We start from the raw sequence: 64,642 nt of genomic DNA, 5'->3' as shown, positions 1-64,642 counted from the left end.
GCGGCTTCCTCCGAAACCGACCATCTCGCGTCCTTCCAGGCGTTTCGCCATTACAACCGCAACGGTACGCTGCATTATGCTGTCGGAACGCGCGTGTTTCCGAGGCCTGATTTTGTTCGTTGCTTCATTTGTTTCTGTTTTTTTTTCCAATTGTTGTCTGTGATCTGGGTGACTGTTCGGTCCTGAATGTTGAAGTTCGGGACAATAATGTGGTCATAGCTGTGTCGAGTGACGATGCCGGATCAATTGTTAGGTGTCTCTGTTTATTTGGATTCGGGACGTGGAGATAGGTTGTCTTCTTCTGTCAAGCAGTATGTGTACACCCTGCTTAAGGTACCGGAAAAAGCTGAAGTCTTTTCAAGGTTTACGGCATTGATTCTCCGAAACGCAGAGGAAAAAAAAAGTTCTCTTTTCTTGCCTCGAACGAGTCTGCGAATCTTTTCTTAGGGATTAGGCTTTGTTGGCTTCGGGTCTGCAGGCCAACATGGAGGGTCCTTTCGGAGCTGAGTGGCCTGTGGAAGAGAAGGTGAAGCGCCGGGAAATGGTCACTTCCGAGGCGCGCTATGTATTTGTTCACGATGTTGCGAATGCTGGTGCTGACGGGATGCCGTCGGTGGCCCAAGTGAGAAAAGAAGTCGCTGATGGCATGTCGGAGACCGTAAGCATTGTTGGGTTTGTTCACTTCCGCTTTCTTGTGGAGGAAGAAATACCTGTCCTCTACGTGTACGAGATACAGCTTGAGCCTCGTGTCCAAGGGAAGGGGCTGGGTAAATTCTTGATGCAGTTGATCGAGCTTATCGCTAGAAAGGTTTGCTGTTATATATCTCTGTTTTCTTGTTTCTTTAAAGAAGATCTCTTGGAATGATGGAGGATGGATGGAAATGTATGGAGATGCTTTTGCATCTTCAGTCAATCTTGTTGTTATTCGTGTGATTGTTTGTTAGTTTCCAGAATCATGAGTCGATCTTTAGATACCTTAATTCTACTTGTTTTATGTATTCTTTTGCTTAATCTATTGGATGGTTCTACTCTTGTACCTTCCCTTGCATATCTTCTGTAGAATCGCATGGGTGCAGTGGTACTTACGGTACAGAAAACAAATTTGTCAGCTATGAAGTTCTATACTAGTAAGCTGAGGTAAATCTTTCATATCTTTCTGTAACTACTAACTGGTGCAATCCCCATGTGGATTTTTAGGTGAAGTTGCAATATTAATTAGGAAACAGAGATGGAACGGAATTATTTTTCTAGCTGGGACCAAGTAGCATGTTGGCAATATGTTTTTTGTGGTAGTAATTATTTTTTCAGTTTGAGTGAAGCTTTTGCTGTTGAAAACTAAGGTTGATAATTTTACCAAGTTAGTGAGAGATCACATCTTCTTGTATTAATCTTGTGTTATCTAAAAGCACATCAAATAAGTAGCTATGGTAGGTACATTCTTCTTGCAACCAGTAATCTGATTACTTGTTGATTATGTGCAGATACATTGTATCATCAATTTCACCATCAAGAGTCAATCCATTGGTATGTTTTCTTTTAATTTATCGGAGATTTACAAGCTTACTTTTATCAATTTGTCATAAGGTTCGATTTCTTCGTTGATAGCTGGGCAGTGAGGCAAGCTATGAAATTCTTTCCAAAGCATTTGAACCCGAAGCCAAAGCTGTATTGGAGGTATGTTTGATTACTAAGAATAGGATTGGATGAGATTTATTTGTGTTGACTGGTCTTATTCAGCTCTCTTAAGTGTGTGGTTCAGTGAAATTTCTTCATTCGAGTCAATTCTGAAGTTCGCTAGTTTGACATCTCTATCTATTTTAATCTGATTTAATTTTCATGAGAACTATTGTTGATCCATGTTAACTCATTGGCAGATGGAGAAGTGGCTACTTGTCGCTGCCGATTAATTTCCCATCCATTTTTAGCATATTTCTGGCTAGGGGTGAGTATGGTTCTAGGTTCTACCCTGGAACCTGAGAACCTGATACCTGAGAACCTGATCAGTAGGAACCTGTAGGTTCCAGGTTCCAAAGTATGCAGGGTAGGTTCCAGGTTTCGAAAATTGGGGAACCTGTTTCGACGGGTAGGTTTTAGGTTCTAGGTAGGTGAAACCTGGAACTTGAAACCTAAATAAGTTTTTTGTCTTTTTTCTTGGTCTATATCTTCGTGTGATTCTATTATGTTTCATGGCGTTATAAGATGATAATATAATCTGGAACCACTTGTTCGAGCTTTCATTTTATAACTTGTTAATGTTTCATATTTTTCGTGTGTCTAAATATAAGTTGTGGTTAGTGGATCATAGCAGTAAGCAGTGGTCATTAAAGGTGATGATTCACTGCAATTGTTCAATTAATAATACAGGTGGAACCTGAGTAGACTCTGGAACCAACCCTTGAACCTGTGATAGGGTAGGTTCAAAGTTCAAAAAAAAAAGGAACCTTTTATCATGGTGGAACCTATACGGAACATAGAACTGATCATCCCTAGTATCGATTTACACAATGACTTCTCATTTTAGTTATATTTATTTGAACCGTAATGTCAGGAAAACTAGTCTTTTGTATTCTTTTTGATGAATGACAAGTTTGTTCAGTATTGTTGCGTTTATTTTCGTTTTGATGAAATAAAAAAAAAAGAACTTGTTAGACCCTGGAACCTATCCTGGAACCTGTGATAGGGTAGGTTCCAGGTTCCAAAAAATGAGGAACCTGTACCTGAGGGTAGGTTCCGGATTCTATGTGGAACCTGTAAGGAACCTCCAACCGCTCATCCCTATTTCTGGCAGTTGAAGCTACAAATTACTTGGCCTGATTATATGTGTAGGTGTAAAATAAGATGGTTTGTAAATTCTTATGACAGTTAACTGACAAAAAGCAGTTGTTTCTGTATGAGGGATAGTATCTCAAACCCCTTTAGTCTTTTGTGGTGCTCACTGTCTAGATAAAGTCATTTAGTCGGTCCAGTATGCGATTCTTGTTTGAGATGTCAAATGTGATTGTCAGTAACTCATTGCAGCTGCAGATATTGCCTGTTAAAATTTTATGTTCTCCTATCTTTTTCAATATGTCAAACTACTTGTTTGGGACATTAAACGTAAGTAGAAAACATAGCTATCTGATTGTATAGTTCCTTAAAATTAGACAGTATACTATGAAAAACAGTTGCATCATTTGCAACCTACTTGACGAAGTGATGAATTTTACTTCCTATGAACAATCATATTTGCCTTTTGCATTCTGTGCTTCTACGAAGTGGAAAGTATGTGATGATATTTGCATTGTTGCATTTATGTGAGTGATAATTACTCTTTCTTTCTCAGGAAGGTGATTGAAGTGTCCGACAATGACTGTTGAGCCACCCTCTTATTTAGGTCAGTTCAGGTTAGTTTCATCGTACATCGGCCTTTCTCACATGCAGTAGTGGTTTAAAATTTTGTGCATTATAGGTGTTGACATCGCGTAAAAGGATAGTCTTTTCAGTCTACATGGTTTTGTCTTATATATAAGCAGGGAATTGTCAAAATACTGATTCATCTCCTTACCCATGTAAAATTTGCATGCAGTGACTTATATTGGATCGATGTAAGCTATATAGGAGGATCACTCATTTCATTTGTCAACACTTGAGTTATATTGGAAATGTTATTTCACTTCACCAGGATGCATATGATTTAGGTTGGGGACTATAGTTCTATTTTGTCTTTGATCCATTCACCCAGTAATATCTGCTCTGAGTTAAAACGTCATCATGTTATCAGGCCAGTGGTGCTTAGGAGAAACAAAGGGCGTTATTGTTTTCTGGCACTGAGGATATTGCAAGTTCTTGCTGAAATTCTGGCGTAGATCTTAGCCATGAAGCACATTTGAAAGGTCTGAGGCCCTTGTTGTATTCCTGCTTCATATTGAAGCTATTAAGTGACGAGGACAGGGTTCTTCTCATTTCTGGCTGAATTAGCTCATCCATTGCATGGTGCTAAATCTTTCAACATCTATTACAGATGCCATAAATTTTATGTATCCAACCAGGTGTTGGGAACCGTGTCCAAATTATCCTGGATACAGTTTATTGATGTTTCCTGTGCCATATTGTACACTAAATGTAACAGAATGAACCCTGAAAATGATGCTTCTTATTATTTGTTGCCTGATTTAGTCTAGAAACTCTACTTGCAAATTGTCTATTTGTCTTCCCTGTATTCTTAGAATGGTACTCTATCAGTGTATTCTTGGAGTTTCAATTGAATGATTTTTTTTCATCAGGTTTCTGCTATCTGCTTCTGAATGTAGTCTTAATGTATGTCATGGATGGTCACTTAAATGCAGTCACTGCCATTTTCCAGAATGTTAAATTTAGGGCCTGCTTGTAGTTTGTGCTATTTGTAAGATCAGGGAGAACCAAAAGAGAAAGTTGTTTTGCTTCTTAGTTTTAAATCCTAAGTGAATAGACTTTATGAATTAAACCTGCAGAGAAGTCTCCCACTGCCTCCATCAAGGCAGAGGTGAGGCTTCAGTTGTGGCACTTCAACTTAATGTAGGGATTAAATATATTTGGCGGTGGTGATCTGAAGTGAATTGAGGGATTTCTTAGTGACGAAAACGATTTGGGAATATTTGTGTCGTGATTGCTTGAGAGTTTTCAAGGAGTGATAAGCGAGGGAAAAAAAAGGAAGTCTTTCCCTCAAGGAAAAGTTAGCCCCATCAATAAGAGGAATATTTGTAGGAAATCACCAGCATTCGATGCTCTATGTTTTTGGGTTGGGATAGGAACGAAGGGACAAGATCTCCGAATTTAAGGCTGTATTTTTACTCCTGTCATGGTGCTGGTGACTGATAAATTCTACTTTTCTTCTACTTTCACGCTTTTTTTAATCAAGTCATTGGACTTTTAATTTGTCTAATCAAGTCCTTCTGCTTTTATAAATTTTCTAATCAAAACAAAAAACTTGACACCAGCAGGTTCAGCTGGATTTGACTTTCATCATACTATTCTGAACTTTTGACTCTGGAATAACATGTCATGAGTGCAATGACAGGATTTAATTTGGCCTTGAGTTTTCTTTGGCTTATAACACATCATTTAATGCTGGATTAATTTGCTCCTATCATTGTGCCTGTGACATGTTATAATCTTAAGATGCAAGCCAAAACGAGAATCTAAGCTGTTTGAGTTTTCTTTAGATAATGAGTTATAATCTTTGAATTTAATCTGTCATCTTCTTTTACCTCCTAAAATTGAGAAGATGCTACACAAACTAAACACCAAAGATCCTCAAGTATACTGTAGTAAAGATCAATGAACTTTTTCTGTCCTCCTACAATTCTCCTTTGTCTATCTCTCTTTATTTGCTCAGGATAAACGTTATTGAATATCATCTTTTTTTCTTTAGTTCTTTTCTCGTGTGTGCATACGCTGTACACTACAGTGTTTGAGAAATACTTGCCTATGCTTGTGTATATGTGCTTTGACTTTGTATACACTCGCATCACTCGTGCCTGCTGGCCTGCATGGAGTTGGTCTGCTGAATATAGATCAATACTCATAGTTGTATTGTATGCATTTACCATATTAGAAAAGCCTCTTTACACTGAAAATGATCAATATTATTGCATCATAGTATATTCCTAATATCCTTGTTTCCTGTATGTCTTGATATTTGGTTTTGAGGATCTGGTAGAACCACGGATACATAGTACTGCATATATCTTTATTATTCAAAAACTCTTTTAAATGTTGTTCTTGTATCAGTTAATCCCCTCTTGTTAGAAACATCTGAATTCTGCAGGACTCTGTAAATCCCGGTCTCTGCTGTGAAAATCGCTCGAACAGGTCTGTGATCGGACAATTTCGATTCACCTCTGTTGTACTGGCTTTGCTTCAATCCCTCCCCAAACCAAATTATCCGATCGCACCTGAAAAAAATCCTCTATTAAATCTCATATATTTCCGGGTTTCTTTCAGTGAACTAAGCATTTTTCATATTATGTTGTATGGTTACTTACCATGCTGGAGCCCGACTCTTTTTGACTTTGGTATTCGGGTTTTTACCATAGTATACCTCCGAATTCAGGCAGTATTTGTAGGTTGGTGCAAACTTGATCACTCCCTCTTGCCAACCTTGGAAGACATGACCCTCCATGAGCTCGGCCTTCAGCTTTATTAAATATCGACAAATTCTTTAACCTCGGAACACAACCTTGTAAACCAAAACCTCTAATGTTCAAAGCAAATGGTTTACGAGAATACCTGATCTTTTTCCAATAGTAAATCCCACTTCCTTTTCTCGACTAGTGACCGAGTCGTGGCGTCAGGCAGGTCGATTCTGTAGTTTAGGTCGCCCAGCCAAATCACTCGGCTGCACGACGAGTAATATATTGATGGTTAGATAAGTGCTTTTCTTTTTCAATCTGCAAGTGGCAGTAATAAAGGTGCATGTGAAGAGGATGGTGTGAGTGAGTGCTTGTTGAAACAAACGCTTGAGAATCGAAGTATTCCTCCAGAGAGATTCCCCTTCTAATCATTTTTTGTTCATATTGATCCCACCTACTAAGAAAAATAATGGTTGAATACTCAAAAGGATTGACGAATAGCAGAAGAACTTCCGCTTACATCACTTGCATATTTAGAAAAATACAAATATGGAAGAGGGGTCGTTCTTAAAAATATCATGACTTCATATATGCATGTTTCTACTGGTTTAGGACCCTTGGTATCGCGAGGATCATAAACATACATCAAAGAGGAAGTGTGCTGCGATACAGATCAATGAAAGATTATGAGTTAAGAAGGGTAGAATAATCAGTCTTGCGACGTACTCGTGGTCGAGGATTTTTCTCGGCAAATTGCACGAGGGGCCGTGTGGGAAGGTAGTCCGCAATAATATTTCTGTTGCATCTGAGTTTCTGTGCCTCTCATCTCCTTCTCTCCCTCCAGAAGCTAAATGACTACAAATAAAGCACAAGCTCGTTTCACGCAACAAAAATCTAACCGACACCGAACCCTGTGTAACCAAGATTTAGAGAACGAATTAATGACTGATCATCTAATAATATCGGCATCAATTAAGTAAATATCAAAGAGCATAAAGTCCTCATCTCATAGACGGTGACGATAATGACCTGTTAAGCTTGGGTTGGTCTTATTATGTACTATATACATAATAGAGGAATGATTAACACATACCTTGTTTCCTAAGCAACCCATTATACCGCAGCCGACACAAGAAACGCTCGGATGACTGACGAATTCGCAGAGGTTGCTCCTGATCCAAACGGATATGAATAGCCCAACCATCTGCTTACTGACTATACATCGGAAATGTTCTTTCGAATGGCTTTCCATAGAACTTTGACCCGGCCTTGCACGAGAGCTCGACTTGTTGAGAGTCTCTCTTATCATTGCATTCCATTTCCTGGAAATCTTGCTGTTTTCTGAACCCAAAACATTTCCGGCACTCAGAGGAACTATTTCTTGAAACCTGATATGCAAATAGAATCATACATTAGACACTTACTAAATTGAAATCGCCCGATTTAGATGAAAGAACCCAAGAATCTGTGCATATAAGTGCTCTCGAGCAAAAATAGAAGTGCAATGGTTACCCGAAAACATATATGTCAGCGGGATATTTCTTTATATCGAACCAATATTCGATGTCCATGTCTTCTGGTGGAACAATGCCTCCAACGTTCCAAGAGCTGACAAAAATCCTGATTATAAAGCACGAATTTGGGTATGTGTAAGTTCGAATTTAGATTCATTAAAAGGGAAGCAAAATGTTTGAATCTTAGTAGCTATATATAATACTTGCAAGTTTGCTGATTGCATGCTTTCATGGTATCTGAACTGTGAAATTCTGGCATTATCTCTCTTGAATCTGGCAAGTCGGCAACGAAATTACTGCTGCTTAAACTTTTTCTAAGGACCTTGTTGAGCACTAGCTTTGGCCACATAACCTACACAAGAAAAGACAATAATATCGATAAATCACGCCTCACAGAGAGAGAGAGAGAGAGAGAGAGAGAGAGAGAGAGAGAGAGAGAGAGAGAGAGAGAGAGAGAGAGAGAGAGAGAGAGAGAGAGAGCTGTACTTCTTTTTGTTCTGGTCGCGTGGTGTGTATCCAGCACAACGAGTTGCAGTAGCAGGGTGAAGAGAAAAGGTTCTTGATGAGAATCTGCTCATATCACTTGCATGGAGAGAGAGAGAGAGAGCGAGAGAGAGACTCAGCAGGTTTGGGGAGGAGAGGGGCCTTCAAGAAGCGTTAAGAGGAGAATATCGAAATGGGAGGAAAAAAGGAGGAGGAGGATACAGTTTGCAAGTCGGGATCGATGAAAACGACTTTAAGGTTTTAATGGTGGTGTATGCATTCATGCAAGTCAAGAGTTTCCTCTTTTTTTTCCTTTTTAAGGATCGAATAGTTACCTACTTAATGAGGAGGACAGGGAAAGAGACAACTCCAAATTTGTAATCAAACCCATCAAAGAAAAACCACCCAGGAAGAAAGCAGACAATCAAATAACATAAAATAAAGGGTTAATACCACAAAAAACTCCAAATTGATACACCAGTGATAATTTTATCCCAAACTAATTTTTTGACCACCAAAAACTCCAAACCGGTACACTTGTGACAAATTTACTCTCAGTTTGTTTCCGTTAAATTTTACTATCAAATTGCTTTGTTAAATAACACATGACAGTTAATTGATATACCAGTTTTATGTTTTACCCTCCATTTGTCACAGGTGTACCAGTTTGTGATTTTTTATGGTATTAATTCAATTTAACGAAAACCAACGGAGAGTAAATTTGTCACAAATGTACCAGTTTGGGATTTTTAGTAGTCAAAATATTAGTTTTGGATAAATTTGTTACATGTGTATTATTTTGAAATTTTTTGTGGTAAAAAAAAAATAATTTGGGGTAAAATTGTCACATGTGTACCAGTTTGGGGTTTTTCGTGGTATTAACCCAATAAAATAAAATAAACCCTTTGTAAATTAAGATGTCTTCATCACTCATACAAAAAGCAAAAGAAAAAAGATGTCTTCATCCATTTATGGTGGCTTACGTTGATAATGGACTCTTGCAAATTTGTTTATTTGCCTTTTTACATGCTGAATAAGATTGAGTAGTTGTCAAAGCTTGTGCACATTGATAGAGTTGCCAACTTGACCTTATTATAGCATGACAAATTACTCGATAATGAAAGTCATTATCCTTCATACATCGACCTTATTATGCATTAATTTTTTTAAGAAAAAATGTAGCAACTTGATATCTTAACAAGGGAAGGAAAAAATCGCTTTTTTTTTTTTATCGTAATCAATTACGAAAAAATTAGGAAATCACGACTGGTTATTCATTCTTTAGGTCCATAGAAACTTAAATGTTTCTAAAGTCCGGACCGGACCAAGTAAATTCGGGAGGGTACTGTTGTTTAAGACATTATCGGCCGGCAACAGGAAAGGTACTTGAAACAACAAAATGTTATTTATGCTGAGCTTCATAGCAACTTGCCATATGGTCGTTTGATTTCTTATGTCCATGTATATAAACTATTCGAATTAGGGTTTCGTTTGCTTAATAATTATTAGGGCGATAGCAGCTATAATTATATCCAAATGGCGTGTCTCCCCTCCTCATGTTCCCTTATTCTGATTGCCCGGTTGGACTTGCAATTATTTACTGTCCTCTTGCTTCATATCTGACGTAAACAACCATCTTTTTGTGCGTGTCATTTAGCATTTGATCAAAGTATTGATTGGACCATTCTAAGGACGTGACGAATTCCAAGGAGAGTAGTGCTGCGTAGATGCAAGGTTTGGTCCCCCACCATTATTTTAGCATCTAGAGTTGAATTGATGAATACTTTTTTGCTTCTTTTATTCATTCATGTGGCACTTCGCATTACAAGACGAAAGCAAGCCAGTCCAGATTCGGGAAACCCTTTCTGGAAAATTTGATGGGGCTAAAAGGTTGCCGATTATCCTTGGTCATCTGAAGCGCTCTTTTTTCTCAATACAGTTTGAGAGTTAGGTCTCAAGTTATGGAAGCTAGGGTTGGGTCCATCAGGGAATGTTTACTTCACCCGTGACCCTGATGAAGTTTCTTTCTTGCCTAGAAAGCTGGTTTTCCAGGGAAAATAACATGCGTATTTCAGGAATATTTTGGTAGCTATCTTGTTGTCATAGTGATAAACTTGCATCAAAAAAGTATTACATAGAGAATTATTCTAGGGATAATGTGATGAATAGAGCTATGCTTCGTAAGAAATGCATGGTATATTTGTTTTCGTGGTCCAAGTGAGGATTTCATTGTTTTCACTCGTGATCTTTCTAACTAATAGAGTAAGTTATGCTCCTTTTAAAACGTACCAAGCTAGAAAGAGTAGTTAAACAAGTCACGACCGTCAACCCTATGCTTCGGTACATACGAAGGTTTATTCGCAAGATAGGAAAATTCGATCTTCAATCCCCATGTCTAGACATGGCTAATATCTGTTTGCAGACAAGTAATTTAATTCGTTTCAATTTGAGCGGTCTAAAAGATAGCACAATCACTCATCAATCACATTCTTCGCTTGGTAGAAACTCTTCTCGCATGAAGTTGCCCTCTTCTTCCCCTAAATTTGCAGGTTCTTCATGCTAGAAGAAACCCTTTTGGAATTTTTCAGATTTTAGTAAACAGGAAGCCCTTTTAAATACGAATCTATGCCCTAGTCCTCCTACTTCATAGCTTGAGAAGAGAAGCTGATCTTCATTTCTCTAATAGGCTAAGATTCTAGGGTTATATGTTCTCGTATGTAGAGTTTGGGCAAACATTGCTTTCATTGATGAAACAATTCACAATATATATACATAGGGTTTAGGGCTAAAAACAATACAATGACAATTATGCCCTTTAGTATAAACCTAATCTACCAATACTCTCCCTCAAGTTGGTGAATGTAAACATGTCAACAACTTGTTCTTAAAAGTACAAAATAAATCATGTGTGACCGGTTTCGTGAACAAGTCTGCGAGTTGGGAGTGACCTGGAATATGAAGAGTGCTCAAAGTGCTATCTTGAATTTTTTCACGAACCAAGTGATAGTCAATCTCGATGTGTTTGGTGCGTTCATGGAAGACGGGATTAGTGGCAATATAGATGGCCGCTTTCTTATCACAAAAAAGATCAGCAGTGGTAGTGTTGACGTGGAGATCCGAGAGAAGCATGTGAAGCCATGTGATTTCGCAAACGGCAGACGCTATAGCACAATATTCAACTTCTGCTGAGAAACGGGCAACAGTGGTTTGTTTCTTGGAACGCCATGAGATGGGACAAGAACCAAGAAACATGTAGAAGCCAGAAATAGATTGTTGAGATGTAGAACGAGATGCCCAATTAGAATCTGTATAACCATTAAGTTGGAGAGTAGAATTGGATGGGAAAAACAAACCAGTGCCGGGATCATGCTTGAGATACCGCACAATGCGAAGTGCGGCATTCCAATGGTCTTCATTAGGAGAGTGCATAAATTGACTAAGATCTTGCACTGCAAAGAGTAAATCTGAACGAGTTACTGTAAGATATATTAATCTACCAATAAGTCGTCAATATGAACCTGGATCCTTGAGAGTTGGGGAGGAATCCGGAAATTGTATATTGGGTTCCATCGGAGTATCAACAGGACGACCTCCAAGAAGACCAGCGTTAGACAAAATATCAAGAGTGTATTTTCTTTGTGACTAGAAAAACAGACTTGGAATGAGAAACTTCAATGCCCAAGAAGTATTTGAGAGTACCCAAGTCCTTAATGCGAAATTGTGTGTCAAGGAATCGCTTGAGAAGTTGAATCATAACTTCATCATCACACGTGATAACCAAATCATCAACATAAACAAGGACAATGGCCAAGAGAGAGCCACGGACCAATGTAAAAAAGTGAATAGTCCGCCTTGGACTATTGAAAACCAACATCAAGCAGTGCAGAAGAGAATTTAGCAAACCATTGCCTCGATGCCTGTTTAAGGCCGTAGAGTGATTTCTTAAGCTGACAGACTAAATTCTCCCCTTTAGTATGAAAACCTGGTGGAAACCTCATGTAGACCTCTTCGTCAAGATCACCATGCAAAAAAGTGTTATTCACATCTAATTGGTAGAGAGGCCAATGACGAATTGAAGCAAGAGCTAATAAAGTGTGAATGGTACCATTTTAGCAACGGGCGCAAATGTGTCATGGTAATCAATCCCCTCTGTTTGAGTGTAACCCTTTGCAACGAGACGAGCTTTGTAGCGCTCAATGGTGCCATCAGAATTATATTTGATTTGGTAAACCCATTTACATCCAATGGGTTGTTTGTTAGGAGGAAAAGGAACAATTTCCCAAGTGTCATTCTGTTCAAGGGCCTGTATCTCAGAAGACATTGCCTCCTGCCACTTGGGAGATTGACACGCATCGTCATAAGTTTTAGGTTCCTAATTTAAGGATATGGAGGCTAAAAAAACGCGGTGAGTGGGTGAAAAACGCGAGTACGATAAACAGTTGGATAAGGAGTAAAGATTACCTGATTCAGTTACCTTAGAGTCCGAAGAGGATTGATTGGAGGCCACAATAGCGCAGTGGTAGTCTCGAAGATATTCGGGTGGACGGCGTGGCCGAGATGGCCGAGGCACGGCTTCGGGTTCAGAGGGTAATGGTGCGGTCGTGGGTGCAGGGGGCTGAGGAGGTGAGGTCGGTGCAAGTACCGAGGTGGAGGGAGGAGGGGAGGTTTCACCAAGGTCGGGTATGGGTAATGGAATTACCGGGGTCTATTCTATTGTGGTATGTTCGATTGTTTGATGGAAAGGAAAATCTTGTTCATAGAAAACGACGTTGCGATTGGTAAAAGTTATTTGGTCTTGGAGACCATAGATACGGTAACCTTTGTGGTTTGTGGGATAACCGATTAAAATACATCGGTGAGATCGGGGGCCAAATTTATCGGAGTGAAGATGGCCGGTAGAAGCGTAACATAATGAGCCAAAGACACGAAGGTGAGAATAGGCAGGTGGTTTGCCATAGAGAAGGTCATACGGGGTTTTATTATGTAGGAGAGGACTAGGTAGTCTATTAAAGAGATGAGTAGCAGTTAAGACACAATCACCCCAAAATGAAGAGGCATGCCAGAATAAAAACGCAATGCACGAGCAACATTGAGCAGGTGATGATGCTTGCGCTTTACAACTCCATTTTGTTGAGGAGTGTGAGGGCAAGTGCGCTGGTGGTGAACACCTTGGGCACGAAAAAACTCTTGTAATCGAGAGGAAAGAAATTCGGTCCTGTTATCATATTGAACATTTTGGACTTTGGTTTGAAATTGAGTCTCAACAAAAGCAAAGAAACGAATCAGAGAATCAATTGCATCAGACTTAAAAGTAAGCAAAAAAATCCAAGTATAGCGCGAATAGTCATCAACAATAGATAAAAAATAACGACATGTTTGATGTGTAAAATGAGAATAAGGTCCCCAAATGTCAACATGAATAAGTTCAAAGGGACGTAGAGTAGTAATAGTGCTAGATGCAAAAGACAGATGCGTTTGCTTGGATAAATGACAAGCATCACATGGACTCAATCGTTTTGCTAGACTAAAACATAAAGTTTGTTGCAAAGTGGATAAAACTGATTCAAATGGATGTCCTAAGTGGGCGTGCCTAAGATGAGGTGAAGAAGTTGCAGTAGAGAGAACGGCAGGTTCGATAGGAATCTCCAGGTAATAGAGACTACCACACTCATGGCCCCAACCAATGATCTTCTTTGTCAAGAGATCCTGAAAAAGACAGTAGTTAGGAAAAAAGGTGACTGAGCAATTTAAAGTTTGAGTGGGCTTGGAGACTGATAATAAGTTGTATTTGAAAGAGCGAGCGCAAAGGATATTGTCAATGAAGATAGTTGGGGTAAGAGAGGCTGAACCGTGTGATGTCACGGGGACACTAACACCATTTGGAATCCCAATGGTGGGATGTGGAGAGGGATAGTGAGTCGGGTTTGTAAGGTGATGGGGTTCAAATGTGATGCGGTTGGTGATGCCAGTGTCAATAACCCAAGTATCAGAATTAAATGAACTAGAAGATAAGTCGAGAACATTACCTAAGAGGTTGGCTTTTGGGATGTTTACCTCTTGCAGCAAGCGCATCAGTTGCTTATATTGATCATTTGTGAACGGAGAAGGTCCCGCATCAGAAGTATGGTTGGACTTGTTGTCCACGGGCCGGGAGGAAGTAGATGGCTGTCCACGGCGTTGCTTGTGGTTGGGAGGGAAGCCATGAAGTCGAAAACACACATCCCGTGTATGTCCCAGGATGCCACAGTGGGCGCATCTTTCCAGGCCGCGGGACGTGTTCGTCCGTTTAGCTAGGTTGGCGGACAAAGCGGGAGTGCCAAGAGAGTCGGGCTATCCGTGGGATGAGGAATCCGCGTATGGCCGTAGAGTATGGTTGCCGTGAGTGCTATGCAAAGTGTTGGTCTGATCGGACGGTGGGCGATCCAATTGGATATGACGGTGCGACTCATCCTGAAGAACTAGTGCATATGCATGTGCAACACTAGGTAACGAATCCATTAGTAAAATTTGACTAATAACATTAGTGTACCTCGGATTGAGACCCATGAGAAATTGAAACAATCGCCGATTCCTTGTTGTTTGGTAATGATAGAATGAGCTGAACAAGAGTATTGCGGTAACGGATCCAAATTATTCAATTCATCCTAGCAACTTCGCAAGTTGTTGTGGTACTTGATTACGGCATCGTCATGTTGAGCAAGGGTGCATATCTTTTGCTCAAGATGAAAAACCTTAGGACCATTCGATTGCGAAAAACGTTTGCGGAGATCGGCCCAGACATCTGCAACTGACTCTATGTAGAAAACCGTTGGCACCAAATCTGGATGAATGGAATTAAGAATCCATGATAGAATCATCTTGTTAACACGAATCCATGACGCATAGGCAAGATCAGCTGTGGCTCGTTTTTTAATTTCTCCAGTAACAAACACCATCTTGTTCTTGGCAGAAAGGGCAATCTCCATGGCACGAGACTAATTGTTGTAATTATCACCCGTAAGGACCATGCCGACGAGATTAGATCCAGGGTTATCAGAAGGATGCATAAAATAAGGGCTGTTCGGCTGCTCATGTGGAGGAGCGATGGCTGAAGAGGTTTGAGAATCGTCTACCATGGCGACTTGTGGCGACCGGTGAGGAGGAACGTCAGGACCAAGGTAGCAACGATGGCAACTCAACGAGGACGCAGCAAATCGCAGATAGGTTCGCGGCAAGCGAGGTGGATGCGCGACGATGGACAAGCCGACAGCAGGCGTGGTGACTAGTGAGGGGCGGCGGCTGTGGCACGTAGAAGGACGGGAGCTAGAGATCAACACCGGCAAACAAGGTCTTGAGAATTTCAACGAGAAAGCAAAACCAGACCGCCGGACGGAAGCAGCGACGACACCGAGAAATCAAATCACACCGGCGAATCAATCTGACCGAATCAGAGGAGGACTAGATATTGCTCAAAGGACGTGAGAGACGAGTTTCGAAGATCGCCTCTATGATACCATGTAGAGTTTGGGCAAACGTTGCTTTCATTGATGAAACAATTCACAATATATATACATAGAGTTTAGGACTAAAAACAATATAATGACAATTATGCCTTTTAGTATAAACCTAATCTACCAATATCCTCTCAAGCAAAAAGAAAGCTGAATTATGTAAACTCGTCTGGCATTAGTCAATGTCAAGAGCACCAGGATCATCCTCAAGCCCGAGTTCTGTAAACAGATCGTGATGAATAGAATGTTAGAAACACGCGATCTTTTTACCTTACCTTTTATTCCTTCTTGGCGATCAGATGATTTTTTTCTTCAAGCTTTCGTGCATTAGGTTTTGGCATACCGATTGACTTGATTAGGAACAGAATTTTCACGCCTGTCCAGATTCGAAAGTCCGATCACGGGAGTTAACTATTTCTTTATGATCCGATCTCGAGAATCGACCTTTTGCCAATCAAGAATTGAATATAGACCATTGTGTCTCATTATGTGTAAAAGTCCCTTTTGTCTAACTCGGGTATAACTATTGGGTGTCTCTGATCTAACCTTGCATCTTCCATTTGTATGAATTATAGAAGTAGGATAATTAACTATGGAATAACTATATTCCAGGAAGACAACCAGTACCTTCAAACCCCTAAACTAAGGATCTAGACTATAATTCATAGGAATAATCATCATTAAATGCCAATGCTACGTACGATAAAATTTGGATCCATACGTGAGAAATATAGTAGGCTCCTAGTATGTGGGAACTGCTAAACTATATTTCATGTCATAAGCTGCGTTCTAAGCTTTCTGATTTGAGTAATTTGCTCCACAATATAACTCTGGTCAAAACTGGATGTTGGAGAGGACGGTGATTAATTAGATGGCATTCATCAAGATAGTATTGACTAAAACTTTGCCCACGAAACCTAAAATGTAGTAGTGATACTATTTTTCTAAAATAGTGACATTGATCCAGAATAGCTTGCACACGGTTGGTGCGATTTGGATAGACAACCTTCATTTCTAAGCTGGACATTTTGTCAACATCCAAACCGATTGCGCCGACCCTGGGGAATACCGAAGAAAACACAGCCCAGTTCATTTAAAATACTCCTGAGAACAACTTCTACTCAATTGATTGAAGCAACATAGTTTTTTTAGCCATTGTCATGCAATTGAAATGCATTTCCTTGTTCATGAGTTCAGCGTTAGGTCGTATATTATACTTCCCGAAGTGTGTAGAAACCATTCGCCAAGCATTCCCTAACCAATCATATCCATGATCTGCACCATCCAGATTTCCACACTATCATTCAATTTTTTTAGGGGACTAAAGATGTCACGGATGAACTCATTGGTCACTTGAAAAATTTTGTTTATCATAGGTTTCGAAGAACTATCAATTCCATGAGCATCCATTAAGGAATTCCATGGTCTTGATTTGGTGCAACCAAAGTGACTAATCTTGCATTTATTTTTTTTTCTCTCAATTGATCAACATGACCCACCCAAAAAAGTTTTAGATAAGACTTATCCTATTATTAACACAAAAGATGAGACAATTAAAATAAGGATTAAAGACGTGTGCAATGCCAAATCCTTTGTCCATTCCATGATGTTCCATGATAATTTGACGTCGGTTCCACATACTTTTTTTTTTTGATTATTTCCTCTAAGTGAGTATTCACATTAATTTATGTATTCTCGCTTGTTTGATTGAAAGATTTGATTGGACGGACGGAAATAAATATAAAGGAAATACCGATAATGGCGACTTTGAGGCGAACTCGGTCTAGAATAGTCTCCCTCAACAAATAAAACGTTGATAAGCAATTTCTTTTAATTAATTTGATTGGAGCTGATTTTTTTTTTTGGTAAACATAAGGTACAAAGCTAAGTAAATTAAAGTCTTAAGTCTGTAATCCCAACTTTATCACTAAACAAAACTTGAGATAATTCTCTAAGAAGTTGTAAGTAGAATGTAGTATTCAATCGCTTCGCTATGCCAATATTGGTAAGCCTATTAGCAAGCCGATTGCCTTTCCGAAAAATATGATGTAATTTGAACTCAAAATGAGAGGCCAGTAGTATTTACATTGCAAACAGTAAGGGTTACCTCCCAGATTGTGAGACGCCCTCAATTCATTGGTTAATAAACGCTCACGTGCCGCTAGCCAAAGGAAGGTTTTAATACGTTGAGGTCCCCCTCTACTGCCATATATGGGGCCATATCCTGTCAGTTTCTTGATCCCTTTGATAATTTCATATGCTGACTTAGCAGGGAAAGATTCAATGTTTTTACCTTCCCACATTAAAGTATCTTTCCCATTGAAGGCTATGGACGTGGGTTTCGCAAGCTAAATACTGTTCACAACAAATAAATATTGTTTATGCCAAACCTGGTGATTCAATGTTATGGAAAGCAATTGTTAATGTATGGCCGACTATAGAGGAAAGAGCGATATGGAGTTTGGGAAATGGAGAACAGGTAAGCTTTTGGAAAGATAGATGAATTTCAAAGTTAGAACCGCTCCACCACATGATTACTAGGGGTGAGCAACTTGGACTGCCCAAACCGGGACCGGACCGGACCGACGGGTTTGGTCAGGTTCTCGGGACTATCGGTTCGGTTCCGGGTTCCTAAAAGCGGAATCGGTTTCCGGGCGGTCCGGTTCCCGGTTCCAAGGGAGAACTAGATCGGACCGGACCGACTATTTAATATATATATTTGTTATTTTTTTCTTTAAAAAAATTAATAAAATGTGAACTAAACTCTAAGTGAACTTTATTATCATAAATTCATTGATAAAAATTAGTAAAATGTGAATTAAACCCTAAGTGAATTTCATTGACAAAAATTAGTAAAATGTGAACCAAACCTTAAGTGTTTAACCAAAAAAAAAAAAATTAAACTCTAAGTGACCGGTTCTATTGGATCGGATCGGAACCGGACCGGATTGGCGGTCCAGTCCGGTTCCTAGTCTTAGAACCAACCGGTTCGGTCCGCGGTTCCCAAAATTGGGAACCGGTTCTCTTGGTCCGATTTTCGATTTCACCTTGAAATCGAATCGAACCGGGAACCGATCACCCCTAATGGTTACTTCCCACCTACCTTCATCTGAGACGGACGAAAAAGTTTGTAATTATGTGCGGAATGAGAATCGGAACTTTCCACTTTTCCAAGGAACCTTTTCAGAAGATGTAATTCTTAAAACTTGGATTGAAGCTGATCTAGCTCAAAAGGTTCTCACGCGGACGGCCATTAGTGCAGGGTGGTTTTATAATTCATATCGAACCCCAGACCGACACCTGGTGAATTCAGCACCAGAACAAAGGTAATTAAAAAAAAAAAAATTTTAGAGCAAATAAAGGTAAAAGTAGCAGCTGACGTCCTCGATGATGTCAGGAAAGTAATTTTCTGTCCATTTCTTTTAATGAATCTATATCGGATTTACGGATGACCGATTGCATGGGGACCTAAAGGCCAAAAACGGGTCAAATCAATGTCATTGCATGACAGAAGAAGATGAAAAATTAATTGCACTTGCGATTCACAATATACAATAGAAAAATATTGTGATATTGATGTATAGAAATTATCTATTGGTTGGTCCAAGCGAATAAAGGGGGGGAAAATGAGTGGTTTAAGGAAAATGAGTAGTTTAAGGCATTATTACGAGAAAGAGACGTCAGTTGGGCGTTTAACATGCATAAATTAACACGCACGTCAACTTTATATTACGTTCAGCTTAGCTAACTCGAGGTATGACATTGAGATTTACTTTCCAAAAAGGGGGTTGGCTAAAGCTGTTGGGGACCAATCAAGAGCTAATCTCGGTTTAATTACTGTGCCTTTGCTTAGCACCGAAAGGGTTGCTGCCGACGAAGAGGTGACTTTTTTTTTTCTCTGTCTGTGATGATCGTTTGTGGTGATAGTTTAATTAGAGTGAGCGTGATGTCGAAAATGATGTGATTTCGCTTGGTATTGTTTTGTAGCTGAACTGCGTTGTAATTATGGTGTCGCACGTTGAGAACCCTAAAGACGTGTGTGGGACGGCATTGGTTTATGTCAACAACCCTTTTGAAACTAGCTTCTGAACACTTGGTTGGGACGACTCTCCCACGACACCCGTGAAACAATTATAGATATCTTTCAAAGACCAAAACGCTCTTTTTTCACAATCACAAGTAGTGACTGAAAATTGTACCTAATACCTTTGAAGTTAATTTCTAAGCAAAGCGGTCTTATTGGCCTTAGTTACATTAGACCGATTTTATATGGTTTTTTTTCTTTTTGTATTTTGCATTCCTTCTATCTTTTATTCCCAAGCACGACGATAGAGGGAAATACTCTCTCCATAATAAGTGATCATTGGATAGGCCGAGACCATAGGTCGAGCTTAATATATCCTCCAAGTATGCCCTTTTAACATAAAAAATTAGATTTCGACCAAAAAAAAAAAAAACATAAAAATTAGATATAAATTTTCGGGTCAAGCTCAGGCCAAAGTAGGGCAGGTCGGGTCGGGGTTCCTCATGTAAGGGCATGGTGCAGGCCCGCTCATTCGCCTTTCGGGCCTTGGTGGCCGCCTGCCCGTTAATCACCTTTGTGTCCTATTTTTTTTTATCATTAGAAACTACGTTCATTGCTTTCGTAATTGTAATTTTTCCGCCGTAACTCAGCCAATCAAAAAAAAATAAAATCGTCCCATCTAATATTAATCCATGTATAGAACTTTGTCACTCACTTTTTGGACAAATCAAAAGTAGACCAGCAATTTGACTCATGAACAACATGTTCAGAAAGAAGATATGATCGCTCATCGAATCAAAAAGCCCAGCCCATCTCATATCCCTTTTCGACCGATTCAAATTCGACCGGACCCACCCATGAAACTGGTCTAATTCTGGGGTTCGGGGGAGCTAAAGATTCAATTTTTTTCTCGTTCGGGGTTCGACGCCTGCTGCGTTTGGAGCGATTCATCTCCTGCTTCTGGGTAAGCCATTCTTCGCATCAAGAAACTCTACTCGATACTCTGTCCCCCACTCTCTCTCTCTCTCTCTCTCTCTCTCTTTCGGTGATAGCAGCCTCTCTTCTTTTCTTGTTTTTCAGCTGTTGTGTTGGGAAAAAACCCATTTGAAAACTAATGGTCATCGCGCTGCTTTTCTCCTTGTTCTTGTCTGCTCCTGTATTCGTTGGTTATGCTACTGAATCGGAATAATGATTGGGTTTTTTTAGCTTTAAAGGGTACTCACGTCTGTTCGCTATTTCGGGTGCTTTGTTCTCTGTCTCGGCTTTGCATCTTATGTGTTCGACGTATTGTCCCGCTTGGTTTCACTTAAAAAGATAGTGGGTTTTTGTTGTTTTTGCGTGAAATGTCTGTTAAATGCCGTCCAAGAACCAGGTGGAGAAGGGAGGGGAAGTGGAATTTTTTATGGTTAATCTCGAGAGGGCTGAGTTCAGACCTAAGTAAGAGAATGAAATTAACCATCTCCACTGTTGTGCTTGTACATTTTTGTAGGGTAGCGGTGGAATTGAAGGGAAAAATATGGCGGAACTAAGCATGGGTGTACTCATAGATATTGTGGATGAGGAATGGATGAGGGACACTCTGCCTAATGATGGTATCTTGCTTTCCTCTCCCTTCAGTTTCTTGATTTTGCTCTCACTTGGCATCAACTTGGTAAATGCATATGTACTGCCGCTTTTTTAAGGATTCAATGTCTGAATTGGTTTCCACATGATTGCGTTGTTGTTTCAGATCTTCCCTTGCCACCCGTGTTGCTTGTTCGAAATGAAGATGCTGAAGATTCGAGTATGTATTTCTTTAGACGATCTATTGTTTGTACTGATCTTTGCAAAATGGATCATGTATTCTTATCCTCTGATGCTTGATCTGATAGTTAGTCCACACTTTGTTATTAATTATCCGTACAGATGCCACATGCTTGCTATTCAATGAAGAGACCAACCAACATCAAAAGCGAATTATGACACTCTAGTTTTCATTAAGCTGGTTCTTGGAGTTTCTCTATCTCCCTGTTGCACTGTGAAGATAGAGCTTGTTTCATCCTTAGGCTTGTACATTGAATGCGCCCACTGTCACTGTTGTTGTTTATAGTGATGCATCATTGTTTGGTCCATTGGTTAATAAGCTTGAGGCTAGAGAATTGCCTCCTTTGAATCGAATTGACATGAATATGAATAAATTAATCTAATCTAACTGTGACAACTATGCAATAAAGCCTTTTTAGCCCATTGTTTGTTCTTATGAGGATCACGATTCTAACAATTATAAGGAAGTCTCTATTGTTAAGGTGGTGCTGCTGCGAGTATTTTGATTCCTTTAGTTGGTTGAAGCACAGACAAATGAACATTTACATGATGTGTCGTAATTGTTTGATGGTTCTTCGCCAAAGCATAGATAGAAGAACATGTAGAAGCAGTTGCTTTGTAGGTTTCTCTTAAAAATTTCTCTTATGTCTGGTTTACGATTGATAAGTTTATGCTCCTCATTTATGGTCTTGGCCTATTTAGTGCTTTGACCGCTGTTATGTTTTATCTGAAGAAATGGATGACAACACTAGATATAACTGCTTTCTCTATGTTCTTATGAATTGACTGGCTAGTGATCGACTGTTTGCCAAATAATCCAGATCAGGAGACTCAACAAGCTGATGGAGATTCTTGGCACGATCTTGCTTTAAACACCCAGTGAAGAATAGTGAGAGGCATGTTGATCCTTGGAACTTGGTTTAGGTGCTGGATTTCTGTTAACCTATCAATATGACTTTCTTGTGGTTACTGTTTCTTTATAAGTAGTTAAGCACCATAGCAACCCATCTCTTCATTTTCAACATGTACAGAAGTGTAATAAAATTTCTTGCGCAACATAGAGTGCTTGAGTGGTGGCCGAGGATGTCTTTAATCTTGATTAGGTCTAGCCAAGAGTGGGAGGAGCAAGGGTTCAAAATCTGAACAAAAGAGGAAGATTGTAGTCGGGGTTGAGTCATCATCAGTGTTAGAATGATTTTCCTACACGAAGTTCCATCAGATGAAACTGGCATTTGAATTTGCTGCTAAAACCTTGCTATGCTCTTGCTGGTGTGATGAGCAGAATCATCAATTTGGACTGAACGTGTTGCTCTAGCATTATGATTGCGCCTGTAATGTTTGGTAATCCGTCATAGTGCTTTGATTTGTTTCGCGATCTATCCAATAAAACAGATATTTGAAGAAACGCTACGAAGAAACAGAGGGCTGCAATGCGTTACGACGATTTCGAAGCTCATAGGCGTGCTACAGCGCATAGCACCGGATCTACAACATTACGGTATTGCGCTTTAAAATCCGAAGTAGTTCTTTAATAATTTTCAGGGACTACCCACTGCAACGAAAAACAAAGGGCTATGATTCTATCATTCTATTGCGGGGGAATGCACTAAACTACCACTAAATCCAAGCCCATACAACGCGCCGTGATGTATTGTTGAAGCGCTACCATGAAGCATTGTAGTTCTTTGTAATTCGTCGTATTCTTTTGATTTGTTTCGCAATCTATCCACAACAGTGCTAGAGCTTATGTAACTCCGCGGAACCTCAGAAAGAACTGCCGCAACCGCAGCATTTCTCCTCCCCTTCCCTCTCTCCACCACCATCGCACCACCTCTCTCGCCGGAGATCCCCACGTGTCTGTTGACATATAGAAGAGGTCAGCCATTCTCCGCGACTTAATTTTTACCATGCCTACTTCATGCTCGCTATTCCGAAATGCATTCCCTCAGTCTCTTACCCAAATTCACCTGTCGGGATTTACTTGAAACCACTGTTCAATGCCAACCATCGCTTGTGAAATCCAGTAAGACTCGAAACTCATGTTTGCATCAATTTCTTTTTTATTCTACCCTTGGAAACGCATTTGGGGTCACCTGTTTGACGAAATGCCTCTATCAGACGTTTAATCTTGCCTCCGTTACCATACCATGGCTCTAGTTTCGCTTGAAAATGGAATTCTGATGCTAAGCTTGACCTTTTTCTAACTAGAGAAAGGGAATCAGATCCGGAAGTAAAGACTAACCACCCTTCAGCAAACGTGCCCTAAAACCTCAGCATACTTACGTTAGTCAATGACTTACCATGTGATTGAAGAACTGTTAGACACCAAAAAAGTGCCCAAGTCCTTTACCATCGACTCGGACTGAAAGAGACCGAGCAAGACATGGTTTGTTTCGGTCGACGACTATAGATAATCGACAAAGGCGATGATAAGTTACTGATAGGCGATAGAAGAAAAAATTACTAAGTGCAGAGCCATGATCCTGTAAATAAGACTTTGGTTAAGTCGACAAAGGAACCCAAGCTGGAGTGAAGATCGATGAATCAAGAATAGGTAAGTCTTCAAGTCACGAAGCCAACAATCTCAGAGAACAATGATAACGACCCGTTCAATCATAAAACGAGCACGATCATCAAATCGTGGAACCATAACTCTCGAAAGCCACTATTGATAATTGCCAAGAAATGTGATAACTATTAGGAAGAGGAACTGCAAGCCATGAAAGTAATTATCTAACACAGGGTGAGTGATGAGGTCATGATGATCCAGTAGTGGGTCTTTTGGTAACCGTTTGGAAATACATATTGCTAAATTATAGGAGTCACGTAGGATGTTCTTCGGTTCCATTGTAACTATTGTTAACTGTCTCTTGTAGCTATAAGCATTAGGATTGTAATTCGAGTTAGGGACTGCCAATCAATCAATGAATACAAATTGTTCAATCTTATTTTCTTGTTGTCTCCATTACTCTTTTTACATGATTAGCCGAGATTACCTCCAGTTTTCGTACTTTTGATTTTCTCGTCGATTCGCATTTCCTGTCCAAGATTGAGCAAATGACCTCTCACATCCTTTGTCAATTTCTATATCAATCCGTCCTTTGAAAGGTGATTTGTCGACAGGAACATAGATTACTCATGAACTACTTTCATGATTGCGTAGGTTTTCTTAATTCTTTCTCTGTAAACATAAATTGGCACCTATGATTTGAAATGTAACAAGATGGCGGTTTTAAAAATTCCACTGCAATACAGAATGCTGCTAATGCTCTTCGACTTTAATATGCGGGCAAACATGGTAGGAAGCATATTCTTGCATAGACATAGTTCTTGCTTTGCTTGTAAGACTAAATTACTCTCCTTATCAATTTGTTCGAGTGGAATCGAACTAGAGTATTAACCTTTTTTGAATCACCTAACACTCACTGCCTTGCTAAATGGATGCAGTCATTCGGGGTTGGTCGAAGAGGGTCGTCAAATTTTTAGTCTTATGACAGGAAGTATCAGCTTGAACCTCGGTCGGAGCATTATGGTTCTATGGTTGATCTGCCTGGACGAGCTGGGCTCAATAGGGGAGCTCCTGTTTCTGCCTGTAAGATTCATGGGGAGATTGAGCTAGGCAAACAACTTGGGAAATACTTGATTGGCTTGGAGCCAGATCACGGGGGGCGGTATGCTTTATTGTCAGATATGTATGCATCTATTCATGAACGATGGGAGGATGTGGAAGTGGTGAGGAAGGAACTCATTCGCACAGAGGGAGGTGGTCAAGACCCCAGGAAATAGTATCATTGAGTTATGAAGATATCGTGCCAATTGGACGCATTAAATTTTTATTGAAGTTGACCTCGAGAAGACAAAGCTCAATCAAGACTTGACTTGAATATAATTCAGAACAAATTTTCATAACCTACCGAGCATGTCAAGAACACAATCTCAACGGACTACGCGAATCTTAATAGCAACACTTTCCATTTGTCATACACTATACAGAAAGATGAACAAAATATATAAATTTCCGTGTGAAAAAACCAGCCCTGTAGCAACATAAAATAGGCAAATCTTACCATAAATAATTACTGATAGAAAGATACTTTTAAATGTTTAGGCGACAATTCTACTTGAACATGAGGGACCGATCGATATAGTGCTACATCAAAAACTTGGTTCATTCCATAGAGGTGGAGAATAAATCCATTTCCATGTAGTATGTTCCAATGCTCTTTGGCTTGATACCGTGCTTGTTGTTGTCGTCATCAACGTTCCCTGGGCTCTCAAGCTCCGTCCACCTTCTAGCATCTAAATTGATGGCGAAAACCCGGAATTCGCTAGTTTCGCGAACTTGTGCTAATCGTGAGACCAGCAACAGATGGCCCGCCGACTCCACCAAGTACTGATCCACGCTATCCTCAAAGTGATGTCGAAATTCCAGAGGCATCTCCAGTATAACTTGAGCTGTTGGATCTGGTCCATCCACATCACAAGTGAATATACTACTTCTGAAGTTAACTGCGACAAATTGCCCCCGGTAATATATGACACAAAAAACATCCTTATACGGGTCCGGGGGAGTCGACTTTTTCCACTCCTCATTGCCTGGTTTCCATAAGGCTAATGGTCCAGAGGACCAATAAAAGACCATGACTGTATAGTTTGGAGATGAAGCGGGGCTTGCAGACAGGACAAACTTGACGACTTCCGGTTCACGTATTTCGTTATCCCAACTGGACAGTTTGTTCACGTTAGGGAGCTTAATGATGTCGTCGCGATAGCGCAAGGCACGGGACAGGGGATTCAGCATGTGGACTTCCAAATCTGTGCCGATGGTCAAGATCCAACCCCGTGAAGAGAAGCACCTCTTCCCCTTCACTTGCGGCAATACAACTTTGTGAATTTGCGAACTGAAGGGGATGTAGAACTCAGCCCACTTGGTCTCGGTGCACTTATCATCCGCGAGCATCCGACATGGTAGATTGAACCTCTCTTCGAACGCAGCGGCACGCCACGTCAAGCACACGGATCGGAATGCAAGCCAGTCCTTTTGAAGAAGTTGTCTTGAGCACAGTTGTAGCAGCTCTTGAGGGAGGTCGGCCCAATTCTCCGCCATTGTTGATTTCTTTTTTCTTTGGAACTCCGCCATTTTTGATTCACGGATTGAGAGAAAGCAGAGAGAGAGGGTGTTTGATGGTAACTTCGCTAAAGCATAGAGATAGAAGAACATGTAGAAGCAGTTGCTTTGTACGTTTCTCCCAAACGTTGTCTCATGTCTGGTTTTTGATAGATAAGTTTATGTTCCTCGTTTATGGTCTTGACATATTTAGTGCTTTGGCCAGTGTCATGCTTTTTATATATGCCACGTACTTTTTCTGAAGAAATGGATGATGACACTCAGTGCATTGCTTAATGAATGAGAATCCTCAGAGGAGCTATGTCGCAACACTCAAGTCAATGGGTTTGGTATGCATCCTGTCCTATATCGACTTTAAATTAGAGAAACACCAATACATTCTTCCGAAGATTCTCCTCTTCTCTTCTACTCTGTGTTCTACAAATTTCCCTCGAGTTCGAGCAATCTTCGTGAAGGATTTCTTTTCTTCAAGTGGATAAATTATGATTCTTCACATTGTAGGTTTCGCAAGCTTCTCGTTTCCTTCTCTAGCTACTCGAGCGTAAACACGCTAAGGAGCATCAACGGATCGGAGCAAGTGCAAAGGAAGGGCAACGATCGAGAATTGTAGCGTTGAATTTCCATGTGATTTAGTCATTTTGCTGATGCTGAGGTTCTCCGAACACCGCAGATGGAAGTCGAATGTCTGTTGTAAACCGAAACTTTTGATGACGAACTTAGATACCCATCGATACGAATTTTCCTTTATTTGTCGTTTAATTACCAATAATTGGGTTTTTCAGCCATAAAAACCCGAGCTGTGAAATTTCCCCAAATCAGATAATATTTTCATAACCTACTGAGCATGTCAAGAACACAATCTATACGGACTACGCGAAATCTCTATAGTCACACTTTCCACTTGTCATACAACTGCACAGAAGATAAACAAAATACACACATCTATTTTATGTTGCTATAGTCACAATTGCCACTTGTTATACAACTACACATAAAGATGAACAAAATATGTAAATTTCCGTGACCAACGGAAAAAAACTAGCCCTACAGCAACATAAAATAGGTGTGTGTATGCTCACGAGAATGCTAGTTTGCTGGTTTCCCTGCATAGGTTTTGGCTCGTTATGCTATTAAAGCCAGTTCCGGGTGCAGTCCAACCGAGAAATGAAGCGAAATTTGTTCTTATGACTCGGTTCGTTCTCGTTGCTTTTTGTTCCATCAGTATCTTCTTCCGTTAAATTAAAGACAGCTTTTATGCGCTATCCCTTTTGTTGCAGGCTCTTCTTATGGACGTGAGGGAAAAAAATCCTACCTAAATCATCTCTTAGAATTCCATGGTCTTCAACATCCAGATGCAAAGCCACATGTTCATGATCTGCTTCCATCTATGGCACTAGCCGAGGTGCGAAAAGTCTCCAAGAGAAAAGGAGAGTTTCATCAAATTTGTAATAGCCTTGTTATATGCTTCCTTGTCTTATCTTGGGCGGTTTCTTGAAGTGTGCAATAGCCAAGTCTAGCTTGGAGAAGAACAATGTGTCCCAAGGATTTGGAGCCCTGGCTCGTGCTCATTGTCTTCTCAGAAGCAAGATTTCCCTTGGGAGAAGGCCATTACTGTCCCATACAAAGCAGATTGTTCCTGGGGGCGAGGTTCGATGGTAAGGCAGTTAGAATCTGAATATGAGATTGTGTTCTGACTTTGCTCCCGTGACGAAACATTTTTCACCGAAAGTTATCAAAAGTTTCAAATTTGTAATTATGTGATACATTTACCTTCCGTTAAAATTCCATCAATGAGGACTATTAAAATTCTATTGACGCCGGAAAATAAATAGTGTTGACACAATGTTCATGTGTTTTAACTGAAATATTGTTTTGATTGAATCTTTATGTAAAGCAAATGTGTTATATAGATATAAATTTGAGGTTTTTTTTTTATATCCATAAATGTATTATAGTAAATATAGCGTGGGTTTTTTTTTTTTTGGGTGGGTTTTTCCCTAAAAATTCCACTGAAATACAGAGCTTTGAGCGTTGACCTGTGCCCGGTCGCTGTTGCCTTCACCTCGCGCCGCCTGCCACCTCGCCCCGGGCCGCCGCTTTGGCCTCACGCCGCCGTCACCTTGCGTCATCGCTTCTCCGGCGATGCCCCCGACGCGATCGCTATTCTCGGACCTCCCTCTCTCTCTCTCTCTCTCTCTCTCTCTCTCCGGCTGAAATTCCCCTCTCCTAATGCCATTGGATGAAAGTTGCTCCACCGAACGGGAGTAGGTAATCATCTCCGAGCAAGATTAGGGATCCTGAGATCGAAGGAGAACGGCGCCATTCAATTCACGATCCAGAACTTGATCCGGAGCGAATCGCGTTCCTGAGTTTGCTTCTCCGCCTCGATTTCGGACGAATTCGAGTCGATTGCATGCCCTGTGGCCGTCCAAGGCGGCGGCGGCGGCGGCGACGGTCCGAAACCAGCTGATGCAAGAGAGCTAGAGAGCCGATTTTCGCGGCCGGGCCACGGCCTACGGTCGTCCATAGGGCCACGGTAGGTGAGGTCAGTGGGCTTTCTCCATTGCCGGCCACCGCCGGAGACAAATTTGCAGTCGTGATGAGCCTGATCTGATCCGCCACCCATTTGCCGCGTCTGAGGTGCCAGTGGTTCCAGCATTTATCCGCTAATGATCATCATAATTCTTGACTAGTTTGCTTGGTCGAAAAATCGAATTTTTCTCTGTTCCCAGTATTTCGTTTTGAATGTTTGGTTCTACGATGTCCGTTCTCTTTCATTACTGGTGATCGGGGGACTCTTTCAGCATGGTTTTTGCTCGTTGTTTTAACGAGATGCGTAATCTTTTTGCAGGCACGAGGGGACATCATGTGGCTCTTGGCTGTTGCGTCACTGGTTTTTCTATGGTTCGCATCTTTGATAGCATACTTCCCCAGAAAACCTGCATTCCTAATCAGTGGTTGGTGATCCAGTTCATCCCTTGTTGTCTTGTTGGGTCATTTATTGTTTTTTTTTTTTGTAATCGTTTCGTGTGGTCATAATCAGGCGAAAATGCTAACAAGAGCAATGTCTTGCTGGTTATAGCCCACCCCGACGACGAGTCCATGTAAGATTTTCCTTTCAATGTTTCCAATTGTTGGCTGAAAAGCAAAGCTGCTTTTATCGTATATGGTTCTGTTATTCGTTCTGGATACATCAATGTCCAAGGCTACAAGCTCAAGGTCGAGTTTTTTCCCCTTGTGGAAGAAAACGTCACCTATCACTTGTGTTAATAATTTAGGAGTACCTATCATGTATCTTGAGCAACAAACTTCCTTAGTTTCAAAGGACGTGCTATAGTGCCTTTGGTGAGCTGTGAAAAATTACTTGTGTATATTAACAATTTCCATTTATGGTTCAAGGTATTCATGGGTTTTATGAGATTACTGTTACCATGGTCTATTTCTTCCCTTCTCAAGACTACACTATAGTTGTCCAGCGATCCAACATGTTTGAATGGCAAAAATGCTCATAAATTTATCTGTTCAATAATGAAATGATTTTTCACACTGTATTGAAGATTTTCTGGATCATTCAATTGCAGGTTTTTCTCGCCAACTATAAGTTATCTCACTTCAAGGGGACATAACCTTCATATTTTATGCTTGTCAGTTGGTAATGTGATACTTTCTTTGTGTTATCTCATTAGGATTCTTCTTATTAGGATTCTTAATTGATTTCTTGCATTATACTGGTGTGCCGGACCAGCATAGATGCTCTCACTGTTGTCGAAGTATTAAAATGGAAAGGTTCCGAATTGGTCTAAACCACGAGCTGTATTTGAAGCTTATGTGCTTCTGAGAGCAATAGCAGTATGATCTTAGCAAAAAAGAAGTTATCGGAATAGAATTTCATGCATCACCCTGCGAGCTTCCAAATGTTTTGGTAACTGTTTTGGCAATGTCGTTTTGTGTCATTTCATCGCATGATAACTTGGGAGTAAAAGGAATTTCTAGCTCATTGTCTGATGGTGCTTTTCTGTTAAGGATCTTCTTAGAAAAGCTGTATTCTTTACTCTGTGATTTATCGAGCACGTGCTTCTCTTGCTTAGCTTCATTTGCTTTTAAGGTGATGCTGATGGCAAAGGAAATATAAGAAAAGAAGAGCTTTATCAAGCTTGTGTGACTCTCGAGGTGATTTTCAGAACTTGTCCATACATTTTGTCCACATTGTGAGCTGTCTAATGTGGAATCTTGTATGAAGGTGCCATGCCCACAAGTTAAAGTCATGGAACATCCAGATTTGCAGGTACTACCTGATCAGTGAAGTCTATTATTGTCTATCTTCATCTTATTAGATCTTAAACTTTTTCTATAATCACTAGGATGGGTTTGGCAACAAATGGAATCATGACCTATTATCCAAGATCATAGAACAGGAAGTGCTTGCTCGTGGCATTCATGTGGTAAGATATTGACTGAAAGTAGGCACTTTAAAAAATCCTTCTGAAGATAGATGCTCTTCGCCCCTGTTTCCATATTCGCCTTTGGTAATTTATGCTAGCAGTTGTGAAATCTCTTCATTGTATGGCATGCATTGAGCATCTTTATCCACTATGTCAAATTGAGAATTCTAGTTGCTTCAGTAACATAGTGAGTGACGTTGCTTATAGGATGATACTCATCAAATGGGCTTCTCAGGTTATCACTTTTGATGACTATGGTGTTTCGGGCCATTGCAACCATCGTGATGTGCACTATGGGGTTCGGTTAGTGAAACGTTTTATCTATTGTCTTTCCCCATCTGTTGCATCTTATTAATTTTCCAGTGATGTCCTTTATGCATGTGAGGTAACTTTAATATGATTAACATTTAACAGTACTAATGCACTGTATAATCTCTCCCTCGCTCTCTCTCTCTCTCTCTCTCTCTCTCTCTCTCTCTCTCTCTCTCTCTCAGTGCTTTTCTTAATGCACTTTGTGGATCAAACATGGTCAGTGGCTTATTACTCACCTTGCCACTTCCAACAGCAATTCTTTAACTATGGCATACCGAAATTGTTTATAAGTAACCTTATTCTTCTTTTCGTGGCATTTTGGTGTGAGCAGGAAGTTCCTTCAAGTGACGGCACAAAGAGATATCGAGGCCTGGGAACTTGTATGTTTGTTTTTCCCTTGCTATGCCTTACCTTTATTTCTCGCTATCATGAGCTATGGTCTGAAAGCCTATCATTATGAAACAGTTCAACCTTTGGAATTCAGCTTAGACTCTTTGACTATAGACTTGTTGTTCTCTTTGTTCAGCTCTTCAAATGATAGTTCTTGTCGCTTTATTATGGACAATTTTGTTAGTTTGACATAATATCATCGCTCTGTGAGATTATAATCCGGCTGCCAAATGTTGAATGGTATATTTTTGTGTTGGATATGATGTACTGTGTTGTATGTTATCTCAATATCTTTGATGTTTTGCAGGTAAGTACCAACATCTTACGCAAGTATAGTGGACCAGTCGATTTTTGGATATCCACGTTGTTTGCCTCGCGTAGCCCCACTGGGTCAGTGCATTGCTTGATGAATGAGAATCCTCGGAGGAGCTTTATTGCTATGTCGCAACACTCGAGTCAATGGGTTTGGTATGCGTCCTGTCCTGTATCGACTTTAAATTAGAGAAAGACCACTGCATTGTTTAGAAGATTCTCCTCCTCTTTTACTCTGCGCCCTACAAATTTCTCTCGAGTTTGAGCAATCTTGGTGAAGGATTTCTTTTCTTTAAGTGGATAAAATATGCTTCTTCACATTGCAGGTTCCGCAAGCTTTTCGTTTCCTTCTCTAGCTACACATACGTGAACACGCTAAGAAGCATCGACGGGTCAGAGCAAATGGGCAACGATCGAGAACTGTAGCATTGTGTATTCATATGATTTAGGCATTTTTGCTGATGCTAAGGTTCTCCTAACATCGCGAATGGAAGTCAGATGTCCGTTGTAACCCGAAACTTTTGATGTAAGAAATTGGATACCCAGCGATACGAAAAGTTCTTTTCCCTCTGCAATTCCTTCTATTGTTCATGATTAACGTCTTGTTTCGAATCTACTCTTTGGTAAGTTTTCTCGCGTGAGCAACGTCAATGTTTGACTGATTACTCGAATCTATGATCCATCTGTTCATTGTGATAAGTTCGTTGACATGTTCCTGTGACACGTGTGAAAACGACCGACTCAAGCAGCTGATGGTTTCGACCCAAAAAAAAAGCAGCTGAAGGTCGACACGACAGCCTGCGCGTGTAATGCATATAAACGGCCCACGTTGCACTTCAGGATTAGATATAGTCACTGATCACACCTCAACAATGATATTAATGAAAACCACTTCAGGTAATGAGGTGGGTGGCCCGGATTGATCTTGAAATTTGAACGGGGGAATCGGATTCGTTGGTTTTAACTGACGATTTCCATTGACGGGTGTTCCTGAAACGCCCTATCCACTAAATGAAATATGAAAAAAAAAAAAAAAAGAGGTGGTTTTTGTAATTGGGTAGTTGATGAAGAGTCGAACACCGTGGACACACCACCACATACGCCACCAGAAGAAGAAGAAACGAAGAGGGAGAAGCAAGCGCGTTGATATGGCCGAAAGGCGAAAAGTGTATCGGAAACGGAAATTGGTTTTAGGAGGCGATTGAAAAGAAGCTTAGCTCAAGTGGGTCACACGCAGGAAAGGACGATTGGTGAGAGTTAAATGCGCAACAAATCAGTGTAACCGTTCAAGAAAAGCGACGTTGCTTTGAGCGCCACTGTGCACATGGGCCACGGGTGTTGAAAAGGCTACCTCCTTTCCAAAGGAAAGAGAAGAAAAACCAGTTTCGGATCTTCATCTCCCTTCTTGCCGTTCTTTTGCTTTTGGGTGGTTTTCTCTCGGACTCAGTTCATTCACAAAGAAGAAGAAGAAGAAGAAGAAGAAGAAGAAGAAGAAGGCACCGTGAGACTGAGTTTGGTTGTGGAAGAAGAGGGAAGAGAGAAGGAGAATAAAGGGTAAGGAAAGAATGTCGACTTTGACCGTCCCTCCGGTTCTCACCTCCCCAAGAGACGACGCGATGCAAATTTACCGTGCTTTCAAGGGTACTTCTCCTCTCTCGCTCTCTCTCTCCCTCTCAAGTTGATTGACTTGTTTTGCAATGAAAAGGGTAGTGATTTCGGTGCCAACTACTAAGTGTTGTTACCCTTTGTTTTACTTTCAACTTCTGCTTCGTTTTGCTCTTTGTTCTTTTCGCAGTTATTGAACGAGTTGTCGTTTGTTTTGTAATTTAACGAAAGAGAGTTCTTCAGTGTGGCACACTCTTTCGTGTTGTTGGTTGTTTGGGGTCAAATTTTAGCTTTTAGGCACATTGATGCTTATAGCAGTTTCATTTTGGCCTGCTGGTTAGCTTGATAGGACCTCAGATCCTCCATCATCCTTGCGATTAGTGGTGCCTAATCTTGGTGTGATCGATGGTGGAGAGAGTGTGCGCTCTGTCTTGATATCAGTTTACAGGACGGGAGGACTTGTGAGGAGAAATCTTTGCTGCTGGCTATTTCTTGGAGGATATTATTGATTTTTGTATGTACATATTGGGATGATTCGTGAGTAAAATGTGGCTATGCAATTTACATTGAGGAGTTAAACAGCTTTTCGAGAAATGGTTATGGATGCCCCTCACCCCTCGGGATTGTCTCACATCGCCAACGTATGTAGCGGCTTGAGAGTGCATAACCGTGTTTCCAAGGCTCTAAAAGTCAAGTAGCCTTTAGGAGTGGGCTTGCTGAGCTATGTACATTCATTTTCTCTTCTTCTTTTTTTCAGTTCTATGTTTCAAAATAATAATTGAAAGAAGATATTGGATATTACTCTAGGAAGAAGGTTTAAAAAGGAGCTTTTGTAGGTGACAAGTGACATTTTCTGTTTCATATTCCAGGTTTGGGATGTGATACTGCAGCGGTTGTCAATATTCTTGCCCATCGGGATGTCACACAACGCGCTCTTATTCAGCAGGAATATCGCACCATGTATTCTGAAGATATTTTCAAGCGCTTAGAATCGGAACTAACTGGCAAATTAGAGGTCTCAATTCTACTCTTTCTTTCATAATTCGTTCTGCACTTTTAGGTGCAATTTTTGTTTTTTATCTTTTCATCTGTAGAGAGCTATTGTGCTTCATGATTCTGTATTTTTTTGTCCATTTCCTTTTCCCAGACGGCTGTTTTGCTATGGATGCATGACCCAGCTGGACGAGATGCAATAGTTGTAAGGCAGGCCTTTATGGCGTCATCAACAAATGTTCAAGCTGCTACTGAAGTAATATGTTCTCGCACTCCAACTCAGATACAGATGTTTAAGCAACACTACTATTCCAAGTTCGGCGTTCATCTCGAGCATGAAATTGAGAAATATACCTCTGGGGACCATAAGCAGGTGAGAGCTCTTCTGCTTTTGTAGTTCTACTCTGTTATTAGCTCTTTGTGTACATAGTTAGCCTTGGGAAATCGCTCTTGATCTTACAGAAATCGTTATGGTTTTGATTTCTTAGGTGAGGACTTCTTTTGACATGTTTTGTTTTAAACCCTACCCACCTTTTTATTTCTTTTCAAGATTTTATTCATGCTTGCTGGTGTAGGGATGTTACCGGTAATGCAATGTAGGTCATGTTAATGAGAACCTCTTTGTTCAGATTGCATCAAGAAGCTTCTCTATGAGTAGCTATTATATCATTTCCTTCAAACATGTTAAGCATGAAGCTATTTGCCAACTTTTAAATTTGTGTCTACTCAACACAAAGAGATGCAAACGGAATATAATGATCTCAATTTTGTACGAGACAAGCTATCAAGGTGACAGCATATCAAACTAGATAAGTCAGCAGTATCTAAACTTTAAGGCTTTCCGCAGCTTCTGCTTAAATATGTCGGTACGCCGCGATATGAAGGCTTGGAAGTCGATAGGATGGCTGTAGAACAGGATGCAAAGGCTCTTTTCAAAGCTGGGGAGAAGCGGCTGGGGACCGATGAGAAGACTTTTATCAAGATCTTTAGCGAAAGAAGCAGGGCACATTTGGCTGCTATTGATTCTGCTTATCATAACATGTACGGCAATTCCTTAAAGAAGGTGAGTTTTCTTCAGATATGCTTGCATATTTCCAATCTGTTGTTTATTTATCCTTTTGTGAAGCATAATGCCTAACCAGAACATGAACCAAATCAGGCTGTGAAGAGCGAAACGTCAGGATATTTTGAGCGCGGTCTCTTGACAATCTTACAGTGTTCTCAGAACCCAGCCCAGTATTTTGCAAAGGTATTTTTCTTCAATCTCATCTCAGGCATAGCCCTGATTGCTTAGCTGCTGCTTAAAAATAAAATTCATCAGAGTTGCAACCCTTCATGCATGTATACTTTACTTTGCAGGTATTACACAAGGCGATGAAAGGTCTGGGGACCAACGACACAACACTGATAAGGGTGATCGTGACAAGGACCGAAATCGACATGCAGTATATAAAAGCAGAATACCATAAGAAGTACAAGAAGACTCTAAACGACGCAGTTCACTCTGAAACATCAGGCCACTATAGGACTTTCCTGCTTTCGCTTCTTGGCCCCAAACATTAGGACTGTAGATCCATAAATAGTTAGTCCGGTCAGAACCGTGTGCTCATTTTCTTTCAGCTGGATGAACTTGTACTTGGGGGAATGGGTTGGTCAATAGCACTTGGTGGGAGTGAAAAGTGAAATTGCTTCTGTTGTAAATTTCTCTCTGATAATTGTACCGGTGCCACTGTGTGTTTAGTGTACCCTTTATAAGGATAATGCTAGTTTGGTTTTCAAGATATAACACCAGAGCAATCAATTTTCAAAATGCTGATCGTGCATGAACAAGTGTTACAAGTGTTACGGAGTACTCTTTAACGAACTCTTTAAATTTTGAGTTTTCATTCCGCCTATTGATCAGCTATATGAATTTCATAAATTAATCAATTACACTGTACAATTGAGGGAGCTATCTCCTTCATTTCAATTAGCTGTACAAGATCCATGGAGAGAAACAGGAGCTTATGAATGATGTATGTATCCATATTCTACAACTGTCACTTCAAAACGCCTCGGTGCGGCTCATAGGAAAAACCATGTCCAGAAGCAATTCTCTGAAGCTGATCGTAGCTTGCAAGAACTCCAGCACCTGCCATACCAAGAAGCATATTCGCAGTGACTCCTCGATAGAGGGCCCTTGCACCTTCACGTTGGACAATCTCCCGAAATGCATGCACGGTATTTCGGTACTTGACGGGTTGTCCAGATGTGAGCATCATTCTTCGCCTTAGAGTGTCAAAGGGATAAGCACATACTCCAGAGACTGTCGTAATGCTCCAACCAAGCAAGAAGCTAGCAAAGAAATTCCCCTGCGGAAAAACAGAGGACCCAAAATAAGTTCTCCACAGGCGGAACTAAAAATGAATAAGGTCACTTCCAACAGCATCAAGTAGAAGATATCTAGATAAAACAGACAAACAGTAATTATAAATCTTCAAGTTACGTTAGCATCTATTCGAGATTCTCGGCATCAAAAGAGAATCTGGAGAGCTGCATACCTCGAAAGCACCGACCAAAATAATAGGCTTCATCGTGTCATAGATCCCAAAATACATGCCACGATACAAAGTAATTCCCACGATTGAAGCACCAAATCCACGGTAAAGACCTGCTATTCCATCAGTGGATAGAGTTTTGCTATATACATCGAGTAATCCTGCGAACTGCCGTTGACCACGAACTGGACACTCCCTAGCATCAGTTGCCAGTCGCGTCCGTGCATAATCCAAGTGGTAAAGCAACAGCGATGTGGTAGCTCCAGCGGCACTTCCCGAGGCTACATTTCCAACAAACCACTTTATATATCCATCTTTCTCTTTTGAACGGCCCAAGAAACTTTTGAAATAACCCTTAAATGCGAAGTTGAAAGCCTAGGGACAGTGAAAGCTCTGTCAAATAATTAAAATCAGGGATGAATATATAGAATAGGTTCAACACCAGATACCACTCCAAAGAAACTAATAATCAAAGCTTGGAGTCTAAAAATTGCAAAAATAATTAGGTATACTATCTTTTTAGATAGATATAATTAGGTATATCTATCTTTTGTTACGTCATGTGGAAATCATGAACTGCACCTACTACTATTAGGATGAAAGCACATAAATCAAAAGAACATCAGTAAGTTTGGACATCCAAAACGTCTTAACAGGTCACTCAAATAGACAAATTAGTGGAATAGAAAACATTAATTTCCCAACCGTGCACTCATGCAGTTACCCAACAGCATCTTTCACTTACTGGGGGCGACCAAAGGCTCAGATTCTGGAATAGAACAGCAGTAGTCCTTGCTACTTCGTATCTATTTTAAGCACCTGATATGGCTGTTCACCTAAGAATTCATTGTTGTCTCGCAACCTCTTAAAGGAAGTATTTGACATACAGCAGATATAAGCAGGAGATTCTAGAGCTTGTGGGGGAAGCTCACCTAGCAATTAAGATCACAGAATAGATATATTATCACTAAGGCAACCCACTAGCCTGTACCAACTAAAGAAAACAGGCACGAACCGCGCTGCACCCTTCTAATCACAAGCTGTGGACCCCTGTTTTTGTCCTAAAAATTCAAGTGACTGGCATTTTGGAGGCATTACTTTTACAAAGTCACAGCTCAAGATGAAATCTGAGAAAGCGCTTCTCTTGCCTAGGAAGGATGCACAAAAATGTAACAAGGATATGACATGATCATCCCCAAAGAGAACCATGGCACTTCTGTCAGCCAAAACGAAATGCCGAAAGCAGCCAATCAGGATTGCAACAGACTATTAACTGGGACACGCTGGTTATCGTCTTGACTTTTTTCCTTTTATTTTTCTTCTCTCCCTTTGCCTATCAGATTGTAGATAAAAAAAGCAGGCTAGTTCAGCTAATTCCATCCACTTTCACATTCCATATTCCATCCTCACTGGCAAATCAGACTCCAATATTCCAATAGAAAGACATCGTGCGTTGTAAGAAGTTCAAAAGCGAACATTCTCCATCGGAACCAGCTAAGCCATGCCAAATTGAATACCAACCTCTAAAAATCCTCCCAGGAAAACACCATTTAAGCCACTTTACCCAGAACCAACCAAATCTTGCACCAAAGAACCATTTGAGCTGCCGCAGAATCAACAGTTCTAACTATAAAGCGCCAAACTTTTCTTTCTAACTCCAACAAGACAACAACAGAACGACAACCCACGATTCAAAAAAGGGGCAAAAGAGCGAAGCTTCAGCCCTCACCTGTGTTGGGAAATAGCGAATCACATTGGCCTGATTGCCTCTCCAAAACGACAGGAAGCCGTCCTCCCTCCAGACCCGCCCGAAGCAATCGGCGATGCCGAGGTAGGGCCGCCTCAAGTGGCCCCTCCTCAGCATCTCCCCCTGGTTCTGCAGCAGGAGCTTCACCCGCTCCATGGGAGCGGCGGCGCTCTTCGACACCACGGCGGCCGCCCCGCCCATCACGAAATCCATCGAGAATTTCTCCGGCTGCCCCGCCATTTCCCTGCGTAAGAAATCTGGTGAGAGGCGGGGGACGGCGGAAGGTGGGAGGTGGTGGGTGGTGGGTGGAGCTTTGGCTTCTTGCGGGATGTATATATGGTGGTGGTGATTGGGATTCGGACGCGCGAGTTGCACGAACGGGATCGAAACGAAGCTTGGAAATAGAACCTGTCGTAACGATTGTCGGATCCAATCCGACGTCGTTGGAGTGGTGCCGCGCGAACGTCTCTGCTCGAAAGCTCAGTTTCGCGAGCGATTTGGTGACGCCGATCTTGGACCACTTTGCGTCGAAGACTGTCCAAGGGCGGATCTAAATGCACTAGATTCATCAATTCAATCCGAGTTAAAATTACACCAGTTCTCGCAAAAAGTGGCAACATAGACTTGGGTCACGAGCATATATTTCGATGCGAGACAAAATTGCCCCGGAGAATCCAAAACGCCTACAAAGGGTCTCTTGTTCTAGGGATAATTACACGAGCAGTTTCCTGAAATTTGATCTGATATGCAATGTGGTCTCCAAACTTATAATCTATTCAATACGATCTTTAAATTTTTTTATATATATTCAATGTAGTTCCCGGGTTATATGAAGATATCCAATGTTGTCATTCCACCGATTCAAGTTAACGGAATTTGATGATTTGAAACGTTACACATGGATTATCTACCTAAGATATTCAACTCAAATCAAGATATAATTATCAACGTCATCAAATAACATTGATAATCACGTTTCCAAATTTAACAAATTAAAAAAAATTATTATATTCTCATTTGAGTCGAATATCTTACATGAATAATCTACGTGTAACGTTTTTTTTTTATCCGATGTTCAAACGTGTCGGACTGGAAGGCAAATCAGCAAATTCCTTTAACCCGAATCAATAGAAGGACAACATAGCACATTTTCTTATAGCTTAGGAATTGAATTGAACACGTACCAAAAGTTCAAAATCGCATTGGACCAAATATTGCACATTGAACTAAAGTTCAAATACCATTTGCGTTATTTTCTCTTTAATATATAGACACGCTTGTAGATTGATACGGATATGAATGCACACACAAGCATGTGCCTTTAAAGATGGTCTCAAGAGAATAGGGAGCATGATAATCGACATTCCGATTTATAGCAACACATATAATGAAGCTGCGACAATTGAGAAAACGACGATGACAAGTAAACTTGTCCGAAGATCTTGGAGGACTTTCATTCGTGTGTAAGGATAACGATGACACGAAGGCACAGGCAGAAGACAAGCAATCTCAAGAAAGGTCAAAAAAACGGCTGAGGGAGATTAAGATGCGCACAGGTCAAAATAGAAGACGTGGATGAGAAACGAAACTCACATTATTCAAACGAGGCAATGCAGACTAAATGCATAAGTTTCACGAAGTGAAGTCACTCGAACTTGTCTTATAATTAGGCTCGACAACAGTAGATTTATGTCTGTTTCTTCTTGTCTCCATTACGAGCAAATCAATGGCATTGTCAATATGCGCAAACGACACTTGAATTGGGGGAAAAGTGCCAAAAAAGTCCTAAATTTTTTGTATTTGTGTCAATTTAGTCCTAAACTTTTTTTTTGTGCTAATTCAATCCTAAACATTTTGCATTTGTGCCAATTCAGTCCTAAACCTTTTTTATGGTGTCAATTCAGTCCTAAACTTTTTATATTGATGCCAATTCAATCATAAACCTTTTGTATTTGTGCCAATTCAGTCCTTCCAGCCAATTTTGGCCGGATTTTGCTGACGTGCCGGCCGGTCACCGGCACTGACGTAGACAACTTTAATCATATTTTAATATTTTTTTTGAATTTTTTTGAATTTTTTTCTTTTTTTTCTTTTCTTTTTTTTCCCCCTCCCCTCTCTCCTTCCTCCAGCCAGTCGCCGAACCGGCAATCGGCCCTTGGCGATGCCTGCCCTCCCCGTGGCTGGGCGAGGTCGTGCCTCGCCTAGCCGTCGGCAAGGCTCAACCTCGCCAGATCCGGAGAGATCGAGCCTCGCCCAACCATGGCGAGGGCGAGCCTCGTCGACACCGACCTCTGGCCTTTGGCTGGTCGCTGGTCCGGCGACCGGCTAGAGGAAGGAGGGAGGGGTGGGGGAAAAAAAGAGAAAAAATTAAATAAAAATTCAAAAAAATATTAAAATATTATTAAAGTTGTCCACATCAGTGCCGGTGATCGAATACCGGCCGACCGACGTCCACATCAGCAAAATCCGGCCAAAATTGGTCGAAAGGACTGAATTGGCACAAAAACAAAAGGTTTAAGACTGAATTGGCATCAATATAAAAAGTTTAAGACTAAATTGGCACCATAAAAAGGTTTAGGACTGAATTGGCACCAATGCAAAAGGTTTAGGACTGAATCGGCATAAAAAAAAAAGTTTAAGACTAAATTGATATCAATACAAAAGGTTTAGGACTTTTTTGGCACTTTTCCCCTTGAATTGGGACTAATATGGACTTTGCTGTCATCATCACATCATGTGATTCTAGATTAAATCTTAGTTCTGTGTGTAATTTAGACCAATGCTACTGATATGTCCTCGAAATTTTTCGAGCTTTAATGAATGCACACCACTGAAAACAGTTCGTGATATTTAATTGAAGACATGATGCCAAAAGGTCCAATTCTTATTTGTCGAATAGTTCCGGGGAAAAGTATAAAAAAAGTCTTAAACCTATTTCATTAATATCAACTCAATCATAACCTTTCAATTGGACCAATTTAGTCCTAAAATTTTTGACAATTTGTCAATTTAGTCCATCAATTGGCCAGAAATCACTGACATCGACACTAGCCAACCTACGTGGTATGACTAGCACTGACGTGAACAAATGTTACAATTTTTAATTTTTTTTTAATTTTAATACTTTTTTCTTTTCTTTGTTTGTTTTTTACAACTCTAGCCGGCCGACCATTGCGGGCCACAGGTGAGGGCCACCACGCCCTTGCCAAGATCCAAGTGAGGGCTGTGACGCCCTCATTGGCCATACGTGAGGGCCGCCACAGGCGAGGGGCTTGCAGCCCTCCCCTGTGGCCAGTGAGGGAATTGTGGCCCTTGTTAGCCAATAGGCAAGGGTGTCGGCCCTCACCTATGGCTGGCGACATTGCCGGCCTATAGTTGGGAAAAAAAGGAAGGAAAGAAAAGGAGAACGAAAAAAAAAAAGTAATAAAAATTTATAAGAAATTGTCAACGTAGCACCGGCCATGCCACTTAAGTCAACCGATGTCCATGTCAACAATTTTCGGCCAAAATTGGACGGATGGATTACATTGGCAAATTATCAAAATATTTAGGACTAAACTGGTCTAATTAAAATATTTTGAATCGAATTGGTACCAATGCAATATGTTTAGGTATTTTTTGGTACTTTTCCCAACAATTTCGAGTTTTAATTAGGGGGTAGTTTATAATTGTAATGAGAATCGATGGAGATATTCGATCTCTATCTTGCACATGGACATCTGCTTTAACTATGGACCAAATGCGTGCTTTGGAATTGAAGCGATCGTTTCAATCATTCAATAATAATCTTAGCCACTCTTCGAGCTTCTTTTTCGAGTATGTTTAGATATAAAAAAAAAAAAATTTCGTTCTGCACCGTATTATAACAGTTTAAGTTTTGAGAGCAAACGGTTGCGCATGTAATTGGGTGCACAAGAGCAAGTAACGCCAAGCACTTCGTTCACAAAGATAAGCTTTATCGTACTGGGTTCACCTCAAATTGCCCATCCGAGAGCATCAAACAAAGCAGGATGTCTTCATAAATCGATCAAAAAAACGATGAAAAGCAAAACGCTAATCGGAACAACTCAATGACCAACGTATGGAAATTGATATTATCCTTGTCATCTACTTCTGCCTTATTCAATTGGACATGAACCATCAAAACCCTAATTCCAAAATGAAGCAACCTTAGTTTGCTAGAAAAGAGGGAAGCCGGGAAAACATAAAAACTAGGAGAGCGGATGCACCGGTTCCGAAAAAAAAATGACTTTGTTAAATCAAAACTATATCGATAATTAATGTGCTCTATACTATTTCCCATATATATGCATTAGAAAAACATTTTTTGATGCGTCTAATTAGGAGTCATATACATTGCCACGCCAATCGGATCTCCCTAGGCTGAACTCCAAGCTTGGAGTATTCATATTCAAGCTTGATCTCGTACAATCTCTCTGCTGACCCATATACTCCACCTGCATATATACATATATGGAAAACTATGTCATGTTATGGGAAAATTTAATTTCAATAACTGTGTTTAAATAGATTAGCCAAACTATAGAATAACATAAGATGACAGTGTGCAGAATCATTTGTTCAAGCTCTCTCAATTCTTATATACTTATGTCGGATATGTTTACCAAACCGAGTTACAACTAAAAGGTACATATGATACACGAGCCGACTCATTTAGACGTTCAAGCAGACTTGCATGCTTTGCGGAACAGAAAATAATCGGCCCTTTTTCCGGCTCAAACACGATTTGAAATTTGTATCATATAATCCAGCAATGAGTTGCTGCGTCCTCGTGCCCAGCGTGGAAGTGACTGTGGCAAAACCCCCGTTACATCAGTGAAACAAATGCATCGGTGACATCTTCATCTTGACAAGATCATATAAGAACCTGAATATCGATGCTCAAATGCATTAGGTATGTATAGTTATGCTGTGTTTGATCTATCCTCTAATACATTAAGCAATTATTGCTACAGTATATTATGTTTAAGAGTGAGCTTTCGGCAAGAGCATCTAGTTATATATCATGAGTATATGTATCGACAAAGGTTCCGTATACTGTCTCATGTGTGTGTCGAATACCTTGGCAATGTCTACGCATCCAGAGTTTGAAAGAGGGACAGGAGGAAAACTCGCCTACTTGTATAAACTGATTTGTTCATCTGTTTGTTAGTTGTGATATAGACTTATTTAATCTTAGTCAGTTTAAATGTTCTTTGTTCTTACTTGGACTGAATGGGGGTTTGTCTAGACGTTTCATTTTTTTAACTTAAGCTTTTGCAACGGCAACTCGAATCTCGCTCTCCTGTCATCGTTGTATTATATGAACTTTCATTATTAACTGATGTGATGTGTTTTGAGAAAAAAAATTTCATAGCTAGAGATCCTTACCATTAACTGTCGAAAGTTATAAAGAAAAAGATCAACTTTGCGACTTGTATTTGGGAGTAGTTAATTTGCCTAAGCATACATATATTGATTTTGATTTTGTCAATCACGAATTCTGAGAATTATGGCTTCACCTGGTTTCTTTATACAAGTGGTCGATTGCAAATGAAAATTTACTGTCTAAATACCTCCTTATATGTTAAGATAATCTGAGATCATGCGATAACGTAATTAACCTACTTTGCATAGAGAAGACAAATAAAACATATATTTCGTTTCGCGCTATTATCTATCATGCATGTCAGCCAAAGATTAAGGTCACTCCATAATTTTCCTTTCTCTAGACATGGTTGTCTTTTCTTATCTGATAAAAGGAGACTATACAATGATGTAACTTACATCATTGATTTATGCACATGATCGACATATATAAGTATATATAACTATGTATTATACATATATAATTGAGGGTCCGGGATTCTAAGGGTGCGCATGGCAACCATTCTGTGCCCGGGAGCAGATTCTGGTCAGAAATGATTCTTTTTTATTCTGTGCCCGGGAACAATTTTTAAGCATTTGAAGGCGTTTGGTAACTGCCCAAAATTTCTATTCTTAGAATAGAAAAAGAACAGAAATGCGTTTGGTAACTACACAAAATTTCTTTTTATTAATAATATTTTAATAATATTTTGAATTTTTTAATATTTCTTTTTTTTTCCTTTTTTTTTTTCTTTTTTTCCCTTGGCCATGGCCGGCAAGGGTGTCACGGCCTTCGCCGCCGGCCTCGCCTGTTGCGACGGCGAGGTCGACCTCGCCATGGCCGGGCGAGGCTTGACCTCGCCCAGATCTGGCAAGGTCAACCATCGCGGGGGGTGGCGACGGCGAGGTCGGCCTCGCCAGATCTGGGCAAGGCCGACCTCGCCGGCCCTGGGCGGTCGCCGGTGGCCGGTCGTCGGTGGCCGGTTGCCGGCGGTGGGCCGGGAAGAAGATGAAGAATAAATAAAAAAGAAAGAAGAAAACCAAGAAGAATCAGTTCCAGAAAAATTGTTCTAGAATCAAGAAACTACTTTTTTTTGCTTCTTGATTCTATTCCAAAACTGATTTTGGAACCAATTTTTTGCAAAATTGTGCCCGGGCACAAAAATTTTAATAAACGGATTTCTGTTCCCTAACTGATTCTGAGAATAAAAAAATAGAAATTTTTCCTATTTGGCACGTTGCCAAACGGGCCCTAAATCTCAGAGTTATGTTGAGATGAAATGGTTTCTGGCCTTGTTGTACCATCCACATCTCTAGAATTGGTGCTGTGTGGCCACTCTCCTTTACTGCAGCAACATTGTTCGAAACGAGCACCGTCGGCTATTTTTCTTGATTCTAAATCAATTTTTTGCGCATATATTTAAATTACCTTAACTACAATCAAACCATGTTTAAGGGCCTCGACGTATTTTCAGTTTTTCTAAAAGGTCGGCATCACGTGAACAATTTGCGAGTCACCTCATCAGCATCCCACATAGGGTGGCCGATGATGACTGGATGCCATGTCAATAATTTCCCGCAACAATTGACTAAAAAGATTATATTGAAAACTTTATAACTGAATTAACATCCATATGATAGTTTATGACCGAACGAGTAATTATCCCCCAAAAGGAGTATATAGAAAAATCTCATATACATTATGCAAAAAGTCTAATAAGAGAACTTTTTAAATGAGACTCATGTCAAGGACACTCCTCGGGTCGCGGAACTTGCAATCTGTGGATTCACTAGAACTATTCATTATTCCCTTTTGGGCTACCTCCCCTAGCTCGAAGCGCTCCATCTCAGGGTGGCTTGATGGATTTGAAGTTTTCGGTATTTGACTGTTAGAAATTAAACCAAATTCATTGGAAGTTGCTAATTCATTAAACAAGTTACCGAAAGCCGTTTGACTTCCAAGACTGGTGCACGCGTTCAAGAAGAGTCTCTATTGTAGTGTTGTTTTTCAAAGAGCCTATTAGAGTTTCCAGGTCTAGTTAATGTTGTGTAAATTCCTAGGAACCTATCTCCTTTGAATAGTAGATAGGAGATAGATACATTTATGAGTCATTTAAGAGTAAGTCTAAGAGTCATGTATCTAGTCTATAAATCGGCGTGTCTTGTAATTGTTTCCGATAAGGTGAAACTGATAAAAGTAAATAAGGCCTCTTTGTCTCATTCTCTTGAATTGTGTGAGTTATAATCCATCATTCAACACCCTCCGGGCCTCCCTGGTGCCTTGATTGATTTGAAGCACTTGACGTAGGACGTCGCTGATCTCTACGACCTCGAGATCTCTACTCGATTTCCTTCTATACTTACCTTGTGAAGGCAGCTCCTCCTTTAAATAGGTCGACACTGCACGCGCGCGCTCTTCTATCGTGATGAACCCGAGGTCTGTTTGCATGTGCTATATATATATATAATCATGTTGAGCTATGCGCTCCAGGATTCATAATGTATCCCCCGTTCATATCGCAGTATGGACGATATGATGAGATGATTCTTTCCTTGGCAGGTGTTGGATGCTCCAAACGAGGAGGATTTGGAAATCCCGGACCTCATTCGATACGCTCACGAAACGTTTGGAGGTCGTAGCTTTGACCCGCGGGTGAGATACTTCCCGGTCATGCTTCTTCGGTATTGGCTCGAGAACGCGGCGTCGCCGAAGCGACTCGTTGTCGATCCCCACATACCGTCCTTGTTGGGAACGCCCTCGGAATACCCAACACCAACCAAGCTAAGACCAGCAATGCAGCAAAGGATTACGCATCCAGGCTTGCGAAGGCGATCCCGCTCCCACTGGGATAAGAAGTTGTCATTGTTTGAATGGCCAGTCCCTTTTTCTTTCGTGCTACTTAGGCATTGTATAAATTCTTCTTGTAGGTAATCCTTGACAATGTAACATTCTTCTTTTTCGCTTTGAATTTTCATCTTTTCTACCTACCGTCAACAATCCCTTTTGCTTTACTCATTGACGAGTATTTAAAGGGGCCTTTTCTCTCCTGAACAAGTTTATTATAATAAGGACTCTTGAAATTCACCCGTCGTTATTCGCTTTCATTTCTCTCTACACTAGGTTTTTTAAAGAACAAAAAATAGAAAAGAAAGAGTTTCTTCTAGAGTTCTTCTCTTTAAAAGAAAAGGTCTTCTGGGTGAGGAGGGGCCGGAAATGTGAAATGCAAAGTAAAATAAAAAGAAGTTTTAGTGACAAAACAGTGTGAAATTGTAAAAGCATAATTTTTCCTCATATATTTCTTTAAATTGGTATGCATGCTTCGAAAATAGGGAAAATTACACCAAAGTTCTAACCATTTGACTTAAAGTGCAATCAAATCCTATTTTTTTGGCTTTTTCGTTTTCTGCCTTCTTCAGGCGTGGCGCCGCACCAGTGCCATATCGAATCAATTGCCACATTTATAAATACACGTGGGATCTCTGGCAAGTGCGACGCTACCACATTAGCAAAAGGGTATAAGAAGTTGCCGGAAGAAAAAATTGCGGAAATCATTGCAAATTCCTAGATTAACATATGTGGATGAGTTGTGTGCACTCATTCTAGTCTAACGCAGCACCTCCGTCGTGGAAGTGTTCAGGGTCAAATCTATGGGACCTGTTAAAGCATTACGATGATGCCTTCATGAATTTGCTTAATCTCCTAAACATAGCATCTAATGCACGTTGTACATGCTTTCATCTTCATAGTGAACCTGCTGCTCAATTTCGTGACCTTTAGCTCGAGTAAAGCAATCTGAACTCAATTGAAAAGAATATGAAACAAAATGTTGCTTCTGTTGCTTTGGACGAATTTCTGAGGATAAGGAAACTTTCTTATGCTTTGAAGCTGGGGACAAAGGTGCTGCTTCTAGTGAATTCAATTACTTAAGAAAAATTCCCGTGAAATCTTTAACCTGGCTATTCAATTACTTAACAAAAAGTTTCTTCTATGCTACATACAATTTATTATCATCTCTTTTTTTTTTCAGGTTTCTCCATCACAATAATGAAGTCTGATGAATCAATTCTGCAACGTCTGGATGCTGTTACTGAGGCTCCCAATTGGGCCTGTTGCTGTTGATGGTCAGTATTTTGCAGCCAATTGCCCTCCTGCAAAAATCGCAATGCCTTCAACAAAGAGTGAGGAGGTGAGTGCAAAGTAATTTGCAAGCCTTGTGTCCATGATTTGCAAGACTTGTGTCCATGCTTGAAATACTTTCATTACTGGGGTTAAGTCTTGGCCTTCCGGAATGTTTGAGCGCATACCGTAGATGTCGTCATTTCATCTTCCTCCAAGGACAATAAGTCAAGGAGGAAGTTCACCCTTGTCTCTGCGAGTCCCCGACCACTGTTGCAATACAAAAAGTTTACAATTAAAACTCTCCATAACAGAAGAAAACAATTGAAGCCAATGAAAAAATAAAGAAGAAACGTGCATTACCCCAGTTCTCAAATTCTACTTCCTCATGGAAGGGCTGAAAAATATTTTCAAGAGAGACGGATTGAGAGAGGAGTGAGTGTATTGAAAAGAACTATTTTTATAACGTACAAGTGATGAGTGCATGTTCCTGAGTTTAGGTCCTGATAGAGAATCAAAGAAATCTCCTAAATTATCCAGCAACATCTAATGGCAAGTTTAAGTTTCACAAAGTGGAACAAGCCCACTAAGGATCTGAAGTCCGGAAAGCCAAGACTTAACCCCAGTAATGAAAGTATTTCAAGCATGGACACAAGTCTTGCAAATCATGGACACAAGGCTTGCAAATTACTTTGCACTCACCTCCTCACTCTTCGTTGAAGGCATTGCGATTTTTGAAGGAGGGCGATTGGCTGCAAAATACTGACCATTGACCATCAACAGCAACAGGCCCAATTGGGAGCCTTAGTAACAGCATCCAGACGTTGCAGAATTGATTTATCAGACTTCATTATTGTGATGGAGAAACCTGAAAGAAAAAAAGAGATGATAATAAATTGTATGTAGCATAGAAGAAACTTTTTGTCAGAATACCAAAACACAAACCTGCCATGTCAAGAGAAGTCATAAAAGATCCAGTATATACTCTATCAACAGCCAGTCCGTGTTCCAGCTGCAGTTTAGGAACTGCTTTTCCTGCAGCAATCATTATCTCCATCACAGGGGTAGCACCTAACCTGCATGGTTTATTGTGAAAGATTAAGCAAATAAATCAGGTTTAGCTCAAAAGCTACCAGAAAGTAGCTTCCAGAAACTGGTTAGGGTGCGACCATCCATCCTTTCCTGCCCGTTCCCTCTTTTGTCACTAAGCATTGTTATCTAGTTCTGTTAGGTTCACCAATTAAGGCATGATGCATAATGGCATGTCGTGGCATTAATTTGGGATATTTCTCTCATAAGACTTCATACTAAAATGCACAAAATATACTGCTCTTTTTAGTTATTACTTTATCCAATTACCAATACAACCACCGAGTCCAAACTCTTCAATGGATGCACCTTCCTAGATATAAACCCTGCCGTCAGGTTACATTGCATCACGTGTCCCACATCCTAAAGCATTAACAAGAGGTACAAGTTACATTAGCCTAAGATCAGCCTACCTTTCTATGCACCATGATGGACGGAAAAAGATTCAATAGCCAGGTTAAAGATTTCACGGGAATTTTTCTTAAGTAATCGAATTCACTAGAAGCAGCACCTTTGTCCCCAGCTTCAAAGCATAAGAAAGTTTCCTTATCCTCAGAAATTCGTCCAAAGCAACAGAAGCAACATTTTGTTTCATATTCTCTTCAATTCAGAAGACAATTCCCTATCTCCTTAACAATTTCTCATGATCAACACGTATCAGTATCCATATCCGCAACTTTCCACCTAAGCTGCCTTCTAAAGTTGACATCCTGTCTAATCGGTCTTCTATCTTGTATTGACCCACAACAGATTCAATATAAGTCACAGAAGAAAAGAGAAATTCATGGACTTACCCATTGACCATGAGTACCACTCTATCACCTCGTGTGATAGGAACATAGCCAGTTTCCTGCAAATATGTCAAGCAGCCATAAACTTTCTACCTCAACATGCTGCATAAGAGCAATATACGTGCATTGATACATTAAAGTCAAAATAGTTGGAAAAAATTCTAGGATAAAAAGCTAGATCTTATTCAGCATCATATACTAGACCTCTAACAATTTTCCCAGGATTTCAAGGTAGGACAGAACACATGCACATTGCCATTTTGACTGCATTACGAGGAGAAACAACTTAATCTATGAAGAAATTCAGTATACAAAGAACTACCAACAGTAATCGTGATTGGACAAGGATCAGGGCATACCGTAGATAATATCTGATTCAGCACACGAGTAATTATAGCATTCACTTGCTGAAGGTCAACCACAGCAGCGCCCGGTTCTCCACGCTGAAATAAGTACATATTTAATAATTATGAAAAAGATTTAAAATGAAACAATGTATGAGCACTGGCAAAGCCAGATGCATTAAGATTGGCACTGTGTTACTTACAATCCCCACACCAACTTCCATCTTTTCTGGGCCCAAACGGTCTGACGTAACCTGACCTGGAAGTGTGCAAACTGATAATGCAACGCCCATTGTTCCCATCACTTCAGATGCACATTTAGCTTCTGCAGCAACATCAGCAAGAGACAGACCAGCAGCGGCGGCTGCTCCAGCAACCTATGTAGAGAACATATCTTACAAATTAAAATACTCCCAATTCTTTCATTTCAACAAGTAGCAAGTGACCACAGAAATTTTTAACCCAGTCAGTTTTCTTGAGTCGGTGGATTTACACAAAACAGGAGAAAATTATCTGAAAAGGATATTGCATTGGACAAATTGATCTCTACAGAAGCAGTGAGGTCTTCCAAGTAGAAATGGCCATCCGCCAACTGAGAAATCACACCCATTACACATCTCCGTCCAGTTTGCCCGACAAGAGATTGGATTGGAGATGTCTCTCAAAATTATTCACAGATGTGACAGAACTGGAGTCAGTTCCAATGATAAAAGGTTTACTGCTTTTTTCCTTAAAGTCAGTCGGCATACCCACATTCGGCAGGTGCTTGGGCTGCTAAGGACTAACGGTACACTGACAGCATTAGGTACGGCTGGGACAACCGTGGACGTACCTCGCAACTTCGAAACTCGGTCGTTTCAGTTTCGAATGCAGGCTTCGCGAAATGCTGATCACGAGAGAGTCTCCGATGCTGCAGCAGCAGCAGAAACCTATCCTCATGCAGCATCGCTTTTGTGGAGGCCTCACCGCGAATGGGCAGGCTTCCAGTGTGCCTACCAGTGTAAAAAACTTCAAATAAGCACCACATTTATCAAAATGCCCTCATTTGGCTGAGAGAAACTTATAGCTGCTACAAGGAGTCTCCCGTTCCTAAATCCGACGAACTAAATTACCCATTCAGAATTGTCTTCCCCGTACAAAAAGCGCGAAAAGGGAACCGGGAACCGATTATCTCAAAAGGGGATTTTAGAAATCATACTTTGCATCAAGAATCAAATTCAGAGTCCTTTAGTGACTCCAATAGGAAAAAAAAAAAAGAGAGAGAAAGAAAAACGTACGCAGGAAACGAAGATTTGACCATTAGGCACCCGTATGAGGACTCAAAGCACCCGAGTTCGGAAGATACTTCCAACCCCTTCAGAGAGCTACAATCGATTCCAAGCGCCTCCGATTTTGTAAAAATGCCGAAGCCACATCATATGAGGGAGCCGAAATAGAGGACATGAAGAGATGAAAGCGAAGGAGGAGTACTCGTAAAGGATCTTCTCGACCGGATCGTGATGAAACTTGGGAACCGAGAAGGCGTCGATCACGCGCGAGGCGCAGATCCCCGACCACTCGGAAGCGGCCGCCGCGTTAGGGCTTTCCTCCGCCCGCCCGCGGCTTCCGCTCCCGGCAAAGAGGCACACCGCCCGATACACCGGATCTCCGTCGATGATCGAAGACTTCACTGCCGACAGCACCACGCACGCACCAAAACAGCAATGGAAGCACCTCGATAGATCGATCCAGCAAAACTTTTTTTTTACCCGCGAAGAGAAAACGGGAGCGGCGAGAGATTTACGGGATTCGTGGCCGAGCTCGGCGTCGAGGGGCATCCATCCATCCCGAGGAGCGTAGCCCCCCTCTCGCCTTACATCTTCCTCCGCACCTCCTCCTCCTTCTTCATCGCCGCCGCGCTCATCTCTCTCTCGGGATGATGACGAACGGGGAAAATCCATTTCCCCGCCCTTCGTTACGCGATTCGCGAAAAGCCCTCCCATCATTTTGGCGGGAAAATTCCGCCTTGTTGGTGGGCCCCCTCTGGAATAGCCGCGCGTTTCGAAACTCGAAAACGACGTCGAAGCTCGCACCCCCCACCGTTTCTCCCTTCGTCGTTTACCCCCACCTCCTCCTCCTCCTCCTCCTCGTCCTTCTGTGTTACGATATCTTAAGCTAATAATTAAATTAATGAACGGAATAGCGTTTACTTGAAAACTTCAGTTCTTTGCATGATTATCTTTCTCATAAAGTGCGATTTGCTCGCTTTCCCGCGATAAATTCACATCCTGCCTAGAGACATGTGTCACGGGCGATAGTTTGGGAACGACTTATGCGGCGACTTGGCTTCCTTGGATCGTTGGAATGCCTAGCCAAGCCTTTTCCCGATCACTCACTCGCTCGGACACTCGAATCGTAGAGAGAACCTAGAGAGAAGCTCTGGGAGAGAAAGGAAATACTTCTTGTTGTTTGGATACTTCAAATGAGGAGCAGGACACCCCTTTATATAGTAGAGGGCCTCGGATTATAACCATTGATCGATTTCTAGACGAGTGGCCGAGATCATATCATTCTCGTCGACCACCTACCGACATTTATTCCGAGAGCTATCAACTATCGGCATTTATGCCGAGAACTCTCTCGAACCTCGGCACAATTACCGTCTCGCCCGTCCTTAGGAAAATTCCGAAAGCTCCATTGGGTTTTGGACGGGTCTTCGTCGATGTGTCACGGTCCTTGGTGTTAGAAAACCTCTTGACCGTGACACATGCATAGATTGCCACGATTATATTGGTAACATCCTATTTAGTTTAGGATTCCAGGAGATATCGATACCATATTAGGTAAGACCTTTTCGATTGCTCCTCGCCCGTGTAATAGAATAAAGTACCGTGTATTTACCGAGAACCCATACACAAATAGACGTACGATACAAAATGAATGTCGCATAATTATTTTAATATATACGTAATCTGTCGTTTTTATTCCAAAGAAAAAATATGATGTATATTAATAAAATAAAGATCCAAGGAGGACCCGACCTCTCCTTAGAAAGAGGGTGCGAATAATTTTTTCTCCATTTTAAAAATACCGTCGGAAAGAAAAAAAACAAACAAACTTTAATATAGTGTTATGGACTATTCGATTTTTTTCTTTTTACCTTAAAACTTGATTTTTTTTTATCATGCTCATATGATATTGTTCATCCGAATATTATTCATATACCAAAAGTTTAGGGACTGCATTGAACGAATTAAAAGTTTAAGGACGATATTGCACATTAAACCACAATTCATGGACCATTCACGTCATTTTCTCTTAATAATATAGACACGCTCGTGGATTGATGCGGAGATGAATACACATAAGCACGTGCCTTTAGAGATGGCCTCTAGAGAACACGCGAGCATGATAATCGACATTCCGATTTATGGCGACACATATAATCATGCTGCGATTATTGCGAAAACGATATTGACAAGTAAACTTTTCCGGAGATCTTGGAGGACTTTCATTCGTGTGTAAGGATAACGATGACACGAAGGCACAGGCAGAAGACAAGCAATCTCAAGAAAGGTCAAAAAAACGGCTGAGGGAGATTAAGAAGCGCACAGGTCAAATTAGAAGACGTGGATAAGAAACGAAACTCACATTATTCAAACGCGGCAACGCAGACTAAATGCATAAGTTTCACGAAGTGAAGTCACTCGAACTTGACTTATAATTAGGCTCGACAACAATCGATTTATATCTGTTTCTCTTGTCTCCATTATGAGCAAATCGACGGCATTATCAATTATGCACAAAAGACACTTGAATTGGGACTAACGGCGTGTTTGGCAACCGGCCAAACAATAACTATTTCTATATTTTTGTTCCCAGAATCAGTTTTGGAACAGAATCAAGAAGCAAAAAAAAGTTGTTTCTTGATTCTGGAAACAAGAATCATAAATGGAAAATAATTTTTTTTTTTCTTCTTCTTCATCTTCTTGGCCTGTGGCCAATCACCGGCGACCGGCCACAGGCCAGGGCCGGCGAGAGTGGCGGCTAGGGCGACAGCGAGGGCTATGACGCCCTCACCGACCCTGGCCTATGGCCGATCACCGAAGATCTGGCCATGGCCAAGGAAGGGGAAGGGGAAGAAAAAAAAAAGAAAAAAAGAAAGAAATATTAAAAAATTCAAAATATTATTAATAAAAAAAAAAAATTGTGCGGTTACCAAACCCATTTTTGTTCTTTTTCTATTCCAAGAATAGAAATTTTGGGTAGTTACCAAACGCCTTCAAATGCTTAGAAATTGTTCCCGGGCACGGCATCAAAAAGAATTATTTATGAGCAGAATCAGTTTCCGGGAACAGAATGGTTGCCAAACGCATCCTAATATCGACTTCGCTATAATCATCACTTCATGTGATTCTAGATTAAATCTTAGTTCTGTGTATAATTTAGACCAACGCTACTAATATGTCCTCAAAATTTTTCGAGCTTTAACGAATGCACAACATTGAAAACAGTTCATGATATTCAATCGAAGACATGATGCCAAAAGGTCCAATTCTTGTTTGTCGGACAATTTCGGGAAAAAGTACCAAAAAAGTTCTAAATCTATTACAATGGTACAAATTCAATCCTAAATTTTTCAATTTGACTGATGTAATCCTAAATTCTTTTGAGGATTTGTGAATGTAACTCATCTAACCAATTTTGGGTGGAAATCATTGACATGGACGTTATCCATTTTACGTAATATGATCAATGCTGACGTGGACAAAAGTCACAGTTTTTATATTCTTTCTGAATTTTTTGATTTTTTTTCTTTTTTTCCTTTCTTTGTTTTTTTTAGAACTCTGGCCGATGAGGGCCAGCGATCCTCGCTTGGTCTGGGCGAGGGCGTTGAGGCCCTCGTCAACCATAGACAAGGGCAATGACGCCGCTGGCCACAGGCAAGGGGCTCACGGCCCTCCCCTATGGCTAGCGAGGGCATCACAACCTTTGTCCATGGCCAGTCAAGGCTGCAACGTCCTCACCTAGACCAAGAAACGGCCGCTAGGCCTCGCCTGTGGCCAACGATGGTCTGCTGTTGTCGACCCACAGATGGGAAAAAAAAACGAAGGAAAGAAAAGAACAAGGAAAAAAAACCATAAAGGCAATAAAAACTTCGGAAAAATTAAAAAATTAACAACATCAGTGCTGACCACGCCACGCAGGACGATCGGTGTTCATGTTAGCAATTTTCCTCCAAAATTGGCCGGTTGGATTACATTAATTGGCAAATCATCAAAATGTTTAAGACTAAATTAGTCTAATCAAAATGTTTTAGAACGAATTGGTACCAATGCGATAGATTTATGTCTTTTTTGGTGCTTTTCCCAGCATTTTCTATTTAATTAGGGGCTACTTCATAATTGTAACGAGAATCAACGGAGATAGTACCATCTCTATCTTGCACATGGACATCTGCTTCAACTATGGACCAAGTGAATGCTTTGGAATTGAAGAAATTATTTCGATCATTCGACGATAATCTTAGCCACTTCTTGAGCTTCTTCTCTGGGTATGTTACGATATAAAGTTCATTCCGCACCGTATTATAACAGCTTAAGTTTTCGGAGTAAACGGTCGCGCATGTAATTGGGTACACAAGGACAACTAACACCAAACAATTCGTTCATAAAGACAAGCTTTATCGTACTGGGTTCACCTCAAATTGCCCATCCGAGAGAATCAAACAAAACAGGATGTCTTCATAAATCGATCAAAAAAACGATGAAAAGCAAAACCCCAATTGGAACAACTCAATTACCAACGTGTGGGAATTGATATTATCCTTGTCATCTAGTTTTGCCTTATTCAACTGGACGCGAACCATCAAAACCCTAATTCCAAAATAAAGCAACCTTAGTTTGCTAGAAAAGAGGGAAGCCGGGAAAACAAAAAAGCTAGGAGAGCAGATGCACGGGTTGCGGAAAAAAAATGACTTTGTTAAATCAAAACTATATCGATAATTAATGTGCTCTATAATATTTCCCATTTATATGCATTAAAAAACATTTTTTGATGCGTCTAATTAGGAGTCATATACATTGCCACGCCAATCGGATCTCCCTAGGCAGAACTCCAAGCTTGGAGTATTCATATTCAGGCTTGATCTCGCACAATCTCTCTGCTGACCCATATACTCCACCTGCGTATATATATGGAAAACTATGTCATGTCATGAGAAGATTTAATTTCAATGGCTGTGTTTAAATGGATTAGCCAAACTATAGAATAACATAAGCTCACAATTTTGTATACTTAACTTATGTCGAATTTGTTTACAAACCGAGTTACAACCAAAAGGTACACATAATACACAAGTTGACTCATTTAGACGTTCAAGGCAGACTCGCATGCTTTGCGGAACGGAAAATAATCCGGCCTTTTTCCGGCTCAAACACGATTTGAAATTTGTATCATATAATCCGGCGATGAGTTGCATCCTCGTGCCTAGTGTGGAAGTGACTGTCGCAAAACCTCTGTCGCATCAGCGAAACAAATGCATTGGTGACATCTTCATCTCAACAAGATCATAAAAGAACCTACATACCGGTGCTTAAATGCATTAGGTATGTATAGCTCTTTTGCGTACTGATCTATCCTCAAATACATTAAGATGTTATTAATACAGTATATTATGTTTAAGAGTGAGCTTTTCGCAAGAGCATCTAGTTATATATCATGAGTATATGTATTGACAAAGGTTCCGTATAGTGTCTCATGAGTGTGTCGAATACCTTGGCATTGTCTACGGATCCAGAGTTCGAAAGAGGGACAGAAGGAAAACTCGCCTTCTTGTATAAACTGATTTGTTCATCTGTTTGTTAGTTGTAATATAGACTTTCCTAATCTTAGTCAGTTTAAGTGTTCCTTGTTCTTACTTAGACTGAATAGGGTTTGTCTAGACTTTTCATTTTTTTTAACTTAAAATTTTGCAACGGCAACTCAAATCTCGCTCTCGTGTCGCCGTTGTATTATATGAACTTTCATTATTAACTAATGTGAGTATTTTGAGAAATTTATTTTCATAGCTAGAGTTCCTTACCGTTAACTGTCGAAAGTTATACAGAAAAAGATCAACTTTGCGACTTACATTTGGGAGTAGCTAATTTGCCTACGCATACATATATTGATTTTGATTTTGTCAATCACGAATCCAGAGAATTATCGCCTCACCTGGTTTCTTTATACAAGTGGTCGATTGCAAATGGAAATTTACCTGTCTAAACACATCCTTATATGTTAAGATAATCAGAGATCATGCGATAATGTAATTAACCTACTTTGCATAGAGAAGACAAATAAAACATATATTTCGTTGCGCTATTATTTGACTCTATATGTCTATCATGCATGTCAGCCAAAGATTAAGGTCACTCCATAATTTTCCTTTCTCTATACACGGTTGTCTTTTCTTATCTGATAACAGGAGACTATATAATGATGTAAACTTACATCATTGATTTATGCACATGATCGACATATATAAGTGTCTATAACTATGTATTTATACATATAAATTTGAGGGTCCGAGATTCTAACCTCAGAGTTATGTTGAGATGAAATGGTTTCTGGACTTTTTGTCCCATCCACATCTCTAGAATTGGTGCTGTGTGGCCACTCTCCTTTACTGCAAAAAACATTGTTCGAAAAAAGCACCGTCGGTTATATTTCTTGATTCTAAATAAATTTTTTCACGCATATAATTAAACTACCTTAACTACAATCAAACCAAGTTTATGGACCTCAAAATATCATTAGCCAAAAGTAATCTTTGAGACTAGATAAAATCAAAGGCACCCATGTTTTTTTTTATCTATGGTAATTATGATCTAACGTATGCATAGCAACTTTCTTCTTGTTATATCCTAGTCCCGACATCCCATAAACGAGCGATAATTATATACTACACATAAACAAATTATAAGTAAAAGGTACATTAAAAACAAACGCCAAAGTTTTTTTTTTCCTTTGAATTTTTGTAAGATGATGGGATTACAAAGATATATACATCTTGAGAAACAATTTAGAACTCTTATGTCTTTGTGATAGACTCCGGACTTTCAAATCTCGTTTTGAAAAGACTAGAGAAGTTGCACAAGGTGACGGAACAACTTACTTCAGAAACTAATGAATATCATAATCAGCTAACACCTCCAAGTTTCAAAAGATTCCCAAATAATTTTATTTAAAAGCAAAAGGTGATTTACATAATCAGATTTCGTAATTGACTTAGGAATAGCTCCATTGACTAATGTATAAGTTGTAATGAGAATGAATTGACTAGTTGCTAAATGTCCCTAGAAAAATATTCAGCTTTTGCGTGCTTTCAGGGTGCTGGTCCATGCATGTGTCCTCGGACATTATATTATTGAGGATGATTTTGGACCAGAGAACAGTTGACTTGAAGGTTCAAGAACTTGTTCTCTGAACGATAGGGGAATCCAAGACTACAGATCTAGGAGTGTGTCGATGTGAATTGCTAAATGGTTCCATGAAAAGGAGAAAACAAAACGATGACCATATTGCATTCACACCAGTTACACTAATCATATACAGTCCCACTACTTTAATAATGCCTATTGACTCTTCATTTTGGCTTAAGTTGGATACATTATAAAGTATATCATCTAGTTGAAAAATCTCTTGGCAATGGTGTGGTAACGGGAAGAGAAGGAACTCTGCACGAATCCAAGTCAACAGTGCCAGTAGGGGCGTGTTATCTAAAGCCAAAGTTAAGGGAGAAACAGGCAGTTACTATATCTTCTAAAATATTTTGAGATTTCAAGAGAGAAGTGACAGGCAAAAATCGGTCCATTTTTCATCTGTGTATAATTGTGTTGGCGTTAAGCAGTAGTGCCTGGTTGAATTGCAAATCATCATGTAGCTTCTGTATCTCCTCTTTGTCAATCATGAGCATAAGTTGAGTTGGTTCGATCTACTCTCAGTCCATATTTCTAGACATATTGTATCATCTTGAAAGTTATGATGATGCATACTAGAATTAGATATTGAAAGATAAATGAGGAATAACTACTAGAAAGTCTGAGAAAATGCCCGATGGTAAGAATGGACCACAATGAGGCCGAATAACAAATTGTGTATGGCAATATGAACTCTTTAAACACCAGAACATTTTAGTATCCTTCAGCATTAAGGATCGCTGCAGTTTTTCAGATGATGGGAATTAACTAAAGACTATATTGCAGCTCTATCCTCACTTTAGATTGCATTGCAGGAGAATGAAGAGAAAATCCAAAACGTTTGTCAAACTATGATGGATATGCTTTTCTTCAACTGCATGCATTATGTTTTTATTATTATTCATGTATGATTTAACAAAGTTCCTTTAGTTCCGAGCACAACTCCATATAGATTAGAACAAGAAAGAGTGGAAAAAAGGAAAGCTAAGTGAAAAGCCAAAAACAAAAGCTGTGTCAGCACTTTCAAGTTAAAGAAAAGACATTTCATCCAATCAAAAAAGAGAAAAGAAAAAGAAACTTCAGATAAGGGTGTTGAGTTGATTTATTTCACATCAGAAGTATCGAATGCGGAGATACAAATACAGAAAATATGATGATTTCATTACCCAAAAAGAAAAAAGAGAGAAATACAGTATGGTAGTTTTCCATTACCTTGAACAGTTAGTCCACATGTTATGTCTAGTTGAAGCTCTTAAATTAGAACCATCAGCTCTCTGGTTTCCATTTTGATGGAATGTTTTTAACGGGGGCAAAAAGTCTTCATCACCAGATCCATCTGATTTTCACTCAAAAAATTAAAGAAAAAAAAGGAGGAACACGAGAATAGAGGTTAGGGCATATAAGAAAGTGCTTGGGCATGTTGCATGTTGGCATGTTTGAACATACATGATCTTGGGGGTGAAAATGCATGTGAGTAAAATATGAGAGAGAGAGAGAGAGAGAGAGAGAGTCTCCTAAACTTTTCAAAAGATTGATGATAAACGAAACAAATAAAGTAGCCATTAAATTAATTAATTAATTAGTTAATTAAATCTATACAGTAGCTTAAGACAAGGTAACATATTAATTAATGTTTACCTGAGGAAGCAGCTGCTTTGTCAGTATTCTTAACAGTCCTATACATCTGAAAGGAGCAAAACAAGACAAAGGAAATGAATAGAGGATGAATAAAAGCAAAAGAAATTGACCAAGAATAGAGCAAAAGATAATGAAAAAAAGTCTACCTTTTATTATTTTTTTCCTTTCTTAAAAGAAGGGAGCTATATAGAAATAACATTAAAAGAAACCCCCACTCCTAGTCCAGGAAAATCAAATCAGATGCTTCTTCTTTCTGGATTTTTCTTGGGTTTGTTTATTAACCCCGAGGTTGATGTTTGGTAAGGTCAGTAATTGCTTGTATTATTGAGAAATGATGGCTACTTTTTCTTCTCTCTCTCTAAAAAGCAGTTTCTGTCCTGTGTATCAGAAAGAACAGAGAGAAGGAGAGAGGGACTCCCAACTGTTCATTCACTGCACGTTCATCGACTCCCGTGCCAGTCGGAGAGATGCAGTCTTTAGAAACACTCAGAGAGAGAGAGAGAGAGAGAGAGAGAGAGTGAATGAGTGAGTAACCGATATTTTTGGGTTCTTTATGCTTCTTTTTTAGGGGAGCAAAAGTAATTCTGAATTGTTGTTTGATGCTTTGATCTCTTCTTCAACATCACCCTATCATTCTGCTAATTTTCTTCAAGGAATTAAAAATATCTCAGCAGATGAATGTGGCTATGGGAGTGCTGAAGAAATGCAGCAATATATAATACCTGTAAGTGGCTCTTCACATGAGCCAGTGTTAGGTCCTTCACATCCATCAGCTCCAACACTGATTTTGGTGTAGCCCCTAGAAAATGAAAAATTAACACCAAGCAGAACATACCAAACAAAATTATGCTCATGAAACTTGTCTTTCAATCAAACAGCCTCAGGAGAAAGAAGAAGATTAAGCATGAGAGAGAGAGAGAGAGAGAGAGAGAGAGAGAGTTTACTTTCATGGCCACCAAGAAGCTCAACGGAATGAACAAAGCGGGCATGGAGAGAGCTAGTCCAACGCATCCTCGGAGCCCTCATGTTCCTCTTGTTGCTCTGCAACTTGGGCACGAACCTGTATCTCGAGACCAACCCGTTCGATTCGCCTGGCGATCCATACTGGTGGTGGTGATGTAGGTACTGCATCATCATCATCTGCCTTGACTTGAAATTGTGATTCAGATTATCCATCGTTATACCGTTGAATCTCGAACCACCTCCACCGCCGGAATTCAACACGTACATGGGCTCAAAATAATTGCTCGGACTACTAGAACTGTTGTTCATGTTCATCATGTCGTTGCTCGGCCTAGGGAAATTGTAACATAACTTCGGATTATTGTCCCTCGTTGTCATCACATCTCTGGGGAAATCGCGATCTGCCTGCGGAGGAAACGGGAAAGAATTGTTACAAGCGCCAGTGTTGTACACTGGAATGCCCTTGATCGGTCGAAGCTTGTCCGAGACACCGAGCAGCGACATCCCGCTGCTTATGTGGCTGAGACTTCCATGGCCAATTACATGCCTCCTCTTGAAATAATCCTCTACTTGATGATCTCCATTGTGTGCATGGCCGATGCTCCTCCGCCACGGGCTCTCAGCCTCTAAGGGGTTGTTCGTGGCCTCAGCAGTGGCCGGGAAATTCGATAGGGAGAGTCGGATGTCCGCAGCAACATCAGCCTTGAGAACGGAACTGTCACTGTGGGACTTTAGGGCATAATGATAGTCGTCGTCATCCTCGCTGCCTCTCCGCCAAATGTTGAAGCTCGAGTTCGAGTCCCCCTCGTTGTTCCCACCGCCGCAGATCGAGGAAGGGGCGCTGTTCGGAGGGCTTATGTGGAGGGAAAGATCAGGGAAGTAGTTCTTTTCTTCCATCTGGACACCAACTTAGAGCTCACCCAGAGATCAAAAGTATGAGCTAGGAATTTTTCTTAGCTTTCTTCTGGTCTTCTGAAGAAAAACAGATATGGGTCACTTTGTGCTCTCCCACACAGCTGAAAACTAGGGGTAGAAAAAGGAGAGGATGTTGTTTAGTGCCTTTAATTTTGAAAACCTGGGTTTCTTTTCTTTCTTTTTTTCGGGTTTCTCTACTTCTTGGGAATATAAGAACAGTGATGTTTATTTTTCCTTTTTGTGGGTGGTGGGTTGAGAGAGAGTTGCAGATTACTGGAAAGAGATGGTGTATGATGAGCTTGAAAAGGTTATAGCTGTGAAAGAGAGAGAGAGAGAGAGAGCAAGAGTGAGGTCCAAAAGAGAGCTAAATGAAAAAGAAAGACTTTTCTTGAGAGAGAGAGAGAGAGACAGAGAGAGAGAGAGAGATGGGAAATACTCGGAAAGGATTGGAAAAGAGGGAGGATTTGAAGGGGGTGTTGCGTTCTGCTGCCTCGAGAGTATATATAAGAAAACGACACTGCAACAAAGGAAGCTTGGCCCTCTCTCTCTCTCTCTCTCTCTCTCTCTCTCTCTCTCTCTCTCTCTCTCTCTCTGTGCAATAGTCAAAACAGCATATAAAGTCAGGCAACTTGGTATCCCTCCGTCTCCGGAGAAGACGGATTGAAAGTAAAATAGCGAATTCTCCGACCTCACATAGATCTTTCACATGGTATTGTATATACAGAAGGGGCATTTTTATATAAGAACCCCAAGAACACGACCGTCGGAGATCGGTGATTGTCGGATCACAAAAGATGGGTGTAGATCGTTCTTTGATAACCTCTGAAGTATTTGGTGGTACAACATTTCTTGCGTTTAAAGTGCGATAAATTGCACCAGGGTACGAAGTTTTTAGGATGGTAGATCAGCCCCTTTGAAAATACCCAAAAAAGAATGGACCATCTACCCTATAATATGCGACTTAATTTGGGTCGCACCATCACATATATAAGATCGCTAATATGACTTTGTCATGGGGAGATTACGAGATTAGAGCTCAAGTACAAGTATATTAACATATCTTAATAGAATTGTCTTCACCAAAAAAGCTCACACAATTGAGTTATAACTCAACTACCGATTGGATTCTCATTGTTGCGCAGTGCAAGATCGATTCTTGCCGACTGCTACACCTATATAATCACCCTGGATTGGCTTGTGTGATGGCACACTAAACCCAGGGATGCGTTGAGCATCTTGAAAATCAGAGGGGACCTGCTAATTCAATCGGTGACTAGTTTAGTTCTCATTGGGTTTTGGCAGCTTTAAATCGGTTCAACCGGTTATCCATTTTGAAAACTTATTCAATTCGTAGTGCGAGATTTTGAAGAAAAAAAAAAAGAATGACTACAATACCCGCCTTCACTCGTGGTCTCTTCCCTCGAATCCATGATGCTAATCTATTAATAATGATGCGCAAGATTCTACCCTTGAGATTTTCATTAAATAACAACACAATGGGACTCATGCAATTAACTATTGGTTTTGTACTAATTTTCGAGACACGCAATGGAAATCCAATCCTATAATAATAGACAGACCAAAAAAAAGTGCTCAAATCCGAGCTCATTAACATCTTTGGTGAGCCCACTTTCACTAAAAACTTGAGCCCCAAGTTTTTAGCCGACTTAATATATCATCGGCTCCATAAGGTAGAAAGTATCTTATTTGAGGCTCTTCTTTCGCTCAAACCTTCACAAGCGCACATTAACAAAATCAATAATTAGATATGCACGTAAAGAAAACATTTCTCTGTTAAATTAAATTTTCATCTTAAAAGAAAGGAACTTAATTTATTTGTGTCACATCTCAAATTATTCCATCTTGCTCTTAGTATTCAACTTTTTAATAATGCTAATTATCTAAAGTTAATTAACAAAATTGGTATACTATGTGATAAGTTAGACTTTTATTGAGTATTGAATTTACATCAATCACTTATTAATTTGAATGCTCGCTTGTAGTTTGCAACATTACTTAATAGACCACAAAATCTTAGCAATTAGCGTGCAAATTTCGACGCAAATACTGTTAATTGTAGTAAGAATGGGCTAAAAGTTTTGGTGTGT

At 40.3% G+C, this 64,642-nt stretch overlaps 9 protein-coding genes across 25 annotated transcripts in view; 4 read left to right on the top strand and 5 right to left on the bottom strand.

Moving 5' to 3' along the window:
* LOC115690649 (uncharacterized) overlaps nucleotides 1–4,176 on the top strand; it is a 4,517-nt gene extending 341 nt beyond the window's left edge. Inside the window, exons 2-10 of one of the 10 annotated variants that reach the window (XR_008814465.1) lie at nucleotides 1–64; nucleotides 254–333; nucleotides 479–808; nucleotides 1,061–1,137; nucleotides 1,482–1,524; nucleotides 1,606–1,674; nucleotides 3,327–3,373; nucleotides 3,566–3,677; nucleotides 3,761–4,176. The exon at nucleotides 1–64 is cut by the window's left edge and continues 39 nt beyond it. Coding sequence is in view for 6 of the 10 variants with exons in the window: in XM_056303020.1 (XP_056158995.1) it covers nucleotides 1–64; nucleotides 254–333; nucleotides 479–808; nucleotides 1,061–1,137; nucleotides 1,482–1,524; nucleotides 1,606–1,674; nucleotides 3,327–3,356 (693 nt within the window). In the remaining 4 variants the exon portion in view is untranslated. Of the gene's footprint in view, nucleotides 65–253; nucleotides 334–478; nucleotides 809–1,060; nucleotides 1,138–1,481; nucleotides 1,525–1,605; nucleotides 1,675–3,322; nucleotides 3,384–3,565; nucleotides 3,715–3,760 lie in introns of those variants that run through there. The other 9 variants (XR_008814464.1, XR_008814466.1, XR_004006867.2 and 6 more) reach the window with 9 other exon arrangements.
* A 1,513-nt stretch (nucleotides 4,177–5,689) lies between these two features.
* On the bottom strand, nucleotides 5,690–7,952 carry LOC115690671 (type IV inositol polyphosphate 5-phosphatase 9-like). Its single transcript, XM_056320726.1, has 7 exons — nucleotides 7,807–7,952; nucleotides 7,602–7,709; nucleotides 7,183–7,477; nucleotides 6,816–7,000; nucleotides 6,247–6,355; nucleotides 6,003–6,133; nucleotides 5,690–5,912 (listed from the first exon to the last, which is right to left on the bottom strand). Exons 1-7 carry the CDS (start codon nucleotides 7,950–7,952, stop codon nucleotides 5,711–5,713), a joined length of 1,176 nt encoding a protein of 391 aa, XP_056176701.1. The 3' UTR covers nucleotides 5,690–5,710.
* A 12,450-nt stretch (nucleotides 7,953–20,402) lies between these two features.
* On the top strand, nucleotides 20,403–23,205 carry LOC115690651 (anaphase-promoting complex subunit 13). 5 transcript variants are annotated; one of them, XM_056310555.1, is made up of 5 exons: nucleotides 20,403–20,564; nucleotides 21,090–21,192; nucleotides 21,330–21,383; nucleotides 22,225–22,299; nucleotides 22,946–23,205. In XM_056310555.1, exons 2-4 carry the CDS (start codon nucleotides 21,117–21,119, stop codon nucleotides 22,284–22,286), a joined length of 192 nt encoding a protein of 63 aa, XP_056166530.1. In that variant the 5' UTR covers nucleotides 20,403–20,564; nucleotides 21,090–21,116; the 3' UTR covers nucleotides 22,287–22,299; nucleotides 22,946–23,205. The 5 variants fall into 5 exon arrangements, with proteins under 5 accessions (XP_056166530.1, XP_056166526.1, XP_056166525.1 ...); XM_056310551.1 differs by having other exon boundaries at nucleotides 22,796–23,205; XM_056310550.1 differs by having other exon boundaries at nucleotides 22,225–22,327.
* A 2,366-nt stretch (nucleotides 23,206–25,571) lies between these two features.
* On the bottom strand, nucleotides 25,572–26,510 carry LOC115690672 (F-box/kelch-repeat protein At1g57790-like). Its single transcript, XM_030617107.1, has one exon. The coding sequence runs from the start codon at nucleotides 26,508–26,510 to the stop codon at nucleotides 25,572–25,574; it is 939 nt and encodes a 312-aa protein (XP_030472967.1).
* A 2,006-nt stretch (nucleotides 26,511–28,516) lies between these two features.
* On the top strand, nucleotides 28,517–32,554 carry LOC115690648 (uncharacterized). Its single transcript, XM_030617071.2, has 11 exons — nucleotides 28,517–29,171; nucleotides 29,383–29,488; nucleotides 29,575–29,635; nucleotides 30,113–30,183; nucleotides 30,637–30,701; nucleotides 30,772–30,816; nucleotides 30,893–30,973; nucleotides 31,209–31,276; nucleotides 31,617–31,665; nucleotides 31,983–32,143; nucleotides 32,314–32,554. The coding sequence occupies exons 2-11, from the start codon at nucleotides 29,398–29,400 to the stop codon at nucleotides 32,411–32,413; spliced, it is 792 nt and encodes a 263-aa protein (XP_030472931.1). The 5' UTR covers nucleotides 28,517–29,171; nucleotides 29,383–29,397; the 3' UTR covers nucleotides 32,414–32,554.
* A 690-nt stretch (nucleotides 32,555–33,244) lies between these two features.
* On the top strand, nucleotides 33,245–36,395 carry LOC115690646 (annexin D5). The gene is made up of 6 exons (XM_030617069.2): nucleotides 33,245–33,628; nucleotides 34,462–34,607; nucleotides 34,740–34,958; nucleotides 35,433–35,648; nucleotides 35,745–35,834; nucleotides 35,945–36,395. The coding sequence occupies exons 1-6, from the start codon at nucleotides 33,553–33,555 to the stop codon at nucleotides 36,146–36,148; spliced, it is 951 nt and encodes a 316-aa protein (XP_030472929.1). The 5' UTR covers nucleotides 33,245–33,552; the 3' UTR covers nucleotides 36,149–36,395.
* An 85-nt stretch (nucleotides 36,396–36,480) lies between these two features.
* On the bottom strand, nucleotides 36,481–39,254 carry LOC115690647 (ADP,ATP carrier protein ER-ANT1). Its single transcript, XM_030617070.2, has 3 exons — nucleotides 38,852–39,254; nucleotides 37,126–37,497; nucleotides 36,481–36,936 (listed from the first exon to the last, which is right to left on the bottom strand). The coding sequence occupies exons 1-3, from the start codon at nucleotides 39,107–39,109 to the stop codon at nucleotides 36,625–36,627; spliced, it is 942 nt and encodes a 313-aa protein (XP_030472930.1). The 5' UTR covers nucleotides 39,110–39,254; the 3' UTR covers nucleotides 36,481–36,624.
* Nucleotides 39,255–43,107: 3,853 nt separating this feature from the next.
* LOC115690645 (transcription repressor KAN1-like) lies at nucleotides 43,108–62,965 on the bottom strand. Of its 3 annotated transcripts, none has more exons than XM_056318134.1 (6): nucleotides 61,601–62,965; nucleotides 61,379–61,455; nucleotides 60,657–60,702; nucleotides 60,231–60,354; nucleotides 45,497–45,582; nucleotides 43,108–43,328 (listed from the first exon to the last, which is right to left on the bottom strand). In XM_056318134.1, exons 1-6 carry the CDS (start codon nucleotides 62,514–62,516, stop codon nucleotides 43,210–43,212), a joined length of 1,368 nt encoding a protein of 455 aa, XP_056174109.1. In that variant the 5' UTR covers nucleotides 62,517–62,965; the 3' UTR covers nucleotides 43,108–43,209. The 3 variants fall into 3 exon arrangements, with proteins under 3 accessions (XP_056174109.1, XP_030472924.1, XP_056174112.1); XM_030617064.2 differs by lacking the exons at nucleotides 43,108–43,328; nucleotides 45,497–45,582 and adding exons at nucleotides 56,517–56,740; nucleotides 58,138–58,225 and having other exon boundaries at nucleotides 61,601–62,963; XM_056318137.1 differs by lacking the exons at nucleotides 43,108–43,328; nucleotides 45,497–45,582 and adding exons at nucleotides 56,823–57,074; nucleotides 58,138–58,225 and having other exon boundaries at nucleotides 61,601–62,964.
* Nucleotides 48,525–51,824, bottom strand: LOC130140002 (putative 3,4-dihydroxy-2-butanone kinase). 2 transcript variants are annotated; one of them, XR_008818007.1, is made up of 7 exons: nucleotides 51,410–51,824; nucleotides 50,781–50,954; nucleotides 50,593–50,676; nucleotides 50,237–50,292; nucleotides 49,299–49,429; nucleotides 49,056–49,221; nucleotides 48,525–48,623 (listed from the first exon to the last, which is right to left on the bottom strand). XR_008818007.1 is itself a non-coding variant. In XM_056318142.1 (6 exons), exons 1-6 carry the CDS (start codon nucleotides 51,602–51,604, stop codon nucleotides 49,130–49,132), a joined length of 732 nt encoding a protein of 243 aa, XP_056174117.1. In that variant the 5' UTR covers nucleotides 51,605–51,824; the 3' UTR covers nucleotides 48,796–49,129. The 2 variants fall into 2 exon arrangements, 1 of the variants encoding a protein (XP_056174117.1); XM_056318142.1 differs by lacking the exon at nucleotides 48,525–48,623 and having other exon boundaries at nucleotides 48,796–49,221.
* Nucleotides 62,966–64,642: the final 1,677 nt, after the last annotated feature.

This window comes from Syzygium oleosum, unplaced genomic scaffold (genome assembly GCF_021117445.2).
Source record: "Syzygium oleosum isolate NSW1041296 unplaced genomic scaffold, Sole_v2.1 Sole_v2.01, whole genome shotgun sequence".
NCBI lineage: Eukaryota > Viridiplantae > Streptophyta > Magnoliopsida > Myrtales > Myrtaceae > Syzygium > Syzygium oleosum.
The sequence above is the reverse complement of the archived record's forward strand: the minus strand, read 5'-3'. Positions and strand labels throughout refer to the sequence as shown.

Coding starts and splice junctions, on each gene's coding strand:
- LOC115690671 (XM_056320726.1), bottom strand. CDS start 7,952: ATGTGGCCAAAGCTAGTGCTCAACAAGGTCCTTAGAAAAAGTTTAAGC. Junction 7,710..7,806: donor TGCAATCAGCAAACTTGCAA/GTATTATATATA, acceptor CTTTATAATCAG/GATTTTTGTCAGCTCTTGGA. Junction 7,001..7,182: donor TGGGTTGCTTAGGAAACAAG/GTATGTGTTAAT, acceptor TTGGTTACACAG/GGTTCGGTGTCGGTTAGATT.
- LOC115690651 (XM_056310555.1), top strand. CDS start 21,117: ATGGCGGAACTAAGCATGGGTGTACTCATAGATATTGTGGATGAGGAA. Junction 21,193..21,329: donor GGACACTCTGCCTAATGATG/GTATCTTGCTTT, acceptor TTGTTGTTTCAG/ATCTTCCCTTGCCACCCGTG. Junction 21,384..22,224: donor TGAAGATGCTGAAGATTCGA/GTATGTATTTCT, acceptor CAAATAATCCAG/ATCAGGAGACTCAACAAGCT.
- LOC115690672 (XM_030617107.1), bottom strand. CDS start 26,510: ATGGCGGAGAATTGGGCCGACCTCCCTCAAGAGCTGCTACAACTGTGC.
- LOC115690648 (XM_030617071.2), top strand. CDS start 29,398: ATGTGGCTCTTGGCTGTTGCGTCACTGGTTTTTCTATGGTTCGCATCT. Junction 29,636..30,112: donor CACCCCGACGACGAGTCCAT/GTAAGATTTTCC, acceptor ATTCAATTGCAG/GTTTTTCTCGCCAACTATAA. Junction 31,666..31,982: donor ATATCGAGGCCTGGGAACTT/GTATGTTTGTTT, acceptor GATGTTTTGCAG/GTAAGTACCAACATCTTACG.
- LOC115690646 (XM_030617069.2), top strand. CDS start 33,553: ATGTCGACTTTGACCGTCCCTCCGGTTCTCACCTCCCCAAGAGACGAC. Junction 33,629..34,461: donor AATTTACCGTGCTTTCAAGG/GTACTTCTCCTC, acceptor TTCATATTCCAG/GTTTGGGATGTGATACTGCA. Junction 34,959..35,432: donor CCTCTGGGGACCATAAGCAG/GTGAGAGCTCTT, acceptor GGCTTTCCGCAG/CTTCTGCTTAAATATGTCGG.
- LOC115690647 (XM_030617070.2), bottom strand. CDS start 39,109: ATGGCGGGGCAGCCGGAGAAATTCTCGATGGATTTCGTGATGGGCGGG. Junction 37,498..38,851: donor TTCGCTATTTCCCAACACAG/GTGAGGGCTGAA, acceptor CACTGTCCCTAG/GCTTTCAACTTCGCATTTAA. Junction 36,937..37,125: donor TTTTGGTCGGTGCTTTCGAG/GTATGCAGCTCT, acceptor GTTTTTCCGCAG/GGGAATTTCTTTGCTAGCTT.
- LOC130140002 (XM_056318142.1), bottom strand. CDS start 51,604: ATGTGGTGCTTATTTGAAGTTTTTTACACTGGTAGGCACACTGGAAGC. Junction 50,677..50,780: donor TGGAAGTTGGTGTGGGGATT/GTAAGTAACACA, acceptor TACTTATTTCAG/CGTGGAGAACCGGGCGCTGC. Junction 49,430..50,236: donor GTGGTACTCATGGTCAATGG/GTAAGTCCATGA, acceptor TAAACCATGCAG/GTTAGGTGCTACCCCTGTGA.
- LOC115690645 (XM_056318134.1), bottom strand. CDS start 62,516: ATGGAAGAAAAGAACTACTTCCCTGATCTTTCCCTCCACATAAGCCCT. Junction 60,355..60,656: donor CAAAGCAGCTGCTTCCTCAG/GTAAACATTAAT, acceptor AGTGAAAATCAG/ATGGATCTGGTGATGAAGAC. Junction 43,329..45,496: donor TTCATCTCAACATAACTCTG/AGATTTAGGGCC, acceptor ATGTATATATGC/AGGTGGAGTATATGGGTCAG.